This window comes from Phasianus colchicus, chromosome Z, assembly GCF_987193195.1.
Source record: "Phasianus colchicus chromosome Z, bPhaCol1.hap1.1, whole genome shotgun sequence".
Taxonomy (NCBI): Eukaryota; Metazoa; Chordata; class Aves; order Galliformes; family Phasianidae; genus Phasianus; species Phasianus colchicus.
This window is the reverse complement of record NC_143476.1, coordinates 3,223,382-3,275,347: the sequence shown is the minus strand read 5'-3', so window position 1 is coordinate 3,275,347 and position 51,966 is coordinate 3,223,382. Positions and strand designations below refer to the sequence as shown.

Here is a 51,966-nt window from a genome sequence, read left to right as displayed (position 1 = left end):
ATGCCATCGGTCTTCTTGGCCACAAGGGCACAATGCTGGCTCACGGTCAGCCCACTGTTCACTGGGACCCCCAAGTCTCTTTCTCCTACACTGCTCTCCAACAGGTCAGTCCCCAACCTATTCTGGTACCTGGGGTGCTGTTCTTACCCAGACGCAAGTCTCTGCACTTGCCCTTGTTATATTTCATTACGTTTCTCCCTGCCAAACTCACCAGCCTGTCTAGGTCTTGCTGGGTGGCAGCACAGCCTTCAGGCATGTCAGCCACTCACAGTTTTGTGTCATCAGCAACTAGACTCACTCTGTTCCACTGACCAAAACTCTCTGGCTTCTTTCCTTTAGCTGGTTCACAGTCCAGCTCACTACTTGATCGTCCAGACCAGACTTCAGAGCTTTACAGATTTCTACATATTCTCATGGAGAAATCTAGAGAGATTACAGGATGTAACATCGAGCTTCCAAATGAATAACCAAACACTGATGTTTTTCAGAAGACCAGCAGCTGTAGAGGACCAAGTAGCCTGGTAGCAACAGAGTGCACGGAATAATTGGCTGAATTAAATGAACTGCAGTGTTTCTTCTGGAGTACTGCAGGACTTGCTGACTGATTATGGGCATCTTATGAGGAGATATCAGGAACACTTAAATTTTGAGTTAATCCACAACATTATTTATTTCCCTCTCTGGTAATATTCCATAGATGTCATGCAGCCTGGAGGAGAGGCACAAAGTGAAACCTGAGTAGGACCTTCTGAAACCTGAGTGCTTCTTCAGTCTGTGATTCTCTAGTTTGAAACATTGGCCAACTGTCAGGTGGTTTTTCAAGGTCCATAAGAACGTGTGAATTCCCAAGTGACAGACAATTTGCAGACGGCCAATGGAACCAGGCTTCCTGTTGGCCTGTGGAAGTCAAAAACAAAGAGAACATGAAAACCAGATGTGTTTCCCTGCCCATGGCAAACACCAGCCTTTCCATCCTTACAGTCCTTCATGCCATTAGCACTAATTCAAAGAATATCCCACACACCTTTGCCATGTCTGGCAGAGGTTGCAGCTCTTTCTATTGCATCCGTCTTGCTTTCAAGTCAACAGAGCCTGTTTCACACAAGGAAAAGCAATCTTTTACCTGCTGTGCCATGCTCATGGCAACAGCAATGCAGATGCCAGCAGCTGATGCCCACAGGGACAGCAAGACAGCACTGATTTTCATTAAATAGCTTCGTCCTGAAGTCCTTCTAAAACCTGGGACATATCTCCCTCTGAGCAGCAGAGGGCAGGAGAGTTCAAGGTGAGGGCACACTATCCTCTATTTATCGAGCACTGAAAGCTTAAGAAAAAATGAAAACCAGATGTGTTTCCCTGCCCATGACAAACACCAGCCTTTCCATCCTTACAGTCCTTCCTGCCATCAACAGCAATGGAAACCACATCCCACACACCTTTGGCATGTCTGGCAGAGGTTGCAGCTCTTTCTATTGCACCCTTCATGCTTTGAAGTCAACAGAACCTCTGTCATACAAGGAAAAGCAATCTTTTAACTGCTTTGCCATGCTCATGTCAGCAGCAATGCAGATGCCAGCAGCTGATGCCCACAAGGACAGCCAGCCTGGACTTATTTTCATTACATATCTTTGTCCTGATGTCCTTCTAGAAGCTGGAACATTTCTCCATCTCAGCAGAAGAGGGCAGGAGAGTTGCAAGGTGAGGGCACACTCTCCCCTGTTTATCTGGCACTCAAAGAGAAAGTAAAAAGGAAAACCAGATGTGTTTCCCTGCCCATGGCAAACACCAGACTTTCCATCCTTACAGTCCTTCCTGACATCAGCAGCAATTGAAAAAACATCCCATTCACCTTTGCCATGTCTGGCAGAGGTTGCAGCTCTTTCTATTGCATCCCTCTTGCTTTCAAGTCAAGAGCTCCTGTGTCACACAAGGAAAAGCAATCTGTTACCTGCTGTGCCATTCTCATGGCAGCAGCAATGCAGATGCCAGCAGCTGATGCCCACAAGGACTGCCAGCCTGGACTAATTTCCATTACATATCTTTGTCCTGATGTCCTTCTAGAAGCTGGGACATTTCTCCCTCTCAGCAGCAGAGGGCAGGGGAGTTACAAGGTGAGGGCACACTCTCCCCTGTTTATCTGGCACTCAAAGAGAAAGAGAAAATGAAAACCAGATGTGTTTCCCTGCCCATGGCAAACACCAGCCTTTCCATCCTTACAGTCCTTCCTGACATCAGCACTAATTGAAACAACATCCCACTCACCTTTGCCATGTCTGGCAGAGGTTGCAGCTCTTGCTATTGCATCCCTCTAGCTTTCAACTCAAGAGCTCCTGTGTCACACAAGGAAAATCAATCTATTACCTGCTGTGCCATGCTCATGTCAGCAGCAATGCAGATGCCAGCAGCTGATGCCCACAAGGACAGCCAGCCAGGACTTATTTTTATAACATATCTTTGTCCTGATGTCCTTCTAGAAGCTGGGACATTTCTCCCTCTCAGCAGCAGAAAGCAGGAGAGTTGCAAGGTGAGGGCACACTCTCCCCTGTTTATCTGGCACTCAAAGAGAAAGAGAAAATGAAAACAAGATGTGTTTCCCTGCCCATGGCAAACACCAGCCTTTCCATCCTTACAGTCCTTCCTGACATCAGCACTAATTGAAACAACATCCCACTCACCTTTGCCATGTCAGGCAGAGGTTGCAGCTCTTTCTATTGCACCCCTCTAGCTTTCAAGTCAAGAGCTCCTGTGTCACACAAGGAAAAGCAATCTGTTACCTGCTGTGCCATTCTCATGTCAGCAGCAATGCAGATGCCAGCAGCTGATGCCCACAAGGACGGCCAGCCTGGACTTATTTTTATAACATATCTTTGTCCTGATGTCCTTCCAGAAGCTGGGACATTTCTCCCTATCAGCAGCAGAAAGAAGGAGAGTTGCAAGGTGAGGGCACACTCTCCCCTGTTTATCTGGCACTCAAAGAGAAAGAGAAAATGAAAACCAGATGTGTTTCCCTGCCCATGGCAAACACCAGCCTTTCCATCCTTACAGTCCTTCCTGACATCAGCACTAATTGAAACATCATCCCACTCACCTTTGCCATGTCTGGCAGAGGTTGCAGCTCTTGCTATTGCATCCCTCTAGCTTTCAACTCAAGAGCTCCTGTGTCACACAAGGAAAAGCAACCTTTTACCTGCTTTGCCATGCTCTTGGCAGCAGCAATGCAGATGCCAGCAGCTGATGCCCACAAGGACAGCCAGCCAGGACTTATTTTTATAACATATCTTTGTCCTGATGTCCTTCTAGAAGCTGGGACATTTCACCATCTCAGCAGAAGAGGGCAGGGGAGTTCCAAGGTGAGGGCACACTCTCCCCTGTTTATCTGGCACTCAAAGAGAAAGAGAAAATGAAAACAAGATGTGTTTCCCTGCCCATGGCAAACACCAGCCTTTTCATCCTTACAGTCCTTCCTGACATCAGCACTAATTGAAACAACATCCCACTCACCTTTGCCATGTCTGGCAGAGGTTGCAGCTCTTGCTATTGCACCCCTCTAGCTTTCAAGTCAAGAGCTCCTGTGTCACACAAGGAAAAGCAATCTGTTACCTGCTTTGCCATGCTCATGGCAGCAGCAATGCAGATGCCAGCAGCTGATGCCCACAAGGACGGCCAGCCTGGACTTATTTTCATTACATATCTTTGTCCTGATGTCCTTCTAGAAGCTGGGACATTTCACCATCTCAGCAGCAGAAAGAAGGAGAGTTGCAAGGTGAGGGCACACTCTCCCCTGTTTATCTGGCACTCAAAGAGAAAGAGAAAATGAAAACCAGATGTGTTTCCCTGCCCATGGCAAACACCAGCCTTTCCATCCTTACAGTCCTTCCTGACATCAGCACTAATTGAAACAACATCCCACTCACCTTTGCCATGTCTGGCAGAGGTTGCAGCTCTTGCTATTGCACCCCTCTAGCTTTCAAGTCAAGAGCTCCTGTGTCACACAAGGAAAAGCAACCTTTTACCTGCTTTGCCATGCTCATGGCAGCAGCAATGCAGATGCCAGCAGCTGATGCCCACAAGGACTGCCAGCCTGGACTTATTTTTATAACATATCTTTGTCCTGATGTCCTTCTACAAGCTGGAACATTTCTCCATCTCAGCAGAAGAGGGCAGGATGGGTCCAAGGTGAGGGCACACTCTCCCCTGTTTATCTGGCACTCAAAGAGAAAGAGAAAATGAAAACCAGATGTGTTTCCCTGCCCATGGCAAACACCAACCTTTCCATCCTTACAGTCTTCCTGACATCAGCACTAATTGAAACAACATCCCACTCACCTTTGCCATGTCTGGCAGAGGTTGCAGCTCTTGCTATTGCATCCCTCTAGCTTTCAACTCAAGAGCTCCTGTGTCACACAAGGAAAAGCAATCTTTTACCTGCTTTGCCATGCTCATGGCAGCAGCAATGCAGATGCCAGCAGCTGATGCCCACAAGGACAGCCAGCCTGGACTTATTTTCATTACATATCTTTGTCCTGATGTCCTTCTAGAAGCTTGGACATTTCTCCATCTGAGCAGCAGAGGGCAGGGGAGTTCCAAGGTGAGGGCACACTCTCCCCTGTTTATCTGGCACTCAAAGAGAAAGAGAAAATGAAAACAAGATGTGTTTCCCTGCCCATGGCAAACACCAGCCTTTCCATCCTTACAGTCCTCCTGACATCAGCACTAATAGAAACAACATCCCACTCACCTTTGCCATGTCTGGCAGAGGTTGCAGCTCTTGCTATTGCACCCCTCTAGCTTTCAAGTCAAGAGCTCCTGTGTCACACAAGGAAAAGCAATCTGTTACCTGCTTTGCCATGCTCATGGCAGCAGCAATGCAGATGCCAGCAGCTGATGCCCACAAGGACTGCCAGCCTGGACTTATTTTCATTACATATCTTTGTCCTGATGTCCTTCTAGAAGCTGGGACATTTCACCATCTCAGCAGAAGAGGGCAGGGGAGTTATAAGGTGAGGGCACACTCTCCCCTGTTTATCTGGCACTCAAAGAGAAAGAGAAAATGAAAACCAGATGTGTTTCCCTGCCCATGGCAAACACCAGCCTTTCCATCCTTACAGTCCTTCCTGACATCAGCACTAATTGAAACAACATCCTACTCACCTTTGCCATGTCTGGCAGAGGTTGCAGCTCTTGCTATTGCACCCCTCTAGCTTTCAAGTCAAGAGCTCCTGTGTCACACAAGGAAAAGCAATCTGTTACCTGCTTTGCCATGCTCATGGCAGCAGCAATGCAGATGCCAGCAGCTGATGCCCACAAGGACTGCCAGCCTGGACTTATTTTCATTACATATCTTTGTCCTGATGTCCTTCCAGAAGCTTGGACATTTCTCCCTCTCAGCAGCAGAGGGCAGGGGAGTTCCAAGGTGAGGGCACACTCTCCCCTGTTTATCTGCCACTCAAAGAGAAAGAGAAAATGAAAACCAGATGTGTTTCCCTGCCCATGGCAAACACCAGCCTTTCCATCCTTACAGTCCTTCCTGACATCAGCACTAATTGAAACAACATCCCACTCACCTTTGCCATGTCTGGCAGAGGTTGCAGCTCTGTCTATTGCATCCCCCTAGCTTTCTACTCAAGAGCTCCTGTGTCACACAAGGAAAAGCAATCTATTGCCTGCTTTACCGTGCTCATGGCAGCAGCAATGCAGATGCCAGCAGCTGATGCCCACAAGGACAGCCAGCCTGGACTTATTTTCATTACATATCTTTGTCCTGATGTCCTTCTAGAAGCTGGGACATTTCACCATCTCAGCAGCAGAAAGAAGGAGAGTTGCAAGGTGAGGGCACACTCTCCCCTGTTTATCTGGCACTCAAAGAGAAAGAGAAAATGAAAACCAGATGTGTTTCCCTGCCCATGGCAAACACCAACCTTTCCATCCTTACAGTCTTCCTGACATCAGCACTAATTGAAACAACATCCCACTCACCTTTGCCATGTCTGGCAGAGGTTGCAGCTCTTTCTATTGCATCCCTCTAGCTTTCAAGTCAAGAGCTCCTGTGTCACACAAGGAAAAGCAATCTGTTACCTGCTTTGCCATGCTCATGGCAGCAGCAATGCAGATGCCAGCAGCTGATGCCCACAAGGACTGCCAGCCTGGACTTATTTTCATTACATATCTTTGTCCTGATGTCCTTCTAGAAGCTGGGACATTTCACCATCTCAGCAGAAGAGGGCAGGGGAGTTATAAGGTGAGGGCACACTCTCCCCTGTTTATCTGGCACTCAAAGAGAAAGAGAAAATGAAAACCAGATGTGTTTCCCTGCCCATGGCAAACACCAGCCTTTCCATCCTTACAGTCCTTCCTGACATCAGCACTAATTGAAACAACATCCCACTCACCTTTGCCATGTCTGGCAGAGGTTGCAGCTCTTGCTATTGCACCCCTCTAGCTTTCAAGTCAAGAGCTCCTGTGTCACACAAGGAAAAGCAATCTGTTACCTGCTTTGCCATGCTCATGGCAGCAGCAATGCAGATGCCAGCAGCTGATGCCCACAAGGACAGCCAGCCTGGACTTATTTTTATAACATATCTTTGTCCTGATGTCCTTCTACAAGCTGGAACATTTCTCCATCTCAGCAGAAGAGGGCAGGATGGGTCCAAGGTGAGGGCACACTCTCCCCTGTTTATCTGGCACTCAAAGAGAAAGAGAAAATGAAAACCAGATGTGTTTCCCTGCCCATGGCAAACACCAACCTTTCCATCCTTACAGTCTTCCTGACATCAGCACTAATTGAAACAACATCCCACTCACCTTTGCCATGTCTGGCAGAGGTTGCAGCTCTTGCTATTGCATCCCTCTAGCTTTCAACTCAAGAGCTCCTGTGTCACACAAGGAAAAGCAATCTTTTACCTGCTTTGCCATGCTCATGGCAGCAGCAATGCAGTTGCCAGCAGCTGATGCCCACAAGGACAGCCAGCCTGGACTTATTTTCATTACATATCTTTGTCCTGATGTCCTTCTAGAAGCTTGGACATTTCTCCATCTGAGCAGCAGAGGGCAGGAGAGTTCCAAGGTGAGGGCACACTCTCCTCTATTTACCTAGCACTGAAAGATTAAGAGAACATGAAAATAGATGTTTTTCCCAGCCCATGGCAAACACCAGCCTTTCCATCCTTACAGTCTTCCTGACATCAGCACTAATTGAAACAACATCCCACTCACCTTTGCCATGTCTGGCAGAGGTTGCAGCTCTTGCTATTGCACCCCTCTAGCTTTCAAGTCAAGAGCTCCTGTGTCACACAAGGAAAAGCAATCTGTTACCTGCTTTGCCATGCTCTTGGCAGCAGTAATGCAGATGCCAGCAGCTGATGCCCACAAGGACAGCCAGCCTGGACTTATTTTCATTACATATCTCTGTCCTGATGTCCTTCCAGAAGCTGGGACATTTCTCCATCTCAGCAGAAGAGGGCAGGAGGGTTCCAAGGTTAGGGCACACTCTGCTCTTTATCTGGCACTCAAAGAGAAAGAGAAAATGAAAACAAGATGTGTTTCCCAGCCCATGGAAATCACCAGCCTTTCCATCCTTACAGTCCTTCCAGACATCATCAGCAACTGAAACAACATCCCACTCACCTTGGCCATGTCTGCCAGAGGTTGCAGCTCTTTCTATTGCATCCCTCTAGCTTTCAAGTCAAGAGCTCCTGTGTCACACAAGGAAAAGCAATCTTTTACCTGCTGTGCCATGCTCTTGGCAGCAGCAATGCAGATGCCAGCAGCTGATGCCCACAAGGACAGCCAGCCTGGACTTATTTTCATTACATATCTTTGTCCTGATGTCCTTCTAGAAGCTGGAACATTTCTCCATCTCAGCAGAAAAGGGCAGGAGTGTTCCAAGGTTAGGGCACACTCTGCTCTTTATCTGGCACTCAGAGAGAAAGAGAAAATGAAAACAAGATGTGTTTCCCTGCCCATGGCAATCACCAGACTTTCCATCCTTACAGTCCTTCCAGACATCATCAGCAACTGAAACAACATCCCACTCACCTTTGCCATGTCTGGCAGAGGTTGCAGCTCTTTCTATTGCATCCCTCTTGCTTTCATGTCAAGAGCTCCTGTGTCACACAAGGAAAAGCAATCTTTTACCTGCTTTGCCATGCTCATGGCAGCAGCAATGGAGATGCCTGCAGCTGATGCCCAAAGGGACAGCCAGCCTGGACTTATTTTCATTACATATCTTTGTCCTGATGTCCTTCTACAAGCTTGGCCATTCTCCCTCTGAGCAGCAGGGGGCAGGAGAGTTCCAAGGTGAGGGCACACTCTGCTCTTTATCTGGCTCTCAAAGAGAAAGAGAAAATGAAAACCAGATGTGTTTCCCTGCCCATGGCAAACACCAGCCTTTCCATCCTTACAGTCTTCCTGACATCAGCACTAATTGAAACAACATCCCACTCACCTTTGCCATGTCTGGCAGAGGTTGCAGCTCTTTCTATTGCATCCCTCTAGCTTTCAAGTCAAGAGCTCCTGTGTCACACAAGGAAAAGCAATCTTTTACCTGCTGTGCCATGCTCATGGCAGCAGCAATGCAGATGCCAGCAGCTGATGCCCACAAGGACAGCCAGCCTGGACTTATTTTCATTACATATCTTTGTCCTGATGTCCTTCTAGAAGCTTGGACATTTCTCCATCTCAGCAGAAGAAGGCAGGAGTGTTCCAAGGTTAGGGCACTCTCTGCTCTTTATCTGGCACTCAAAGAGAAAGAGAAACTGAAAACAAGATGTGTCTCCCAGCCCATGGCAAACACCAGCCTTTCCATCCTTACAGTCTTCCTGACATCTGCACTAATTGAAACAACATCCCACTCACCTTTGCCATGTCTGGCAGAGGTTGCAGCTCTTTCTATTGCATCCCTCTAGCTTTCAAGTCAAGAGCTCCTGTGTCACACAAGGAAACGCAATTTTTACCTGCTTTGCCATGCTCATGGAACAGAACTCCAGATGCCAGCAGCTGATGCCCACAAGGACAGCCAGCCTGGACTTATTTTCATTACATATCTTAGTCCTGATGTCCTTCTACAAGCTGGAACATTTCTCCATCTCAGCAGAAGAGGGCAGGATGGTTCCAACGTGAGGGCACACTCTCCCCTGTTTATCTGGCACTCAAAGAGAAAGAGAAAATGAAAACCAGATGTGTTTCCCAGCCCATGGCAAACACCAGCCTTTCCATCCTTACAGTCTTCCTGACATCAGCAGTAATGGAAACAACATCCCACTCACCTTTGCCATTTCTGGCAGAGGTTGCAGCTCTTTCTATTGCTTCCCTCTAGCTTTCAAGTCAAGAGCTCCTGTGTCACACAAGGAAAAGCAACCTTTTACCTGCTTTGCCATGCTCTTGGCAGCAGCAATGCAGATGCCAGCAGCTGATGCCCACAAGGACAGCCAGCCTGGACTTACTTTCATTACATATCTTTGTCCTGATGTCCTTCTACAAGCTGGAAGTCTCAGGAGAAGACGGCAGGATGGGTCCAAGGTGAGGGCACACTCTCCCCTGTTTATCTGGCACTCAAAGAGAAAGAGAAAATGAAAACCAGATGTGTTTCCCTGCCCATGGCAAACACCAGACTTTCCATCCTTACAGTCCTTCCTGACATCAGCAGCAACTGAAACAACATCCCACTCACCTTTGCCATGTCTGGCAGAGGTTGCAGCTCTTTCTATTGCACCCCTCTAGCTTTCAAGTCAAGAGCTCCTGTGTCACACAAGGAAAAGCAACCTTTTACCTGCTTTGCCATGCTCATGGCAGCAGCAATGCAGATGCCAGCAGCTGATGCCCACAAGGACAGCCAGCCTGGACTTATTTTCATTACATATCTTTGTCCTGATGTCCTTCTACAAGCTTGGACATTTCTTCCTCTGAGCAGCAGAGGGCAGGAGAGTTCCAAGGTGAGGGCACACTCTCCCCTGTTTATCTGGCACTCAAAGAGAAAGAGAAAATTAAAACAAGATGTGTTTCCCTGCCCATGGCAAACACCAGAATTTCCATCCTTACAGTCCTTCCTGACATTAGCAGAAATGGAAACAACATCCCACTCAAGTTAGCCATGTCAGGCAGAGGTTGCAGCTCTTTCTATTGCATCCCTCTAGCTGTCAAGTCAAGAGCTCCTGTGTCACACAAGGAAAAGCAATCTTTTACCTGCTGTGCCATGCTCTTGGCAGCAGCAATGCAGATGCCTGCAGCTGATGCCCACAAGGACAGCCAGCCTGGACTTATTTCCATTACATATCTTTGTCCTGATGTCCTTCTAGAAGCTGGAACATTTCTCCATCTCAGCAGAAGTGGGCAGGATGGTTCCAACGTGAGGGCACACTCTCCCCTGTTTATCTGGCACTCAAAGAGAAAGAGGAAATGAAAACCAGATGTGCTTCCCTGCCCATGGCAAACACCAGACTTTCCATCCTTACAGTCCTTCCTGACATCTGCACTAATTGAAACAACATCCCCCTCACCTCTTCCATGTCAGGCAGAGGTTGCAGCTCTTTCTATTGCATCCCTCTAGCTTTCAAGTCAAGAGCTCCTGTGTCACACAAGGAAAAGCAATCTTTTACCTGATGTGCCATGCTCATGGCAGCAGCAATGAAGATGCCAGCAGCTGATGCCCACAAGGGCAGCCAGCCTGGACTTATTTCCATTACATATCTTTGTCCTGATGTCCTTCTAGAAGCTGGAACATTTCTCCATCTCAGCAGAAGTGGGCAGGATGGTTCCAACGTGAGGGCACACTCTCCCCTGTTTATCTGGCACTCAAAGAGAAAGAGAAAATGAAAACCAGATGTGTTTCCCAGCCCATGGCAAACACCAGCCTTTCCATCCTTACAGTCCTTCCTGACATCAGCACTAATTGAAACAACATCCCACTCACCTTTGCCATGTCTGGCAGAGGTTGCAGCTCTTTCTTTTGCATCCCTCTAGCTTTCAAGTCAAGAGCTCCTGTGTCACACAAGAAAAGCAACCTTTTACCTGCTTTGCCATGCTCATGGCAGCAGCAATGGAGATGCCTGCAGCTGATGCCCAAAGGGACAGCCAGCCTGGACTTATTTTCATTACATATCTTTGTCCTGATGTCCTTCCACAAGCTTGGCCATTCTCCCTCTGAGCAGCAGGGGGCAGGAGAGTTCCAAGGTGAGGGCACACTCTGCTCTTTATCTGGCTCTCAAAGAGAAAGAGAAAATTAAAACAAGATGTGTTTCCCAGCCCATGGCAAACACCAGACTTTCCATCCTTACAGTCCTTCCTGACATCAGCAGAAATGGAAACAACATCCCACTCAAGTTAGCCATGTCAGGCAGAGGTTGCAGCTCTTGCTATTTCATCCCTCTAGCTGTCAAGTCAAGAGCTCCTGTGTCACACAAGGAAAAGCAATCTTTTACCTGCTGTGCCATGCTCTTGGCAGCAGCAATGCAGATGCCTGCAGCTGATGCCCACAAGGACAGCCAGCCTGGACTTATTTCCATTACATATCTTTGTCCTGATGTCCTTCTACAAGCTGGAACATTTCTCCATCTCAGCAGAAGAGGGCAGGATTCTTCCAACGTGAGGGCACACTCTCCCCTGTTTATATGGCACTCAAAGAGAAAGAGAAAATGAAAACCAGATGTGTTTCCCTGCCCATGGCAAACACCAGACTTTCCATCCTTACAGTCCTTCCTGACATCAGCACTAATTGAAACAACATCCCACTCACCTTTGCCATGTCTGGCAGAGGTTGCAGCTCTTTCTATTGCATCCCTCTAGCTTTCAAGTCAAGAGCTCCTGTGTCACACAAGGAAAAGCAATCTTTTACCTGATGTGCCATGCTCATGGCAGCAGCAATGAAGATGCCAGCAGCTGATGCCCACAAGGGCAGCCAGCCTGGACTTATTTCCATTACATATCTTTGTCCTGATGTCCTTCTAGAAGCTGGAACATTTCTCCATCTCAGCAGAAGAGGGCAGGAGTGTTCCAAGGTTAGGGCACACTCTCCCCTGTTTATCTGGCTCTCAAAGAGAAAGAGAAAATGAAAACAAGATGTGTTTCCCTGCCCATGGCAATCACCAGCCTTTCCATCCTTACAGTCCTTCCAGACATCATCAGCAACTGAAACAACAACCCACTCACCTTTGCCATGTCTGGCAGAGGTTGCAGCTCTTTCTATTGCATCCCTCTAGCTTTCAAGTCAAGAGCTCCTGTGTCACACAAGGAAAAGCAATATTTACCTGCTGTGCCATGCTCATGTCAGCAGCAATGCAGATGCCAGCAGCTGATGCCCACAAGGACAGCCAGCCTGGACTTATTTTCATTACATATCTTTGTCCTGATGTCCTTCTATAAGCTGGAACATTTCTCCATCTCAGCAGAAGAGGGCAGGATGGGTCCAAGGTGAGGCCACACTCTCCCCTGTTTATCTGGCACTCAAAGAGAAAGAGAAAATGAAAACCAGATGTGTTTCCCTGCCCATGGCAAACACCAGACTTTCCATCCTTACAGTCCTTCCTGACATCAGCACTAATTGAAACAACATCCCACTCACCTTTGCCATGTCTGCCAGAGGTTGCAGCTCTTTCTATTGCATCCCTCTAGCTTTCAAGTCAAGAGCTCCTGTGTCACACAAGGAAAAGCAATCTTTTACCTGATGTGCCATGCTCATGGCAGCAGCAATGCAGATGCCAGCAGCTGATGCCCACAAGGGCAGCCAGCCTGGACTTATTTCCATTACATATCTTTGTCCTGATGTCCTTCTAGAAGCTGGAACATTTCTCCATCTCAGCAGAAGTGGGCAGGATGGTTCCAACGTGAGGGCACACTCTCCCCTGTTTATCTGGCACTCAAAGAGAAAGAGAAAATGAAAACCAGATGTGTTTCCCAGCCCATGGCAAACACCAGCCTTTCCATCCTTACAGTCTTCCTGACTTCAGCACTAATTGAAACAACATCCCACTCACCTTTTCCTAATCTGGCAGGGAGGTGATGCTCTTTCTAATATACCCCTCTTGCTTTGAATTCACCAGTGCTTGTGTCACACAAGGAAATGCAACATTCCAGCTGTTCTGCCATTCCCATAGCAACAACTATGCAGATGCGAGCAGCTGATGCCCACAAGGACAGCCAACCTGGACTTATTTTCATTACATATCTTTGTCCTGAAGTCCTTCTAGAAGCTGGGACATTTCTCCATCTGAGCAGAAGAGGGCAGGATGGGTCCAAGGTGAGGGCACACTCTCCCCTGTTTATCTGGCACTCAAAGAGAAAGAGAAAATGAAAACCAGATGTGTTTCCCTGCCCATGGCAAACACCAGACTTTCCATCCTTACAGTCCTTCCTGACATCAGCACTAATTGAAACCACATCCCACTCACCTTTGCCATGTCTGGCAGAGGTTGCAACTCTTGCTATTGCATCCCTCTAGCTTTCAAGTCAAGAGCTCCTGTGTCACACAAGGAAAAGCAATCTTTTACCTGCTGTGCCATGCTCATGGCAGCAGCAATGCAGATGCCAGCAGCTGATGCCCACAAGGACAGCCAGCCTGGACTTATTTTCATTACATATCTTTGTCCTGATGTCCTTCTAGAAGCTTGGACATTTCTCCATCTCAGCAGAAGAAGGCAGGAGTGTTCCAAGGTTAGGGCACACTCTGCTCTTTATCTGGCACTCAAAGAGAAAGAGAAAATTAAAACAAGATGTGTCTCCCAGCCCATGGCAAACACCAGCCTTTCCATCCTTACAGTCTTCCTGACATCTGCACTAATTGAAACAACATCCCACTCACCTTTGCCATGTCTGGCAGAGGTTGCAGCTCTTTCTATTGCATCCCTCTTGCTTTCAACTACAGAGCTCCTGTGTCACACAAGGAAAAGCAATCTTTTACCTGATGTGCCATGCTCATGGCACAGAAGTCCAGATGCCAGCAGCTGATGCCCACAAGGACAGCCATCCTGGACTTATTTTCATTACATATCTTAGTCCTGATGTCCTTCTACAAGCTGGAACATTTCTCCATCTCAGCAGAAGAGGGCAGGATGGTTCCAACGTGAGGGCACACTCTCCCCTGTTTATCTGGCACTCAAAGAGAAAGAGAAAATGAAAACCAGATGTGTTTCCCAGCCCATGGCAAACACCAGCCTTTCCATCCTTACAGTCTTCCTGACATCAGCAGTAATGGAAACAACATCCCACTCACCTTTGCCATGTCTGGCAGAGGTTGCAGCTCTTTCTATTGCTTCCCTCTAGCTTTCAAGTCAAGAGCTCCTGTGTCACACAAGGAAAAGCAACCTTTTACCTGCTTTGCCATGCTCTTGGCAGCAGCAATGCAGATGTCAGCAGCTGATGCCCACAAGGACAGCCAGCCTGGACTTACTTTCATTACATATCTTTGTCCTGATGTCCTTCTACAAGCTGGAAGTTTCAGGAGAAGATGGCAGGATGGGTCCAAGGTGAGGGCACACTCTCCCCTGTTTATCTGGCACTCAAAGAGAAAGAGAAAATGAAAAACAGATGTGTTTCCCTGCCCATGGCAAACACCAGACTTTCCATCCTTACAGTCCTTCCTGACATCAGCACTAATTGAAACAACATCCCACTCAAGTTAGCCATGTCTGGCAGAGGTTGCAGCTCTTTCTATTGCATCCCTCTAGCTGTCAAGTCAAGAGCTCCTGTGTCACACACGGAAAAGCAATCTTTTACCTGATGTGCCATGCTCATGGCACAGAAGTCCAGATGCCAGCAGCTGATGCCCACAAGGACAGCCATCCTGGACTTATTTTCATTACATATCTTAGTCCTGATGTCCTTCTACAAGCTGGAACATTTCTCCATCTCAGCAGAAGAGGGCAGGATTCTTCCAACGTGAGGGCACACTCTCCCCTGCTTATCTGGCACTCAAAGAGAAAGAGAAAATGAAAACCAGATGTGTTTCCCTGCCCATGGCAAACACCAGCCTTTCCATCCTTACAGTCCTTCCTGCCATCAGCACTAATTGAAACAACATCCCACTCACCTTTTCCTAATCTGGCAGGGAGGTGATGCTCTTTCTAATATACCCCTCTTGCTTTGAATTCACCAGTGCTTGTGTCACACAAGGAAATGCAACATTCCAGCTGTTCTGCCATTCCCATAGCAACAAGTATGCAGATGCGAGCAGCTGATGCCCACAAGGACAGCCAACCTGGACTTATTTTCATTACATATCTTTGTCCTGAAGTCCTTCTAGAAGCTGGGACATTTCTCCCTCTGAGCAGAAGAGGGCAGGTGAGTACCAAGGTGAGGGCACACTCTCCCCTGTTTATCTGGCACTCAAAGAGAAAGAGAAAATGAAAACCAGATGTGTTTCCCTGCCCATGCCAAACACCAGCCTTTCCATCCTTACAGTCCTTCCTGACATCAGCACTAATTGAAACAACATCCCACTCACCTTTGCCATGTCTGCCAGAGGTTGCAGCTCTTTCTATTGCATCCCTCTAGCTTTCAAGTCAAGAGCTCCTGTGTCACACAAGGAAAAGCAATCTTTTACCTGATGTGCCATGCTCATGGCAGCAGCAATGCAGATGCCAGCAGCTGATGCCCACAAGGACAGCCAGCCTGGACTTATTTTCATTACATATCTTTGTCCTGATGTCCTTCTAGAAGCTGGAACATTTCACCATCTCAGCAGAAGAGGGCAGGAGGGGACCAAGTTGCAGGCACACTCTCCTCTTTATCTGGCACCCAAAGGGAAGATGAAAACCAGATGTGTTTCCCTGCCCATGGCAAACACCAGACTTTCCATCCTTACAGTCCTTCCTGACATCAGCACTAATGGAAACAACATCCAACTCACCTTTGCCATGTCTGCCAGAGGTTGCAGCTCTTTCTATTGCATCCCTCTTGCTTTGAACTACAGAGCTCCAGTGTCACACAAGGAAAAGCAATCTTTTACCAGCTGTGCCATGCTCATGCCAGCAGCAGTGCAGATGCCAGCAGCTGATGCCCACAAGGACAGCCAGCCTGGACTTATTTTCATTACATATCTTTGTCCTGATGTCCTTCTAGAAGCTGGGACATTTCTCCATCTCAGCAGAAGAGGGCAGGAGGGGTCCAAGTTTAGGGCACACTCTCCCCTGTTTATCTGGCACTCAAAGAGAAAGAGAAAATGAAAACCAGATGTGTTTCCCTGCCCATGGCAAACACCAGACTTTCCATCCTTACAGTCCTTCCTGACATCAGCACTAATTGAAACAACATCCCACTCACCTTTGCCATGTCTGGCAGTGGTTGCAGCTCTTTCTATTGCATCCCTCTAGCTTTCAAGTCAAGAGCTCCTGTGTCACACAAGGAAAAGCAATCTTTTACCTGCTGTGCCATGCTCATGCCAGCAGCAATGCAGATGCCAGCAGCTGATGCCCACAAGGACAGCCAGCCTGGACTTATTTTCATTACATATCTTTGTCCTGATGTCCTTCTAGAAGCTGGAACATTTCTCCATCTCAGCAGAAGAGGGCAGGAGAGTTCCAAGGTGAGGGCACACTCTTTTCTATTGATCTAGCACTGAAAGATTAAGACAAAATGAAAAGCAGATGTGTTTCCCTGCCCATGGCAAACACCAGCCTTTCCATCCTTACAGTCCTTCCTGACATCAGCACTAATTGAAACAACATCCCACTCACCTTTCCCTAATCTGGCAGGGAGGTGATGCTCTTTCTGTTATACCCCTCTGGCTTTGAATTCACCAGTGCTTGTGTCACACAAGGAAGTGCAACATTCCAGCTGTTCTGCCATTCCCATAGCAACAACTATGCAGATGCCAGCAGCTGATGCCCACAAGGACAGCCAGCCTGGACTTATTTTCATTACATATCTTTGTCCTGAAGTCCTTCTAGAAGGTTGAACACTTCTCCATCTCTGCTGCAATGGTCAAAAAGGGTCCAAGTTTAGGGCACACTCTCCTCATGGCCTCTTGCACTCATAGACAAAGGGAACATGAAAACCAGAAGTGTTTCTTTGCCCATGGCAGACACTAGCCTTTCCGTCCTGACAGTCCTTCCTACAATCACTTGGAATTGAAGCAACATCCCCCACATCTCTTTTTTGAACTTATTCATGCATGAATAATAATAATGAGAATTTTTCTGTAAATCTTATTTCTGCATGGAAACGATCAGATAACCAGAGCTTTTTTCTCTAAAACAATCCTGCAAATTTGCATTGCTTATCTATGTACGCAAAATGTTTTTGCCATTCATCTCAAATATCAGTGCATCTGGCCAAAGAATATAGAAAAAGTATTTACAGACATTTTTGGACAGATTACTTCTGGTCATGTGGGAAAGAATCCCTAAGCTGCAGTCATGAAATTCTTTTATCACTTTCTCTGATTTAGCCAGTGTTACCAAAAGGGAAATAAGACACAGGCTTTTGATAGCAGCTGCCCATTTAAGAACGATAATAACTTTTATTATTCTTGGCTAAGATCAAAGTCCCGCATTTCAGGATTATCTCCAGCTCATCAAGTATAATTAACAGTTTTGGATTGCCACATTATTGTATAGCAATATTGTCTTCCTGCAAGGAATTTCATTGTTTTGACACGTGCCACAGGTTGTTAATAGATTGCCTGATTGCCATTTATTTTTTTTATTGGCTTATGATGACTACAGAAATTTATACAGCAGCACCATAAAAACTTTAAATCCTATCCCATGTATCTGCATTCATACGAAAATCATATTGGAAAGCATTGGTGAAACTAAGATTACAAAATAAAGCAGAGGACAATTTCAGTGAAAGCCTGCAGGTTTCACAGCTCTGCCCATTTCAAACCCCTGAAGACATCCACGGGTTTCCTGCTGTGGGACACAGGCACTCACCTGCAGCTCAGCACTGCCTGCTCATGCCTGCGCACACCTTCAGGCTGGAACCAAGGAAATCCTCAGCAAAGACATCAGTACACTTTTGTTATGATGACTTTCATAAAGAAGCATCAAAGATTTCTTCTCGAGAAATACTGCAAGTCCCTTTGACACTAGCCCTTATTTTAAATGTTTAGATTTGTGCTTCATTCAGGCGTGCTGTCCCTCACAAAAAGATTTTTATTCCTTTTCATTCTGAGGAACACGGTGATTTCTGCCTTGTTTACTGACTGTAGGCACAGCAATACTCCTGCACCTTCAGGGAAACAGCAAATCCATCTCTTTCACACCCTACTTCTATCAAGCTCATTCACCTTACAAGGTAGTTATTGCAAGCAGCTCTTCCAAAAATGGAGATTAACAGAACCTGCAACCCAGGACACCTCAGTAAGCCAGTACTTTTCATCTCCTGAAGGTGTAGGTAGACACAGAGCTGGAACATCTTTTCCAGAGCTGTGTGATGCTGTCTCATCTGTGTTCCTTTACTGTTGACTCAGTGTCACTTCTTATCTAACCTGGTTGCATCCCAGGATTTCTGGTGCCAAAAATAAACTGACAGCTTTCATCACTAGTTAAAAGGAAACTGCAATAGGAAAAGCAATTTTTCTGATTTCTCTGTTGATCAAAGATGCTTCATGCAAGCCTGATGCGGTAGAAACAATATCAGCTTTAGAATGACAGTCATTAGAGCAGAATCCTTTCACTGATGAAATCCCACAGTCCTGATTCATACAACACTGACACTGGAGGACACAGTAGTTTAGATGAGAGCGCATTAAAAATGACTAAGTTAAGGTCTCAGCAAAGAGTGACAAGTATGAAAAAAAGAGGTTGCAGAAACTGCTTCAGTTTGGCACTCTGGCATAAAGTGTGACAACACACAACCTGCCTGTGCAGTTCCAGAAGCAGAAGAAAGCCGTCAACCAAGACTTGTTCTCATCTGCTCTGAAAGTCCACTGGGACAAGGCCACTTTTCTCTGACGTGCTTCCAGAAGTATCACTTCTGAGCACTGTGCCAGGGAGTTACCAAGATACTGTTTATGTGTACAAAGGAGAAAAAGACGTCTGTCTGGAAACAGACATTGACTTGAAGGAGAAGCAGCATTTTCCAGAGTACTTCAAAAAGAACTGAGCACTGCCCCAAGAGCTTCAGAGCGGCAGGCTGTCACAGTGTGCCAACCAGCTCAGCTGTGAGTTGGCACTGAAGCTGCACCACAGGGAGAACAAAGCCCCCTGTGCACCCTTGGAGAGCCAAGGGTTGGAGATTCATGAACCTTGAGCTCCTTTCCAACCCGGGCCATGCTGTGATTCTGGGATTCTCACCTTTGCCTCATCTGGCAGAGGGAGGCAGCTCTTTCTGTTGTCTCCCTATGGCTGTCAGGTCACCAGGGCCAGTGTCACACAGGGAACTGCAAACACTGTGTGTGCTGTGCCCTGCCCATGGCAGCACAGAGGCAGCTGCCAGCAGCTGATGCCCACAAGGACAGCCAGCCTGGACTTCCTTTGATTCCTTCCCTTTGGATCAGCGTCCTTCAGGAAGGCGGAACATCTCTCCAGCTGAGCAGCAGAGGACAGCAGGGCTTCGTTGTCTGGGCATGTTCTCTTCTGGCCCTCTGGCCCTCACAGACACAGGAGGAGGACACAGAGGCTGCTGTCACACAGCCAGCCCTGCCTCTCAGGTCAGCTCTCAGGCCATCCTCTCTCCCCTCAGCAGCAGCTCACTGTTCTGCACTCCTCTGGCCTGGGCTGGCAGAGGTGTGCAGCAGTTCTGCTGATCTCCCAGTGCTGGCCATGTCTGCAGTGCCTGTGTGAAAGACACAGGAAGCTGCCAGCATTGCACTGCTCTGCTGTGCCCCTGCCATCACCGAGTTTGCTGTCAGCAGCTGCTGCTACACGTCCATTCAGGCACAGGCCTTTCCTTCCTGGCCCTCTTTCCCCCCCTCTCTCCTCTGCTCTCTCTCGTGCTCCCCTTTGGCCTGGGCTGGCTGAGCAGTGCAGGCCTTGTTGTTGCTCCCTGGGCCAACTACGTCACGGTTCCCCGTGACTCTGCCAGCTGCTCTGACACAGCGACTGCGTCCTCAGTGTGGATTCCAGAATGCGACAGACGTCCAGAGAAGACTTCCAGGGCTGATTGGAACATGCTGCCATCAAGAACTGCCATGGCTCAGGCCCCCTGGGAATCTGCTCACAGCGAAAGCTGCTGTCACTCTGTGTGGGCACAGCCTTGTCTGTGTAGGCCTGCTCACACTGCAGCCCCTGTCTGCACCAGAACCGTGCCGATCCACCTTCTCTTGGCCTCCTTGCCTGCATGGAAAAGGGCAGCTTGGGCTGAAGTCCCTCAACTTTCAGGTGGCCGAGTGAAGTCTCTGAGCCCTGGTGACCCAGCAGGGACAGAGAGGTGATTGTTCCCTTCTACTCTGCTCTTGTGAGGCCCCATCTGGAATACTGCATCCAGGTCTGGAGCCCCCAGTACAAGAAAGACAGGGAGCTGCTGGAGAGGGTCCAGAGGAGGGCCACGAAGATGATCAGGGGACAGGAGCACCTCCCCTGTGATGACAGGCTGAGGCAGCTGGGCTTGTTCAGCCTGGAGAAAAGAAGGCTCCGGGATGACCTCATTGCAGCCTTTCAGTACCTAAAAGGAACCTACAAACAGGAGGGGAATCAACTCTTTGAAAGGGTGACAGCAGGACAACGGGAAATGGTTTTAAGCTGAGGGAAGGGAGATTTAGGTTGGACATCAGGGGAAATTCTTTACGGAGAGAGTGGTGAGTTACTGGAACAGGATGCCCAGGGAGGTTGTGGATGCCCCATCCCTGGAGGTGTTCAAGGCCAGATTGGATGGGGCCCTGGGCAGTCTGGTCTAGCATTAGGTGGGATGGTTGGTGGCCCTGCGTGTGGCAGGGGGGTTGGAGATTCATGATCCTTGAGGTCCCTTCCAACCCTGGCAATTCTGTGATTCTGTGATTCTGTGACCCACTCAGTTCTTCAGCCTGCTGACCTGGTCTGCTGGGGCTGCCTTAAAAGGCAGAGGGCACGTTATCCTAATGTCCCCACATCCATCCCTCTTAGCATACTGTAGGCCAGTTCCTAAAAGGACACCTGCACAATCTCTCTGAATGTTAATCAACAGGTAGTTAGTTTTCACTGGTGATTCGCTATGTGTTTAGTCAGAGGTGCAATGATTCTAATTGTGAGAGAAAGAAATTCCCAGTTGTCATCTGGTGGAACACACTTCAGACTGGAATTGTACTTGTGGGTATCTGTTGCTGGAAAATTTAATGGCAGTAAACTGCCTAGATAATGACAGAATGAGGGTGACAATAGAATGGTACGTAATCACAGTACAGTGGAAAAAGTATGCAGGGTGCAGGAAGGGAGGTGTGGACATTCTGAGTTGCAACTCTTTATTTGCTCCAGAAAGCTCTATCAGAATGGAAGACTGAAGGAAATACTTTGAGTGTTTTTTTAATGTGACTGGATGAAAGATCCATGTGGCAAATTGAATAACTGAGTGGTAAAGGTACATAGATACCTCACTGTTTCATGGAACCTCACAGTTAAGCACCTGAGCACTGTGTACAGGACTTGGGAATATAAGTATTAGAGGATGATGGAATATCTGTATTTGGAAGGGACCTCGAGGATCATGTATTCCACCTCCTGGTTCCACACCGGACCTCCTATGGGTCAAGCCCTGTGTCTGAGAGCATTGTGCAAATGCTCTTTGGCCTTTGTCAGCTCAGTGCCAAACCACTGCCCTGGGGAGCCAGTGCCAAATTCCATGTATCTAGTTCATCCTACAGAATGATGCCAAGAACAGTTATAGAGATCGACTTACAAACAAAATTCTTGTCTTGAATTAATGGTACACTCACCATTAAAAAAAAAAAGAAAGAAAGAAAGAAAAAAAAAAAAAAAATCAAAGCCACATTCTTACGCTGGCATTTTACAGTATTGTCAGATTTTTGAAATTCTGTTGTGTCATATAAGATTCTCTCATCATGAAATAATGACCAAATTCTCTTTTCAGATCCAAACATACAAATGTTGAAGGCAACATTGCTGTTCAAGAGTACATTACCAGCTCAAACACTGCTTTGGCTATAAAACTGAAGGTAGTAAGGAATTTTATCAAGGAGTTGGAAGAAAACATGTAAGTGTAGATTTAAAAGCAACCTGTATTGTTACTTAGAGTTTGATATAGTGTAATCCAATGCACAGTACTTGTACCGTGTGTTTTACAAAATGCTTTGCAATGTAGGCATCTATTAAGATAAATGCTGCAAGTTCTGATATGTCCATGACGTTTTCAAACTGTTCCTTACTCCTACACATCACTACGAGTAGTTCTTCTGTCAGGAAGGATCACATGAGTAATTAACCTGTGACCTTAAGTTTGGAATTAAATGCATACAGTGGAAGTAAGAGCTGTGGGTTATTTTGCTCTTTCAGTGTTGAACAGCCGAGGTGTTTTGTTTTGGAGGGTGGACAGTGATGGGACAAGTGGGGAATGGCTTTAAACTGAGACGGGGGGTGTTGAGGTTTAGGTTGGATGTGAGGAGGAAGTTTTTCAGCCAGAGGGTGGTGAGGCACTGGAACAGGTTGCCCAGGGAGGCTGTGGATGCCCCATCCCTGCAGGCATCCAAGGCCAGGCTGGAGGTGGCTCTGGGCAGCCTGGGCTGCTGGTGGGCAGGTTAGAAAGCCCACAGGACTTTATTGCAGCCCTGGGTGCAGGGGGATCACTGCTCCTAGCATGCACACAGAAGAGCTGGAGCACACAGGTGATGTACATTCCACTTGTGAGCATTCCTGCAATTCCAGAGAGCGTGCGCCTGTTCCAATCACTGCTGCACAGATTAAAAACTGATTGCAGATGAGCTGTTTTGGTATGGGGTTCTTGCCAACGGTCTGCAGTGGCTGTGTGATTCCTCGGGGAGTTGCTCTCCAGCCCAAAGGTCATGTCCTAAGTCGACCAGATCCCGTTTGTGTCCAGAAATGGCTGACAACAGATCAGCTGCTTTCAAGTTTCTAACATCACACTGGCCTTGCTCCAGTGTCTGTGTCATCAGCCCCAGCACATACGGTGCACCTCTTCAAGGCTTTGCAACACTGAGACTCTGCACTTGGGCTCCAGACATCCTGCTGCACCAAGAGGTTATTCTAGCTTTGGTATCTTGCAACTTTGTATATAACTACATCACTGTAATCATAAATGTCTAGGAGCATGGAGATGGAGAAATTAATCTTCCTGTAATTCTCTGTACTGCAGCCCCGTGGTTGTCAACACCTAATGCAATATTGAAATTTCAGTTGAGAAATTGAAAGCTGCCCTTAACAAAAAAGCATCTGCAATTTTTACTGAAATCACACTGAGGATCAATAAATCCAAATGCTTCTAGCATAACCACGATTATAGGCAGTGTTTAGACAAGCTCTTACAGGAAAACCATGAACACAAGGCTAAAGAGAGACTAAGTGATGCACTCTGCAGGAATACTCATGGAAGTCTTCACAGTGCAGGAGTCTGATCTGATTACAGATGCTGTGCTTTAAGTACCCCTTATCATATCTTTTTTTTCACTGTTGTGCAGGGGTTGGACTCAGTGATCTCTGGAGGCTGGAGATGCTGTTTGCTAATGGAAGATGGAGATAGGAAAAGCATGTAAAAGGCATGCTGTGCATAGCCACCACATGGCATCTGCACCATTTCCCCCTGCACCAAGGAGGAGCAGCTCACAAGCTTGGCCTGGGCCAGGGAAGGGAGCAGACAAACATCTGGACCGACCCCAAACGAGCTGGTTCTGCAGGTTGGGTGTCTTCTGCTGCTTGTCTCACATCCTGCTGCTCAGCGGTAGATTTGTTCCTGCTCAGTGCTAACAGGAAACTCACACAGCATTTCTGTTTCAGCTGTGCCAACGCTTTGATCCCTTGCTGCTTGGATGGGGCGTTTGAAGAATGATGCCTGTGCTGATGTCCAGCCAGGCTTTGGGGATGAGTCTCCACACCAGGGTCCGTCTGACAGGACTGAGGGTTGGGGATCCAGCCAGGTCGAGTCCAGCGTGCTTTGCTCTTGTTCTTAGTGCTTGTTTTTGCTCAGGAGGGCAGGAGGTGAACCTCGTGAACCAATGCCTGCAGACGGGGTTTGCAGAGAAAGAGGTCCTGCAGGCCTTGTGTGACAGCCATGGAGCTGCAGCGAGGCTGCATCCGTGTAAAACACCAGAGATCCACGGAGGTGTGAAGGGGAGCTGTGGGCTGCAGTCACGCAGGAAGGGATGTGCATGCTCGGGGTTTGGTTGTTGTGTGTGTGTTAAGTGACTGTGATACCACTGCTGGGTCAGTGTGAGTGTACGGAACAAGTGTGACAGCCTTTTTGCTGGAGTCCTGTGAAAGGAGTCCTATGGATTTGAGATCCAACTATCAGCCCGTGGGCATCATCCAGGAGTTGGGGTAGGGGATGAGGCAAGGGAAGTTGGGCTGAGAAAGGGATAAAGCAGTCTGGCAGTAGTTCTGTGTTTCTCCCATCTCCTGCTTTATTTCCTTCCAGGTGAAATAGATGGGTGCTGCAACATGCCCTTGAATGTAACAAAACCCACTCTAGTGTGGATTTGACATGGGCCCAGCACTGCAAGGTACGCTGCTGGGAGGAAGCGTCCATCTGGCTGAGGGCAGGAAGGCCCTCCAGAGGGATGCACTGAGGCCAGTTGTGCGAGGCTCAACAAGAGCAAGCGCCAGGTCCTGCGCTTTGGTCATGACGACCCCGTGCCAGCTTCTCCAGGATTTGGCTGGGGTAGAATTCCAAGCAGCCCCTGATTCCAGAACGTTGGGCTGGGCTGTTGGAATCTTCTGCCCTTGTGACTGGTCTTGCCTCCCCACCCTGTCCGTCGTGGTGGAGCAGCCTGGTGGCCCTCAGTGATGTCATAAGGGCTAGAATGAGGGGAGGAGCAGTGCGTGCTGCGTCCCTTCATTGGAGCGCTGGAGCTCTGACTGAGCAGCTCGCTTGTTGCACTTGTGCACCGACTGCGTCCCTTTGTCTTCACACCGTCCTGTGCAGCACCTTGTAGGTAAGCTGAGACAGTGTGGGAGAGACGGGGGGACAGTGAGTGCTGAGAACTGCTGGCTGGCGGAGCTCATAGGATCACATTATCTCCATCAGCAGAGGGGTGGCCATGAGGGACAGGGAGGTGATCGTCCCCCCCTGCTCTGCTCTTGTGAGGCCCCAGCTGCAGTACAGTGTCCAGAAAGACAGGGAGCTGTTGGAGAGGGTCCAGAGGCGAGCCACAGAGATGATCAGGGGACAGGAGCACCTCCCCTGCAAAGACAGGCTGAGGGAGCTGGGCTTGCTCAGCCTGGAGAAATGAAGGCTGTGGGGTGACCTCATGGCAGCCTTCAGTACCTAAAGGGAGCCTAAAAAGAGGAGGGGAATCAACTCTTTGAAAGGGTAGATAACTGCAGGACAAGGGGAAATGGTTTTAAGTTGAAAACTTAAGTTTTTAAGTTGGGGGAGGGCAGATTTTGGTTTTTCCCTTGTAGTCTTTGCTAAACCGTGGAAGCAAACTGACCTGCTCTTTCTCTCTCCTCTCTCCACCCTCTGCCTGCTTCCCTGCTGCAGCTTTTGCTCGTGGAAGATCAGAGCAAAGTGACAAGGAACGGCTGCGGATTCGTGAGATTTGTCTCCCTCGTTCTGATCTCTTGCCAGGTACCTGCCATGGTTTGTCCCCCCACATGCTTTAGCAGCCCGTGACGCCCCGTGTTTGGTAACACAGCCTCATCCAGCTTTGATGGGACGCTGGTCACGTGTGGGTTTTCTCCACGTGCTCTGCAGCTCAGCCCTCAGAAGGATGCTGTCTGTGGTGCTGTGACCAGCTGGTCTACAGGAAACCAATCCCTTAGGCAAAGAGTCCCAGCCCCAGCTTGTGCAGAGCTGCACAGCATCACCAGGGACACCAGCAGGCGTGCTTGGGCTGTGTGAGTGTGCCCGACAGCTGTAGGGAGCACAGCAGAGATGTGAACAGAGAAAACAAAAGTGTGTTTCTTTTCAGTTCCAGCTTGTCACACCTACGCTGATGGCTGTGGCGTGCAGCGAGATCAGCTGTGGGCCTGACCTGGCATGGACAGAGGTAGAGTATGAAGCTCTGATTGGTCTTTGTTCCCTGACTGCAGCCAGCAGAGTGAGCCGCAGATGTGCTGTCCTGCTTTCCAAGAGAGCTCCTCTGTGGCAAGACAGTAGTGCAAGCGTGGCAAGTTTATAAAAGTACCAGAGCCATCTCGGGTGTTGTGTTTGTCCTCTACTGACTTTTCCCTTGAAATGGCTGCAGAAACAACAATCATTCTCTGCTCTGTTTGGCCTCGCTGTTGGTTGGACTGCTCAAGAGAGCTGCTTTGTGCTTGCAATGGCACTGTTTGCACCTTGTAACTGCAGCCGTAGCTTTGGTTTCCCTCTTCACGGTCTCCTAGCATCTGAAACAGTCAGCCTTCCTGCACAAAGAGCGCAGGAAAGGATGTGGCAAAATACACAAGGCCACCTGTCTGCGTCAGTGCCATTGCTGATTAGTCTGGATGGGGAGATATGCATCTTTGCTGGCGTGTGGCTGCTGCACACCAGGGAGAGAAACAGCCGTTATTAGACTTGCAGTTCCTTCTGAAGTGCCCATGATAAGGACCGAGTGCATTTCCTGCAGCTTTCTCTGCAGATGTGCTCCTCACCTTGAAATCCTCCTTGTTGGTTCCCAGCTCCTCACCGTGGCCTGTGCTCTCTGTTTCAGGCTGAGAACAAGGGGAAGCCCCTGCTAGACCATGAGGTGGCACCTGTGAATGTTCCAGCTATTGCTGCTGCCCATGCTATTAAGAGATACGTTGCCCAGGCAGCGGATGAACTCTCCTTTGAGGTAAGCAGTTCAAGGCGTTCCTTGTTGCTCAATTTTACAATGGCAAATGCCTTCAGAGCTGCACTGGTGCAAGTGCTCTCAGTCTCGGCCATGTTTGGCAGTGCAGAAGAATGCATACATTTGAGCTGTGCTTTCCTCCCAGCTGTGCTGAAGCTGGGATTGACGTTGCAATCTCTTGCAGGTGGGAGACATCGTGTGTGTCATCGACATGCCACCAAAGGAGCTGACCCCCTGGTGGAGAGGCAAGCTCGGCTTCCAGGTAGGCACAAGCTTCAGACTGGAGAGTGCAACTGCAGTAAAGGCAGGAATCTTAGCTTAGAGCTGCTCTGCATGCACAGGATGCCTAATGGACGTAAACAGTTTCCCTGTGTCGGTGTCAGGGGACCTTGCCGATGGCTGCAAATGTTGAAAAATTATTACCTTTATGCTTTGAACTATGGCCATTTTCTGCTGGATAGTCTTATGGAACGTCAGGCAAGCACGTTCCGAGGGAAATGTTATGTGGCTTTTGGTTTAACAGTTCAGACCTGAGAAGTGCTGCATGCAATAGTTGGCTTCTCTTCTTGTTACAGGTTGGATTTTTTCCAGGGGAGTGTGTGGAACTGATTAATAAGAACATTCCTGAGGCACTCATCAACTCAGTGCCAAAGCCAGGTAGGGATGTTACATTTGATGGTGTGGGGAAGCAAAATGAAGTCTTTTTTGGGGTGCGTTCCATGTTTAGTACCTCCTTTATCCATCCCACATTGTCCTCTGGGTTGATGATTCTTCATGCACACCATGGGGCAGAGATTTGGCCCAATCCTCCTGGGTTTATGACTGGACTTGGGGAAACTATAGAATACTCATGGAATGGCTTGGGATGGAAAGGAACCTCAGGGATCATCATGCTCCAACCCTCCTGCCTCAGGATGGTCTCCCAGCCCCCACATTTAATGTGAGACTAGATCAGGCTGCCCAGGGCCCCATCCCACCTGGCCTTGGGCTCCTCCAGAGATGGGGAAAATCCCTTTTTGTATGTACTGGTTGGTAATGTTCTTCCCGTTCTGACGTGCCCTGTAGAATGTGCTGTGCTCGGCCTCGTCCAACGGAGCCAGACCTGAAATGACCTGGTTTCTTCCTTTTGTTGTGCAGTGCCCAAGAAACGCAGCAAGATCCTCACCTTCCTTCGTTCCTTGGTGAAGGCCCGCCCAAAGAAACCGACCGAGCGGGAGGTGGAGAAGGAAAGGGTGTTTGGCTGTGACCTGGGAGAGCATCTTCTCCACTCCGGTCGTGATGGTAAGGAGCAGCCCATTCCTGAGATCTTCCTCTGCTGGGCATCTAAAGAGGATGAAAGGGAGCTCATATCTAGCAGGGGGCAGGCTGATAGCCATGGAGACACGTGTAATGGGAGTTGATGGCTGAAGGATAAAGTGAGGCGGATGCTCCTAAGAGACAAGCACATCTGTATTTGCTTCAGCCAAGCCTGGCTGGGCTTAGTGGATGGGATGTGAAGCACAGCCTGCAGCACGATTGAATCAGGAGCTCCACTGACGGCTGGCACGTGTTCTTCAGTCCCCCAGGTCCTCCAGAGCTGCGCTGAGTTCCTTGAGCAGCACGGCGTGGTGCAGGGGATATACCGCCTGTCCGGCGTCGCGTCCAACATCCAGAGACTGCGGTAAGAGTGCTGCGACTGACACAGCCTGAGTGCATCTGGTGTGGCTTTGGGCTTGCCTTCCTCTCGCTCAACCGGGTTTGCGTCCCTCTCTCCAGGCAGGAATTTGAGTCGGAGCAGATTCCTGAGCTCACCGTCCGTGACATTCACAGCGTGAGCTCCCTCTGCAAGATGTACTTCAGGGAGCTCCCGAACCCTCTGCTCACCCACCAGCTGTACGGCAAGTTCTCGGTAAGCACAAGGCCACGTCTTTCATTTCCCTCTTCCTGGGCCTCTTGGCAGATGGCTGCAGCAGTGCCCCAGCTCGGAGGCCCTTTTGCTGTCAGCCCCACGAGGTTTACTCGCAGTGGTGTACTAGCCTGATTGGTGTCTCGCTCCCTTTCTGCACTACTCCAGGATGCTGTTGGTGCCGCTACAGAGGAGGAGCGGCTGCTCAGAATGCAGGACGTCATCCAGCAGCTGCCCGCTCCTCACTACAGGTCAGTGCTGCCCTCAGCGTGCTGAGCTCAGCCCTGCTGCATTGCAGAGGGCAACGATGCGGTTCCAGGCTTTGTCTTTCTGAATTGCAGCACGGCATGCTCGTTGGTGCTGAACGTTTGCCTCTCTTGTTTTCCAGGACTCTGGAGTATCTGATGAGACACTTGGCGTGTCTGGCTGGGAGCTCCACGATAACAAACATGCATGCCAAGAACCTAGCCATTGTGTGGGCTCCAAACCTCTTAAGGTAAACTTCTGGTTCTGTTTCAACGCTTCCTCTGTTCTCCAGTAAAAAAAAAAACAGTCCTCTCTTTTTCTCCATCAAATGTGCTCTTCTCCTGTAAAATCTGTGGCTGACAGAAGAGCAGGAGCCTGAGCTGTTCTCCATCCCCACGGGCACAATGTCTAGGTGACAATTTCTGCAGTCTTGTTGAGATGGGACTGACGTGTCCTTGATCATCCAGGGGAATTTCTGCAGTGGCATCACTGATTGCCCACTGCGGAAGTCTCCAGAGCCTCAGCTGACAGCTTTTGGCTGCAACAATTCAGACTCGGGGAAACGGTCTTGGAGAAATGACTTCTAAAATCTGCCTTTTCTACAGATCACAGCAGAACGAGTCTGCCTGCGCCAGCGGAAGAGCTGCCTGCATGGAGCTGCAGACGCAGTCGGATGTGGTGGAATTCATCATCAACCACACCGACGTCCTCTTCGGCTCCAAATCCGGAGCAGACATTGCAGATGCAGCAGGTGAGTGTCTTCCTCCATTAGCTTGATCTTGACCTGACACCTTGATCAAATGCAGGCCTTCTCCAGGATGTTTGAGATACTCTTTTACCATCAAGGGGACAGCAGACCTCTGGACTTCCATTAGGGTATGGCATCCTGTTGCTGGATGCTGAGAATGTCCAAGCCCAAACTTCACAAGGAGGAAACCGTCATTATTATGGTTTGCACGCAGGAAAAGCTTGATGCAAGTGTGGCAGCGAAGCTTTCTCAGTTCCCTGCCCCCATTTCCTTGGGTTTTTCCTTGCCTATTTTGATACAGTAAGCTGCTCTTAATGATGACCGTGTCCTTTGCCATAAACACACCTCTTCCCACATGGTTATTTTGGGCTCCTCTTCTTCCAGTGGCTCGGATAAGCAAGCCTGAGAAAAATACAGCACCTCCCCCAGAACTGTGGTGGCTGTGCTGCTGCTTTCTGATCCTCGCTCTTACCTGTGGTTTTCCCTGACAGGGCACAATTCTCTCCCAGGGCCCAAGTCTGTGGGGGTCTCTTCTGCTGCCACAAAGCTGCTCAGCCTGGAGGAGGCACAGGCACAGAGGCGAGGCCACAGCACCTCTTCTGTGGTAACAGAGAGCAGCAGGGACATTGAAGTGGAAGAAAGCCCTGCAGCTGGGCAGGGCAAATTCCACACCGTCGTTGACTTTCCATCTGACAGGTAAAGAGGACTTTCTTTTCCAGCACCTAGCATCATTGTTTGGGTGGGTTTTTGTGTTTTCCTGCAGAAACCAGGCAGTGCTAGGAACAAGCAACTGCTGCCAAGACTCACAGCATTGGCTGTTTTCTCTCTCCAGACAAAATCCACCCAGCAAGACTGAGGAATCACCAGCTAGCAGTTGGTGTTGCTGCTTCAGCCTCAGGAAGCCATCCTCTGGCAGCAAACGCCAACTGCAGCGCAATGCCAGGCAGCCCTCAGAAACAGCAGTGGTAGTCCTGGCAGGTAAGGGTGCAAATGCAGCTTCCAAATCCCTGCTTTTCAGGAACATACAATTCAAGCTTGCTCTGCACATGTATCTCTTTCTAGCGTTCAATCCCGTGCCTAAATCTTCACCCCTGATCAAGTACCACTGTCGTAATTCAGCTTGTGAAAGTTTGACACTAACCCCTGTGTATCCTTTCTAGGTGAATCGAGCCCTTGCCAAGCCATAAGATCCAGGGCAAGTAGCGAGGATGCTCTCTGTGCTTCCATCAGTGGAGAGCTCATAGGAAGCACAAATTGCTGCAGTTCTAATAGCAGCCTTCCATCTAACAACATTAATGGAGAGAAGGAGCTCATCGAAGTCCATGCTCTCATTACACCTGGCTCTGCTGAAGTTGCTGACCTGAGCCTCCCAGACACCACAGTCACAAGTGTGGATTTTAACCCAGAGTCTCTGCAGTGCAGCCCATCTGAAGCACAGTGTGAGTGCCCCGACAGCAGCACCTCCATGCAGGAGCAGGTCAGCATCAGTGAAGAGGAGCAGAGCCTTTTGCAGGGGGACTTTCAATCAGACCTCCAGTCCCAGGCACCGGACAGCAGCACTGAGAGCTCTGAGCCACTCTCTCCATGACAAGACAGGATGAGTCCCATCTTCACCGTGGACCTCTCACACCCTCCTGTCCTTTATATAATAATAAAAGCACACTCGTGCTCAATCAACGCCTTGACTGCCTCCAGAGTCTTCATTCACACGGACTGGGATGAATGCAGCACACAGCAAGGCACCCCAGCTTGCAATGCTGTGGCTGTGGGGTGCGTGCAGCACAGCTCCGGGTTTGTTCCTGTTTTGTCTGGCTTTGGGATGTCTGCAGGGGGAGCTCTGCTACCATTTGGCATGGTAGCAAATAATCTCTCGCATCCTGGATGCTGCTCATGATACTCCCAAGCTTCCTGGCTGTGGCTTTGTGATGCTTTTCAGGGCCTTCTGATGCATTTTGATGCCTTGGATGTTGCTTAACACCTCCCTCCTCCCATCATGTCCTTTCCTGGCTCCCACCTACGAGCTGGCCGTGCAGAACATCTCCAGACCTGTCATCAGCACACTGCGGCAGGAGAAGCTCCCCCTGGCCAACGTCAGGCAGTACTGCTTGGTCTGCAGCTCAGTGGCCATTTCCCTTTTAGGCGGCTCCTGCAGAAGAATCAAGCAGCAGAACCTTTTGCTCACCCTGCACCACACAAATGCTGCAAAAGCAGAAACAACCTGGGAATCTCTGGTTTGCAAGACTTCACAGACACTTATTGACTGTGTCTGATGGTTCCCTCCCATCCTTGATTTCCTTCTCCCCTTCTCCTCGTCTGATCCCACTGCTGAGCCATGATCAAGCTGCCCAGTGTGGCAGAGCATCGTGCAGAGCCGTGCTGGCACCTCCTCCCCTTCCTCTCCTGCAGCTCAGCCTGCAACCTGAGCAAGTTTTTTTCTGAGAAAGTGACCAGCTCTTTTCCATCCCTTTGCCCCTACAAACAGTTGTCCAGAGGATCTCGTCCAAGAATTCCTGGAACAGCCTGCAGCTGGCTCTCCTGAAGTTCAGGCTCCTGCCTTTGCTTCCTGCCAGGCCCGCATTCCTTGAGATCACCAACTCAAGGAGGGCATGGTCACTGCAGCCCTGACTGCCTCCTGTCGTAACCCCTGGTGTGCACCATGTCCAGCAATGCTTCCCTTCTGCTTGCTGTGCCCAATGCCTGCACCACAGAGTGATTCTCACTGCACTCCAGGAGTCTGTCAGATTGCTTGCAGCCAGCCATGCTGATTTCCCAGACTGACTGGAATCCCCCATCAGGATGAGAGTCAGTGAGTGCGATGCTTCTGCTGGCTGCAGTAAGCAGCTCCCACCAACAGGCTCTCTTTCCAGGCGGCTGTAGCAGACCCTCACCTCCAGAAGCCCTGCACTGCTGCACTTCCTAATTTTACCCACAAGTTTACAACCTGGTCATGGCTATTCTTAGTTCTTTGCAGTCAACTTCTCATCATAGAGGGCAAATCCCTTGCCTTCCAGAATTCCATAGTATCAATTGTGTCTGCTTATGTCAGGATTTTTTTTCTTTCTTTCTTTTTCCATTTTCTAGGTAGGAAAATGAATTTCTGAGCCAGGAGAAGCAGAAGTGAAACAGTCTTCCTGGCACTGCTCAGGTTGCAGGAGTTGCCAAGTGCTCCTCAGGTAATGTGTGCTGAAGAGCTGACCTTGGTGGCAGGGGCTGTGGCTGCATTTTGTGCCTGTCATGCGGGAATCCAAGAAAGCCTATTCAGAGCAGGAGCTGCAGAGCGAGATAAACATCACGAGAAGGTAAGGCTGAGAAGCAAGGACACCTCCAGAAAGAAGAGAAAAACTGAGTCAAGTGAGCTGCGTGACGGCCGTGTGATGCTGACCATGATTGGAGGAAGAGCGCATGGCTGGGAATGACTGATGGCTCTGGTTGGATGGGTGCCTGTGTGCACAGAGGTAAGGAGTGTTTGTGGGATGTTTTGCTGGCATTTAACGGCTGTAAGGGGAAGTCAAGAGAGAAAACTTGTGAATGCATAGAAGGGATGTTAAAATCTGGAACAGACTGTTTGGATCATTCACAGCTGAGTCCAGATTGCCACACTGACAGAACTTGGGGCCCAGGATTTTCCTTTAAGAGTGCCAACTGCTTATTTTAAATGATAAAAAGTAACATTGAAAAAAGCTTCCCTCCTTGCATTAGAATAAGGCATTGATATTTGATGTTTCTGTCTTTCCATTCCTTTAGCACCCAGGGTGTTGATGCAGCTGCATGCATCTGCTGCCCTCCCCTTCTGTTTTGTGTAAAAGAACAGTAAAATATGCAATCAGTGTGAGATCTTTCTGAAGTATTTTACTTTATTTGCCCCTAGGCTGCAATGGCTGGGAAATGGCAGTGTCACCCAGGAGCCCACACGGCGACCTGATGTCTCATTGTTGGGGTCTATTGGAAACCACCACGATGACAAAAGAATGCCTGGGATTCCTCCGGCCCAAATGCCAAACCTTGCACTTGGCTGTGCTGAACCTCATGAGGTTCACCCAGGCCCACCTCTCAAGTCTGCTGAGCTCAAACAGATGTCATTTTTCTCGTGTCCTTCCATTCCGAGTCCATCTGTTCCCCAAAGCAAAAGAATTTGGAGGGAACCACCGACAGTTATGTGAGCGATTTCAGCGTCTATTTCTGATCATGGCAACAACTTCAGAGGTCACACTTAATTTACGGTGCCCGTTGTAATTCTGACCAAGGCTGCAGTTGCAGCTGACTTCCCAAGGCTGCAAGACGTGGTGGTGACACAGCCTTGTGCTTCTGCATTGGTGCTCATCCCACGTTTCCTTTCTCTGTCTCGCAGGTCAGCTCCTGCTGGAAGCAGATGGTATCCCAGTGTGAATGAAGGTCAGTGCAGGAGCAGCTGCTGATGGGAGGAAGGAAGTCCATGCTGAAGAGCTCTGAAGCATCTGCAGGTGACAGCAGCACCAGTTGCTTGCTTCAAATGCTGCCAAGACAAGGATTAGCACGAGTTCCAGTATCTACAGTATCATCACGAATCACGATAGGATTACAATGTGTCCTCATACAAACGCAGCCATTTCTCTCTGAGTCCAAAGGCTGTCCGGAAAGCATCTTTGAGGTCTCTCACACCAAACCACTGCTGCCCGTGTGGGATCTGACTCATTAGGGTATAGGGGTTAGGAACCACAGGCTGTCTTTTGAGAACGGGTTCAGTCATTTCCTTACATCTTGCACCAGCCGATACGTGCCGTCTGCCTTCCGTGCCGACAGGATTGGGGTGTTATAAGGCCACAGACAAGGTTCCAGAAGACCATCCTTAAGCACTGTCTGTGTTACAGCTTTTAGACCCACTCTCCCTTCTAAGGCTATGGGATATTGTTGCTGTTTCACAGCTCCACTCCCTCCTTGGGCAGTTCTTTGTAAGGGAAAATTGTGAGTCCACCCCGATTTCCTTCCCCTGCCCACAGCTTTGGATTCATTTCTTCTTCATCACAGCTGATAACACATTCATTGACACCTGATATCTGTTTCACAGACTTGCAGCTGTAATCCTCATTTAACTGTTAAATCTCTCCCCCATAAATCGGTCCCTGCTTCAGGCACACAGAACAATTGCCCTGCAACTATTTTATCTTTCCATTTCAGTTCTGTGGTCTCCAAGAGTGGAGCTGTCATTTCTGATCCCTCAGCCCCAGTTATGCACAACAGCCATATCCAGATACACGTCTGGTACCTCTGAACTAGCTAATGCTGTAGGATGGAATGTTGTTTCTGCACTGGCTATCAAATGTGGGATTGCTCTGAAGCAGTACAGCACCATGTGTTTTGTAATTTGCCCTTAGAAACAGTTTGAAAAAGTAGAAAGACTTTATTAGTATTAGTAAAAAGAAGTTATTTCATAACATATTTTAGAAATACAGTTGTTCAATCATGTGATCAATTCTCACTTACAGAACTGTAATAGTTACAAATTGCATGGGTATAGTATTCAGGACCAGAAAGCATGTTGTAAGGCCATTCTGTTTGGATAGGAGAAGCTCAGCAAAAGAAAAACAGACTCCAAAGAAGCCAGGGCCTCCACACAAGGCCGAAGTGACTCACTCTGTGGGCAGGTTGGGATGCAACAGGCAGGCATCAAGAGACTCCCCTCTGTCCTCCTTCCAAACTTCTCTCTCTTCAGGGATGAGCAGCTGTCCAGAAATAGTGGCCAAGTGTTGATAAGCAGCTGTCAGGCGTTCAATAATTAGCAGTATACCTGCTGAGCTAGCAACAATTGGTGTTTAGCCAGTCACACACACACACACAGAATGTCCCGGGTTGGAAGGGACCTCAAGGATCACGAATCTCCAACCCCCTGCCACAGGCAGGACCACCAACATCTGTAGCACTGCACATATGCACACTGCTGGATAGAAACAGCAGTGTGGGAAAAAACTGTATGCTGTGGATGCAAAGGGTGAATCAGAATGGCTTAACAGTTGTCCCACAAGGAAAAGCAATCCCTTACCTGCTGTGCCATGCTCATGGCAACACCAATGCAGATGCCAGCAGCTGATGCCCACAAGGACAGCCAGCCTGGACTTATTTTCATTACATACCTTTGTCCTGATGTCCTTCTAGAAGCTGGAACATTTCTCCCTCTGAGCAGCAGAGGGCAGGATGGGTCCAAGGTGAGGGCACACTCTGCTCTTTTTCTGGCACACAAAGAGAAAATGAAAACCAGATGTGTTTCCCTGCCCATGGCAAACACCAGCCTTTCCATCCTTACAGTCTTCCTGACTTCAGCACTAATTGAAACAACATCCCACTCACCTTTGCCATGTCTGGCAGAGGTTGCAGCTCTTTCTATTGCATCCCTCTAGCTTTCAAGTCAAGAGCTCCTGTGTCACACAAGGAAAAGCAATCTTTTACCTGCTTTGCCATGCTCATGGCATAAGCAATGCAGTTTCCAGCAGCTGATGCCCACAAGAACAGACAGCCTGGACTTATTTTCATTACATATCTTTGTCCTGATGTCCTTCTACAAGCTGGAACATTTCTCCCTCTGATCAGCAGAGGGCAGGAGAGTTAGAAGTTGCAGGCAAACTCTCCTCTTTTTCTGCCACACAAAGAGAAAATGTAAACCAGATGTGTTTCCCAGCCCATGGCAAACACCAGACTTTCCATCCTTACAGTCTTCCTGACTTCAGCAATAATTGAAACAACATCCCACTCACCTTTGCCATGTCTGGCAGAGGTTGCAGCTCTGTCTATTGCATCCCTCTAGCTTTCAAGTCAAGAGCTCCTGTGTCACACAAGGAAAAGCAATCTTTTACCTGCTTTGCCATGCTCATGGCAGCAGCATTGCAGATGCCAGCACCTGATGCCCACAAGGACAGCCAGCCTGGACTTATTTTCATTACATATCTTTGTCCTGATGTCCTTCTAGAAGCTGGAACATTTCTCCCTCTGAGCAGCAGAGGGCAGGATGGGTCCAAGGTGAGGGCACCCTCTGCTCTTTTTCTGGCAAACAAAGAGAAAATGTAAAACAGATGTGTTTCCCAGCCCATGGCAAACACCAGCCTTTCCATCCCTACAGTCCTTGAAATCAGCAGCAATGGAAACAACATCCCACTCACCTTTGCCATGTCTGGCTGAGGTTGCAGCTCTTTCTATTGCATCCCTCTAGCTATCAAGTCAAGAGCTCCTATGTCACACAAGGAAAAGCAATCTTTTACCTGCTGTGCCATGCTCATGGCAGCAGCAATGCAGATGCCAGCAGCTGATGCCCACAAGGACAGCCAGCCTGGACTTATTTTCATTACATACCTTTGTCCTGATGTGCTTCTAGAAGCTGGGACATTTCTCCCTCTGATCAGCAGAGGGCAGGAGAGTTAGAAGTTGCAGGCACACTCTCCTCTTTTTCTGCCACACAAAGAGAAAATGAAAACCAGATGTGTTTCCCTGCCCATGGCAAACACCAGCCTTTCCATCCTTACAGTCCTTCCTGACATCAGCACTAATTGAAACAACATCCCACTCACCTTTGCCATGTCTGGCAGAGGTTGCAGCTCTTTCTATTGCATCCCTCTAGCTTTCAAGTCAAGAGCTCCTGTGTCACACAAGGAAAAGCATCATTTTACCTGCTTTGCCATGCTCATGGCAGCAGCAATGCAGATGCCAGCAGCGGATGCCCACAAGGACAGCCAGCCTGGACTTATTTTCATTACATATCTTTGTCCTGATGTCCTTCTAGAAGCTGGAACATTTCTCCCTCAGAGCAGCAAAGGGCAGGAGGGGTCCAAGCTGAGGGCACGCTCTCCCCTGTTTATCTGGCACTCAAAGAGAAAGAGAAAATGAAAACCAGATGCGTTTCCCAGCCCATGGCAAACACCAGCCTTTCCATCCATACAGTCTTCCTGACATCAGCACTAATTAAAACAACATCCCACTCACCTTTGCCATGTCTGGCAGAGGTTGCAGCTCTTTCTATTGCATCCCTCTTGCTTTCAAGTCAAGAGCTCCTGTGTCACACAAGGAAAAGCAATCTTTTACCTGCTGTGCCATGCTCATGGCTGCAGCAATGCAGTTTCCGCAGCTGATGCCCACAAGGACAGCCAGCCTGGACTTATTTTCATTACATATCTTTGTCCTGATGTCCTTCTAGAAGATGGAACATTTCTCCATCTCAGCAGAAGAGGGCAGGAGAGTTAGAACTAGCAGGAACACTCTGCTCTTTTTCTGCCACAGAAAGAGAAAATGAAAACAAGATGCGTTTCCCAGCCCATGGCAAACACCAGCCTTTCCATCCTTACAGTCCTTCCTGACATCAGCAGCAACTGAAACAACATCCCACTCAACTTTGCCATGTCTGGCAGAGGTTGCAGCTCTTTCTATTGCATCCCTCTAGCTTTCAAGTCAAGAGCTCCTGTGTCACACAAGGAAAAGCAATCTTTTACCTGCTGTGCCATGCTCATGCCAGCAGCAATGCAGATGCCAGCAGCTGATGCCCACAAGGACATCCAGCCTGGACTTATTTTCATTACATATCTTTGTCCTGATGTCCTTCTAGAAGCTTGGAAATTTCTCCATCTCAGCAGAAGAGGGCAGGAGAGTACCAAACAGGGGAGAGTGTGCCCTCACCTTATCTGGCACTCAAAGAGAAAGAGAAAATGAAAACCAGATGTGTTTCCCTGCCCATGCCAAACACCAGCCTTTCCATCCTTACAGTCCTTCCTGACATCAGCACTAATTGAAACAACATCCCTCTCACCTTTGCCATGTCTGCCAGAGGTTGCAGCTCTTTCTATTGCATCCCTCTTGCTTTCAAGTCAAGAGCTCCTGTGTCACACAAGGAAAAGTAATCTTTTACCTGATGTGCCATGCTCATGGCAGCAGCAATGCAGATGCCAGCAGCTGATGCCCACAAGGACAGCCAGCCTGGACTTATTTTCATTACATATCTTTGTCCTGATGTCCTTCTAGAAGCTGGAACATTTCACCATCTCAGCAGAAGAGGGCAGGAGGGGTCCAAGTTGAAGGCACACTCTCCTCTTTTTCTGGCACCCAAAGAGAAGATGAAAACCAGATGTGTTTCCCTGCCCATGGCAAACACCAGCCTTTCCATCCTTACAGTCCTTCCTGACATCAGCACTAATTGAAACAACATCCCACTCACCTTTGACATGTCTGGCAGAGGTTGCAGCTCTTTCTATTGCATCCCTCTAGCTGTCAAGTCAAGAGCTCCTGTGTCACACAAGGAAAAGCAATCTTTTACCTGCTGTGCCATGCTCATGCCAGCAGCAATGCAGATGCCAGCAGCTGATGCCCACAAGGACAGCCAGCCTGGACTTATTTTCATTATATATCTTTGTTCTGATGTCCTTCCAGAAGCTGGAACATTTCACCATCTCAGCCGAGGAGGGCAGGAGGGGTCCAAGTTGCAGGCACACTCTCCTCTTTTTCTGGAACACAAAGAGAAGATTAAAACCAGATGTGTTTCCCTGCCCATGCCAAACACCAGCCTTTCCATCCTTACAGTCCATCCTGACATCAGCAGCAATGGAAACAACATCCCACTCATCTTTGCCATGTCTGCCATGTCTGCAGCTCTTTCTATTACATCCCTCTAGCTGTCAAGTCAAGAGCTCCTCTGTCACACAAGGAAAAGCAATCTTTTACCTGCTGTGAAATGCTCATGGCAGCAGCAATGCAGATGCCAGCAGCTGATGCCCACAAGGACAGCCAGCCTGGACTGATTTTCATTACATATCTTTGTCCTGATGTCCTTCTGGAAGCTTGGAAATTTCTCCCTCTGAGCAGCAGAGGGCAGGAGAGTACCAAGGTGAGGGCACACTCTCCCCTGTTTATCTGGCACTCAAAGACAAAGAGAAAATGAAAACCAGATGTGTTTCCCTGCCCATGCCAAACACCAGACTTTCCATCCTTACAGTCCTTCCTGACATCAGCAGAACTAATTGAAACAACATCCCACTCACCTTTGACATGTCTGGCAGAGGTTGCAGCTCTTTCTATTGCATCCCTCTAGCTTTCAACTCAAAAGCTCCTGTGTCACACAAGGAAAAGCAATCTTTTACCTGCTGTGCCATGCTCATGCCAGCAGCAATGCAGATGCCAGCAGCTGATGCCCACAAGGACAGCCATCCTGGACTTATTTTCATTACATATCTTTGTCCTGATGTCCTTCCAGAAGCTGGAACATTTCACCATCTCAGACGAGGAGGGCAGGAGGGGTCCAAGTTGCAGGCACACTCTCCTCTTTTTCTGGCACCCAAAGAGAAGATGAAAACCAGATGTGTTTCCCTGCCCATGCCAAACACCAGCCTTTCCATCCTTACAGTCCTTCCTGACATCAGCACTAATTGAAACAACATCCCTCTCACCTTTGCCATGTCTGGCAGAGGTTGCAGCTCTTTCTATTGCATCCCTCTAGCTTTCAACTGCAGAGCTCCTGTGTCACACAAGGAAAAGCAATCTTTTACCTGCTGTGCCATGCTCATGGCATAAGCAATGCAGTTTCCAGCAGCTGATGCCCACAAGGACAGCCAGCCTGGACTTATTTTCATTACATATCTTTGTCCTGATGTCCTTCTAGAAGCTGGAACATTTCTCCATCTCAGCAGAAGAGGGCAGGATGGGTCCAAGGTGATGGCACACACACCTCTATTTATCTAGCACTGAAAGATTAAGACAAAATGAAAACAGATGTGTTTCCGTGCCCATGGCAAACACCAGCCTTTCCATCCTTACAGTCCTTCCTGACATCAGCACTAATTGAAACAACATCCCTCTCACCTTTGCCATATCTGGCAGAGGTTGCAGCTCTTTCTATTGCATCCCTCTTGCTTTCAAGTCAAGAGCTCCTGTGTCACTCATGGAAAAGCAATCTTTTACCTGCTGTGCCATGCTCATGGCAGCAGCAATGCAGATGCCAGCAGCTGATGCCCACAAGGACAGCCAGCCTGGACTTATTTTCATTACATATCTTTGTCCTGATGTCCTTCTACAAGCTGGAACATTTCACCATCTCAGCAGAAGAGGGCAGGAGGTGTCCAAGATTAGGGCACACTCTCCTCATTTTCTGGAAAACAAAGAGAATATGAAAACCATATGTGTTTCCCTGCCCAGGCCAATAACCTGCCTTTCCATCCTTACAGTCCTTTCTGACATCAGCACTAACTGAAACAACATCCCACTCAACTTTGCCATGTCTGGCAGAGGTTGCAGCTCTTTCTTTTGCATCCCTCTAGCTTTCAAGTCAAGAGCTCCTGTGTCACACAAGAAAAGCAACCTTTTACCTGCTTTGCCATGCTCATGGCAGCAGCAATGGAGATGCCTGCAGCTGATGCCCAAAGGGACAGCCAGCCTGGACTTATTTTCATTACATATCTTTGTCCTGATGTCCTTCCACAAGCTTGGCCATTCTCCCTCTGAGCAGCAGGGGGCAGGAGAGTTCCAAGGTGAGGGCACACTCTGCTCTTTATCTGGCTCTCAAAGAGAAAGAGAAAATTAAAACAAGATGTGTTTCCCAGCCCATGGCAAACACCAGACTTTCCATCCTTACAGTCCTTCCTGACATCAGCAGAAATGGAAACAACATCCCACTCAAGTTAGCCATGTCAGGCAGAGGTTGCAGCTCTTGCTATTTCATCCCTCTAGCTGTCAAGTCAAGAGCTCCTGTGTCACACAAGGAAAAGCAATCTTTTACCTGCTGTGCCATGCTCTTGGCAGCAGCAATGCAGATGCCTGCAGCTGATGCCCACAAGGACAGCCAGCCTGGACTTATTTCCATTACATATCTTTGTCCTGATGTCCTTCTACAAGCTGGAACATTTCTCCATCTCAGCAGAAGAGGGCAGGATTCTTCCAACGTGAGGGCACACTCTCCCCTGTTTATATGGCACTCAAAGAGAAAGAGAAAATGAAAACCAGATGTGTTTCCCTGCCCATGGCAAACACCAGACTTTCCATCCTTACAGTCCTTCCTGACATCAGCACTAATTGAAACAACATCCCACTCACCTTTGCCATGTCTGGCAGAGGTTGCAGCTCTTTCTATTGCATCCCTCTAGCTTTCAAGTCAAGAGCTCCTGTGTCACACAAGGAAAAGCAATCTTTTACCTGATGTGCCATGCTCATGGCAGCAGCAATGAAGATGCCAGCAGCTGATGCCCACAAGGGCAGCCAGCCTGGACTTATTTCCATTACATATCTTTGTCCTGATGTCCTTCTAGAAGCTGGAACATTTCTCCATCTCAGCAGAAGAGGGCAGGAGTGTTCCAAGGTTAGGGCACACTCTCCCCTGTTTATCTGGCTCTCAAAGAGAAAGAGAAAATGAAAACAAGATGTGTTTCCCTGCCCATGGCAATCACCAGCCTTTCCATCCTTACAGTCCTTCCAGACATCATCAGCAACTGAAACAACAACCCACTCACCTTTGCCATGTCTGGCAGAGGTTGCAGCTCTTTCTATTGCATCCCTCTAGCTTTCAAGTCAAGAGCTCCTGTGTCACACAAGGAAAAGCAATATTTACCTGCTGTGCCATGCTCATGTCAGCAGCAATGCAGATGCCAGCAGCTGATGCCCACAAGGACAGCCAGCCTGGACTTATTTTCATTACATATCTTTGTCCTGATGTCCTTCTATAAGCTGGAACATTTCTCCATCTCAGCAGAAGAGGGCAGGATGGGTCCAAGGTGAGGCCACACTCTCCCCTGTTTATCTGGCACTCAAAGAGAAAGAGAAAATGAAAACCAGATGTGTTTCCCTGCCCATGGCAAACACCAGACTTTCCATCCTTACAGTCCTTCCTGACATCAGCACTAATTGAAACAACATCCCACTCACCTTTGCCATGTCTGGCAGAGGTTGCAGCTCTTTCTATTGCATCCCTCTAGCTTTCAAGTCAAGAGCTCCTGTGTCACACAAGGAAAAGCAATCTTTTACCTGATGTGCCATGCTCATGGCAGCAGCAATGCAGATGCCAGCAGCTGATGCCCACAAGGGCAGCCAGCCTGGACTTATTTCCATTACATATCTTTGTCCTGATGTCCTTCTAGAAGCTGGAACATTTCTCCATCTCAGCAGAAGTGGGCAGGATGGTTCCAACGTGAGGGCACACTCTCCCCTGTTTATCTGGCACTCAAAGAGAAAGAGAAAATGAAAACCAGATGTGTTTCCCAGCCCATGGCAAACACCAGCCTTTCCATCCTTACAGTCTTCCTGACTTCAGCACTAATTGAAACAACATCCCACTCACCTTTTCCTAATCTGGCAGGGAGGTGATGCTCTTTCTAATATACCCCTCTTGCTTTGAATTCACCAGTGCTTGTGTCACACAAGGAAATGCAACATTCCAGCTGTTCTGCCATTCCCATAGCAACAACTATGCAGATGCGAGCAGCTGATGCCCACAAGGACAGCCAACCTGGACTTATTTTCATTACATATCTTTGTCCTGAAGTCCTTCTAGAAGCTGGGACATTTCTCCATCTGAGCAGAAGAGGGCAGGATGGGTCCAAGGTGAGGGCACACTCTCCCCTGTTTATCTGGCACTCAAAGAGAAAGAGAAAATGAAAACCAGATGTGTTTCCCTGCCCATGGCAAACACCAGACTTTCCATCCTTACAGTCCTTCCTGACATCAGCACTAATTGAAACCACATCCCACTCACCTTTGCCATGTCTGGCAGAGGTTGCAACTCTTGCTATTGCATCCCTCTAGCTGTCAAGTCAAGAGCTCCTGTGTCACACAAGGAAAAGCAATCTTTTACCTGCTGTGCCATGCTCATGGCAGCAGCAATGCAGATGCCAGCAGCTGATGCCCACAAGGACAGCCAGCCTGGACTTATTTTCATTACATATCTTTGTCCTGATGTCCTTCTAGAAGCTTGGACATTTCTCCATCTCAGCAGAAGAAGGCAGGAGTGTTCCAAGGTTAGGGCACACTCTGCTCTTTATCTGGCACTCAAAGAGAAAGAGAAAATTAAAACAAGATGTGTCTCCCAGCCCATGGCAAACACCAGCCTTTCCATCCTTACAGTCTTCCTGACATCTGCACTAATTGAAACAACATCCCACTCACCTTTGCCATGTCTGGCAGAGGTTGCAGCTCTTTCTATTGCATCCCTCTTGCTTTCAACTACAGAGCTCCTGTGTCACACAAGGAAAAGCAATCTTTTACCTGATGTGCCATGCTCATGGCACAGAAGTCCAGATGCCAGCAGCTGATGCCCACAAGGACAGCCATCCTGGACTTATTTTCATTACATATCTTAGTCCTGATGTCCTTCTACAAGCTGGAACATTTCTCCATCTCAGCAGAAGAGGGCAGGATGGTTCCAACGTGAGGGCACACTCTCCCCTGTTTATCTGGCACTCAAAGAGAAAGAGAAAATGAAAACCAGATGTGTTTCCCAGCCCATGGCAAACACCAGCCTTTCCATCCTTACAGTCTTCCTGACATCAGCAGTAATGGAAACAACATCCCACTCACCTTTGCCATGTCTGGCAGAGGTTGCAGCTCTTTCTATTGCTTCCCTCTAGCTTTCAAGTCAAGAGCTCCTGTGTCACACAAGGAAAAGCAACCTTTTACCTGCTTTGCCATGCTCTTGGCAGCAGCAATGCAGATGTCAGCAGCTGATGCCCACAAGGACAGCCAGCCTGGACTTACTTTCATTACATATCTTTGTCCTGATGTCCTTCTACAAGCTGGAAGTTTCAGGAGAAGATGGCAGGATGGGTCCAAGGTGAGGGCACACTCTCCCCTGTTTATCTGGCACTCAAAGAGAAAGAGAAAATGAAAAACAGATGTGTTTCCCTGCCCATGGCAAACACCAGACTTTCCATCCTTACAGTCCTTCCTGACATCAGCACTAATTGAAACAACATCCCACTCAAGTTAGCCATGTCTGGCAGAGGTTGCAGCTCTTTCTATTGCATCCCTCTAGCTGTCAAGTCAAGAGCTCCTGTGTCACACACGGAAAAGCAATCTTTTACCTGATGTGCCATGCTCATGGCACAGAAGTCCAGATGCCAGCAGCTGATGCCCACAAGGACAGCCATCCTGGACTTATTTTCATTACATATCTTAGTCCTGATGTCCTTCTACAAGCTGGAACATTTCTCCATCTCAGCAGAAGAGGGCAGGATTCTTCCAACGTGAGGGCACACTCTCCCCTGCTTATCTGGCACTCAAAGAGAAAGAGAAAATGAAAACCAGATGTGTTTCCCTGCCCATGGCAAACACCAGCCTTTCCATCCTTACAGTCCTTCCTGCCATCAGCACTAATTGAAACAACATCCCACTCACCTTTTCCTAATCTGGCAGGGAGGTGATGCTCTTTCTAATATACCCCTCTTGCTTTGAATTCACCAGTGCTTGTGTCACACAAGGAAATGCAACATTCCAGCTGTTCTGCCATTCCCATAGCAACAAGTATGCAGATGCGAGCAGCTGATGCCCACAAGGACAGCCAACCTGGACTTATTTTCATTACATATCTTTGTCCTGAAGTCCTTCTAGAAGCTGGGACATTTCTCCCTCTGAGCAGAAGAGGGCAGGTGAGTACCAAGGTGAGGGCACACTCTCCCCTGTTTATCTGGCACTCAAAGAGAAAGAGAAAATGAAAACCAGATGTGTTTCCCTGCCCATGCCAAACACCAGCCTTTCCATCCTTACAGTCCTTCCTGACATCAGCACTAATTGAAACAACATCCCACTCACCTTTGCCATGTCTGCCAGAGGTTGCAGCTCTTTCTATTGCATCCCTCTAGCTTTCAAGTCAAGAGCTCCTGTGTCACACAAGGAAAAGCAATCTTTTACCTGATGTGCCATGCTCATGGCAGCAGCAATGCAGATGCCAGCAGCTGATGCCCACAAGGACAGCCAGCCTGGACTTATTTTCATTACATATCTTTGTCCTGATGTCCTTCTAGAAGCTGGAACATTTCACCATCTCAGCAGAAGAGGGCAGGAGGGGACCAAGTTGCAGGCACACTCTCCTCTTTATCTGGCACCCAAAGGGAAGATGAAAACCAGATGTGTTTCCCTGCCCATGGCAAACACCAGACTTTCCATCCTTACAGTCCTTCCTGACATCAGCACTAATGGAAACAACATCCAACTCACCTTTGCCATGTCTGCCAGAGGTTGCAGCTCTTTCTATTGCATCCCTCTTGCTTTGAACTACAGAGCTCCAGTGTCACACAAGGAAAAGCAATCTTTTACCAGCTGTGCCATGCTCATGCCAGCAGCAGTGCAGATGCCAGCAGCTGATGCCCACAAGGACAGCCAGCCTGGACTTATTTTCATTACATATCTTTGTCCTGATGTCCTTCTAGAAGCTGGGACATTTCTCCATCTCAGCAGAAGAGGGCAGGAGGGGTCCAAGTTTAGGGCACACTCTCCCCTGTTTATCTGGCACTCAAAGAGAAAGAGAAAATGAAAACCAGATGTGTTTCCCTGCCCATGGCAAACACCAGACTTTCCATCCTTACAGTCCTTCCTGACATCAGCACTAATTGAAACAACATCCCACTCACCTTTGCCATGTCTGGCAGTGGTTGCAGCTCTTTCTATTGCATCCCTCTAGCTTTCAAGTCAAGAGCTCCTGTGTCACACAAGGAAAAGCAATCTTTTACCTGCTGTGCCATGCTCATGCCAGCAGCAATGCAGATGCCAGCAGCTGATGCCCACAAGGACAGCCAGCCTGGACTTATTTTCATTACATATCTTTGTCCTGATGTCCTTCTAGAAGCTGGAACATTTCTCCATCTCAGCAGAAGAGGGCAGGAGAGTTCCAAGGTGAGGGCACACTCTTTTCTATTGATCTAGCACTGAAAGATTAAGACAAAATGAAAAGCAGATGTGTTTCCCTGCCCATGGCAAACACCAGCCTTTCCATCCTTACAGTCCTTCCTGACATCAGCACTAATTGAAACAACATCCCACTCACCTTTCCCTAATCTGGCAGGGAGGTGATGCTCTTTCTGTTATACCCCTCTGGCTTTGAATTCACCAGTGCTTGTGTCACACAAGGAAGTGCAACATTCCAGCTGTTCTGCCATTCCCATAGCAACAACTATGCAGATGCCAGCAGCTGATGCCCACAAGGACAGCCAGCCTGGACTTATTTTCATTACATATCTTTGTCCTGAAGTCCTTCTAGAAGGTTGAACACTTCTCCATCTCTGCTGCAATGGTCAAAAAGGGTCCAAGTTTAGGGCACACTCTCCTCATGGCCTCTTGCACTCATAGACAAAGGGAACATGAATACCAGAAGTGTTTCTTTGCCCATGGCAGACACTAGCCTTTCCGTCCTGACAGTCCTTCCTACAATCACTTGGAATTGAAGCAACATCCCCCACATCTCTTTTTTGAACTTATTCATGCATGAATAATAATAATGAGAATTTTTCTGTAAATCTTATTTCTGCATGGAAACGATCAGATAACCAGAGCTTTTTTCTCTAAAACAATCCTGCAAATTTGCATTGCTTATCTATGTACGCAAAATGTTTTTGCCATTCATCTCAAATATCAGTGCATCTGGCCAAAGAATATAGAAAAAGTATTTACAGACATTTTTGGACAGATTACTTCTGGTCATGTGGGAAAGAATCCCTAAGCTGCAGTCATGAAATTCTTTTATCACTTTCTCTGATTTAGCCAGTGTTACCAAAAGGGAAATAAGACACAGGCTTTTGATAGCAGCTGCCCATTTAAGAACGATAATAACTTTTATTATTCTTGGCTAAGATCAAAGTCCCGCATTTCAGGATTATCTCCAGCTCATCAAGTATAATTAACAGTTTTGGATTGCCACATTATTGTATAGCAATATTGTCTTCCTGCAAGGAATTTCATTGTTTTGACACGTGCCACAGGTTGTTAATAGATTGCCTGATTGCCATTTATTTTTTTTATTGGCTTATGATGACTACAGAAATTTATACAGCAGCACCATAAAAACTTTAAATCCTATCCCATGTATCTGCATTCATACGAAAATCATATTGGAAAGCATTGGTGAAACTAAGATTACAAAATAAAGCAGAGGACAATTTCAGTGAAAGCCTGCAGGTTTCACAGCTCTGCCCATTTCAAACCCCTGAAGACATCCACGGGTTTCCTGCTGTGGGACACAGGCACTCACCTGCAGCTCAGCACTGCCTGCTCATGCCTGCGCACACCTTCAGGCTGGAACCAAGGAAATCCTCAGCAAAGACATCAGTACACTTTTGTTATGATGACTTTCATAAAGAAGCATCAAATATTTCTTCACGAGAAATACTGCAAGTCCCTTTGACACCAAGCCTTGTTTTAAATGTTTAGATTTGTGCTTCATTCAGGCGTGCTGTCACTCACAAAAAGATTTTTATTCTTTTGTTTCTCATTCTGAGTGATTTCTGCCTTGTTCACTGACTGTAGGCACAGCAATACTCCTGCACCTTCAGGGAAACAGCAAATCCATCTCTTTCACACCCTACTTCTATCAAGCTCATTCACCTTACAAGGTATTTATTGCAAGCAGCTCTTCCAAAAATGGAGATTAACAGAACCTGCAACCCAGGACACCTCAGTAAGGCAGTACTTTTCATCTCCTGAAGGTGTAGGTAGACACAGAGCTGGAACATCTTTTCCAGAGCTGTGTGATGCTATCTCATCTGTGTTCCCTTACTGTTGACTCAGTGTCACTTCTTATCTAACCTGGTTGCATCCCAGGATTTCTGGTGCCAAAAATAAACTGAGAGCTTTCATCACAAGTTATAAGGAAACTGCAATAGGAAAAGCAATTTTTCTGATTTCTCTGTTGATCAGAGATGCTTCATGCAAGCCTGATGCGGTAGAAACAATATCAGCTTTAGAATGACAGTCATGACAGCAGCATTTTGCAGAGTACTTCAGAAAGAACTGAGCACTGCCCCAAGAGCTTCAGAGCGGCAGGCTGTCACAGTGTGCCAACCAGCTCAGCTGTGAGTTGGCACTGAAGCTGCACCACAGGGAGAACAAAGCCCCCTGTGCACCCTTGGAGAGCCAAGGGTTGGAGATTCATGAACCTTGAGCTCCTTTCCAACCCGGGCCATGCTGTGATTCTGGGATTCTCACCTTTGCCTCATCTGGCAGAGGGAGGCAGCTCTTTCTCTTGTCTCCCTATGGCTGTCAGGTCACCAGGGCCAGTGTCACACAGGGAACTGCAAACACTGTGTGTGCTGTGCCCTGCCCATGGCAGCACAGAGGCAGCTGCCAGCAGCTGATGCCCACAAGGACAGCCAGCCTGGACTTCCTTTGATTCCTTCCCTTTGGATCAGCGTCCTTCAGGAAGGCGGAACATCTCTCCAGCTGAGCAGCAGAGGACAGCAGGGCTTCGTTGTCTGGGCATGTTCTCTTCTGGCCCTCTGGCCCTCACAGACACAGGAGGAGGACACAGAGGCTGCTGTAACACAGCCAGCCCTGCCTCTCAGGTCAGCTCTCAGGCCATCCTCTCTCCCCTCAGCAGCAGCTCACTGTTCTGCACTCCTCTGGCCGGGGCTGGCAGAGGTGTGCAGCAGTTCTGCTGATCTCCCAGTGCTGGCCATGTCTGCAGTGCCTGTGTGAAAGACACAGGAAGCTGCCAGCATTGCACTGCTCTGCTGTGCCCCTGCCATCACCGAGTTTGCTGTCAGCAGCTGCTGCTACACGTCCATTCAGGCACAGGCCTTTCCTTCCTGGCCCTCTTTCCCCCCCTCTCTCCTCTGCTCTCTCTCGTGCTCCCCTTTGGCCTGGGCTGGCTGAGCAGTGCAGGCCTTGTTGTTGCTCCCTGGGCCAACTACGTCACGGTTCCCCGTGACTCTGCCAGCTGCTCTGACACAGCGACTGCGTCCTCAGTGTGGATTCCAGAATGCGACAGACGTCCAGAGAAGACTTCCAGGGCTGATTGGAACATGCTGCCATCAAGAACTGCCATGGCTCAGGCCCCCTGGGAATCTGCTCACAGCGAAAGCTGCTGTCACTCTGTGTGGGCACAGCCTTGTCTGTGTAGGCCTGCTCACACTGCAGCCCCTGTCTGCACCAGAACCGTGCCGATCCACCTTCTCTAGGCCTCCTTGCCTGCATGGAAAAGGGCAGCTTGGGCTGAAGTCCATCAACTTTCAGATGGCCGAGTGAAGTCTCTGAGCCCTGGTGACCCACTCAGCTCTTCAGCCTGCTGACCTGCTCTGCTGGGGCTGTCTTAACAGGCAGAGGGCACGTTATCCTAATGTCCCCACATCCATCCCTCTTAGCATACTGTAGGCCAGTTCCTAAAAGGACACCTGCACAATCTCTCTGAATGTTAATCAACATGTAGTTAGTTTTCAGTGGTGATTAGCTATGTGTTTAGTCAGAGGTGCAATGGTTCTAATGGTGAGAGAAAGACATTCCCAGTTGTCATCAGGTGGAACACACTTCAGACTGGAATCCTCAAGCAGACCGCAGTCAAGCTTTCTTAATTACTCGCTGTTGTTATCAATTCAGACGCATCTCTTAATTCCTGCTTGAATGAACATTCTGTAATAATCTGCTGAGACAGCGCAAGGCTTGACAATGAGACTATAGTTTATGAAAGCAGCACTTTTTACTTCCTTTACAAGTTCTTATCTGAATGCTAAATGCAACATCAATTCACTTCTCACTGGGTTGAACGTTTTAAATATTTGGTAAACATAATGGTTGTAATTCTGACATTTAATATGAAAATATTAAAATTCTTTGTAAGTACTTTTTTGTTAGAATGCCAGATGCTAAAGGGATGAAGTGGCACAAGAAAGCAAAATATCTCTGCTGATGGCAGGAAGGACTGTAAGGATGGAAAGGCTGGTGTTTGCCATGGGCAGGGAAACACATCTGGTTTTCCTGTTCTCTTTGTCTTTGAGTGCCAGAAAAATAGAGGAGAGCGTGCCCTCACCTTGGACCCCTCCTGCCCTCTGCTGCTGAGATGGAGAAATGTCCCAGCTCCTACAAGGACATCAGGACAAAGGTAAGTATTGGAAATAAGTCCAGGCTGGCTGTACATGTGGGCATCTGTTGCTGGAAAATTTAATGGCAGTAAACTGCCTAGATAATGACAGAATGAGGGTGACAATAGAATGGTACGTAATCACAGTGCAATGAAAAAAGTATGCAGGGTGCAGGAAGGGAGGTGTGGACATTCTGAGTTGCAACTCTTTATTTGCTCCAGAAAGCTCTATCAGAATGGAAGACTGAAGGAAATACTTTGAGTGTTTTTTTAATGTGACTGGATAAAAGATCCCTGTGGCAAATTGAATAACTGGGTGGTAAAGGGACATAGATACCTCACTGTTTCATGGAACCTTTCAATTAAGCATCTGAGCACTGTGTACAGGACTTGGGAATATAAGTATTAGAGGATCATGGAATATCTGTATTTGGAAGGGACCTCGAGGATCATGTATTCCACCTCCTGGTTCCACACCGGACCTCCTATGGGTCAAGCCCTGTGTCTGAGAGCATTGTGCAAATGCTCTTTGGCCTTTGTCAGCTCAGTGCCAAACCACTGCCCTGGGGAGCCAGTGCCAAATTCCATGTATCTAGTTCATCCTAAAGAATGATGCCAAGAACAGTTATAGAGATCGACTTACAAACAAAATTCTTGTCTTGAATTAATGGTACACTCACCATTTAAAAAAAAAAAAAGTAGTTAGAAGAAAACATGTAAGTGTAGATTTAAAAGCAACCTGTATTGTTACTTAGAGTTTGATATAGTGTAATCCAGTGCACAGTACTTGTAACGTGTGTTTTACAAAATGCTTTGCAATGTAGGGATCTATTAAGATAAATGCTGCAAGTTCTAATATGTCCATGACCTTTTCAAACAGTTCCTTACTCCTACACATCACTACGAGTAGTTCTTCTGTCAGGAAGGATCACATGAGTAATTAACCTGTGACCTTAAGTTTGGAATTAAATGCATACAGTGGAAGTAAGAGCTGTGGGTTATTTTGCTCTTTCAGTGTTGAACAGCCGAGGTGTTTTGTTTTGGAGGGTGGATGGTGATGGGACAAGATGGGAATGGCTTTAAACTGAGACGGGGGGTGTTGAGGTTTAGGTTGGATGTGAGGAGGAAGTTTTTCAGCCAGAGGGTGGTGAGGCACTGGAACAGGTTGCCCAGGGAGGCTGTGGATGCCCCATCCCTGCAGGCAGCCAAGGCCAGGCTGGATGTGGCTCTGGGCATCTGGATTTGTTATTGTAATCACACTAAGGATCAATAAATCCAAATGCTTCTAGCATAACCACGATTATAGGCAGTGTTTAGAC

At 48.2% G+C, this 51,966-nt stretch overlaps 2 protein-coding genes across 2 annotated transcripts; both read left to right on the top strand.

Annotated features, from left to right (window-relative positions):
- Window positions 1-25,499: 25,499 nt before the first annotated feature.
- Window positions 25,500-27,251, top strand: LOC149912234 (rho GTPase-activating protein 33-like). Its single transcript, XM_090132371.1, has 4 exons — window positions 25,500-25,599; window positions 25,943-26,020; window positions 26,666-26,788; window positions 26,970-27,251. Exons 2-4 carry the CDS (start codon window positions 25,967-25,969, stop codon window positions 27,105-27,107), a joined length of 315 nt encoding a protein of 104 aa, XP_089988497.1. The 5' UTR covers window positions 25,500-25,599; window positions 25,943-25,966; the 3' UTR covers window positions 27,108-27,251.
- A 1,868-nt stretch (window positions 27,252-29,119) lies between these two features.
- LOC149912233 (rho GTPase-activating protein 32-like) lies at window positions 29,120-40,808 on the top strand. Its single transcript, XM_090130956.1, has 5 exons — window positions 29,120-29,166; window positions 29,522-29,667; window positions 30,156-30,360; window positions 30,497-30,642; window positions 40,801-40,808. The coding sequence occupies exons 1-5, from the start codon at window positions 29,120-29,122 to the stop codon at window positions 40,806-40,808; spliced, it is 552 nt and encodes a 183-aa protein (XP_089987082.1).
- Window positions 40,809-51,966: the final 11,158 nt, after the last annotated feature.

What these genes read in the sequence shown, in the direction of transcription:
- LOC149912233 (XM_090130956.1), top strand. Translation starts at nt 29,120, where the DNA reads ATGCATGCCAAGAACCTAGCCATTGTGTGGGCTCCAAACCTCTTAAG. An exon ending in TGGGCTCCAAACCTCTTAAG is followed by an intron (nt 29,167 to 29,521) that starts GTAAACTTCTGG and finishes CCTTTTCTACAG; the next exon opens with ATCACAGCAGAACGAGTCTG. An exon ending in GTTGACTTTCCATCTGACAG is followed by an intron (nt 30,361 to 30,496) that starts GTAAAGAGGACT and finishes TTCTCTCTCCAG; the next exon opens with ACAAAATCCACCCAGCAAGA.
- LOC149912234 (XM_090132371.1), top strand. Translation starts at nt 25,967, where the DNA reads ATGGCTGTGGCGTGCAGCGAGATCAGCTGTGGGCCTGACCTGGCATGG. An exon ending in CTGACCTGGCATGGACAGAG is followed by an intron (nt 26,021 to 26,665) that starts GTAGAGTATGAA and finishes TCTCTGTTTCAG; the next exon opens with GCTGAGAACAAGGGGAAGCC. An exon ending in CGGATGAACTCTCCTTTGAG is followed by an intron (nt 26,789 to 26,969) that starts GTAAGCAGTTCA and finishes AATCTCTTGCAG; the next exon opens with GTGGGAGACATCGTGTGTGT.